General features: G+C 48.5%; 5 protein-coding genes, 2 long non-coding RNA genes and 2 pseudogenes across 7 annotated transcripts; 3 read left to right on the top strand and 6 right to left on the bottom strand.

Annotated features, from left to right (window-relative positions):
• Positions 1 to 14,305: 14,305 nt before the first annotated feature.
• Positions 14,306 to 16,906, top strand: LOC4349112 (cytochrome P450 89A2). Its single transcript, XM_015757933.3, has one exon. The coding sequence runs from the start codon at positions 14,381 to 14,383 to the stop codon at positions 15,938 to 15,940; it is 1,560 nt and encodes a 519-aa protein (XP_015613419.1). The 5' UTR covers positions 14,306 to 14,380; the 3' UTR covers positions 15,941 to 16,906.
• A 2,760-nt stretch (positions 16,907 to 19,666) lies between these two features.
• LOC4349111 (cytochrome P450 89A2) lies at positions 19,667 to 21,445 on the bottom strand. The gene has a single exon (XM_015757248.3). It carries the CDS (start codon positions 21,413 to 21,415, stop codon positions 19,844 to 19,846), a length of 1,572 nt encoding a protein of 523 aa, XP_015612734.1. The 5' UTR covers positions 21,416 to 21,445; the 3' UTR covers positions 19,667 to 19,843.
• Positions 21,446 to 22,018: 573 nt separating this feature from the next.
• LOC107276313 (cytochrome P450 89A2) lies at positions 22,019 to 26,382 on the top strand. The gene has a single exon (XM_015757939.3). The coding sequence runs from the start codon at positions 22,046 to 22,048 to the stop codon at positions 23,582 to 23,584; it is 1,539 nt and encodes a 512-aa protein (XP_015613425.1). The 5' UTR covers positions 22,019 to 22,045; the 3' UTR covers positions 23,585 to 26,382.
• A 239-nt stretch (positions 26,383 to 26,621) lies between these two features.
• LOC136353601 (uncharacterized) lies at positions 26,622 to 28,218 on the bottom strand. Its single transcript, XR_010736915.1, has 3 exons — positions 27,536 to 28,218; positions 27,368 to 27,453; positions 26,622 to 27,239 (listed from the first exon to the last, which is right to left on the bottom strand). It is a non-coding gene; the product is annotated as an uncharacterized lncRNA (long non-coding RNA).
• A 2,725-nt stretch (positions 28,219 to 30,943) lies between these two features.
• On the bottom strand, positions 30,944 to 33,064 carry LOC107277730 (cytochrome P450 89A2-like; annotated as a pseudogene).
• A 4,667-nt stretch (positions 33,065 to 37,731) lies between these two features.
• On the top strand, positions 37,732 to 39,468 carry LOC4349108 (T-complex protein 1 subunit delta). The gene has a single exon (XM_015758301.3). It carries the CDS (start codon positions 37,817 to 37,819, stop codon positions 39,440 to 39,442), a length of 1,626 nt encoding a protein of 541 aa, XP_015613787.1. The 5' UTR covers positions 37,732 to 37,816; the 3' UTR covers positions 39,443 to 39,468.
• A 1,184-nt stretch (positions 39,469 to 40,652) lies between these two features.
• Positions 40,653 to 42,436, bottom strand: LOC107277133 (cytochrome P450 89A2). Its single transcript, XM_015758302.3, has one exon. It carries the CDS (start codon positions 42,349 to 42,351, stop codon positions 40,807 to 40,809), a length of 1,545 nt encoding a protein of 514 aa, XP_015613788.1. The 5' UTR covers positions 42,352 to 42,436; the 3' UTR covers positions 40,653 to 40,806.
• Positions 42,437 to 47,449: 5,013 nt separating this feature from the next.
• LOC107276781 (cytochrome P450 89A2-like) lies at positions 47,450 to 53,486 on the bottom strand (annotated as a pseudogene).
• Positions 50,219 to 51,348, bottom strand: LOC4349106 (uncharacterized). Its single transcript, XR_001540434.3, has 2 exons — positions 50,795 to 51,348; positions 50,219 to 50,642 (listed from the first exon to the last, which is right to left on the bottom strand). It is a non-coding gene; the product is annotated as an uncharacterized lncRNA (long non-coding RNA).
• Positions 53,487 to 66,961: the final 13,475 nt, after the last annotated feature.

Here is a 66,961-nt window from a genome sequence, read left to right as displayed (position 1 = left end):
TGTTCTACGTACGGGAGTAGTAAGTATTTCATATAAAACATTATTGCCTGGCCAACTGCTTGGCTCCACCTGGAGGTGTGTGTCACACCCAGGTGTTGTGGTACATTGTGATTTTTTTTGACGAATCAATCGAGATTGTCTTGGGCGCTTGGCTGGCTTCGGCAGTATGTCGTTGATTTGCGTTCGTGGGGTTGACCGGCGTTTGGTGGGGGGAGACGGACTGACGGAATTTAGTTTACCTCGGTCGTATCGATGTGTAGCTGTGCTCCTGGAGCCTGATGGAAATCCAAAGAGATCCTTTGAAGATAGGAATTTCATGTTCTCTCCGTCTACGAATATAAAAATTTCTAAAGTTTAGCATTTCTCTGCAGATATAAGTATTTTTAAAGCATCGAAACATTTTAAAAATTTTGCGAAACACAATGAAAATACACACTGAAACATGTCGTTATCGCATATGAGGCATCAAGTGTTAACGGATTGAAACGTATGTTTTTCATCAGAATATAGTCATGTAATGTCTTGTTGTAATATTTAATTGCAACAAATACAATGGTGTGATCGGATCGTAGATCGGATAAGTAGTTTAGAAGAAAAATCATTTTGAAGATAGTTAAATGCATGCATGAATGAAGTGGAGAGAGAGGAGATAGAGTTTATGTGAATTTTGTGAAACATACAGAAGACACATCTTGAAACATATCGTTATCAGGTATGAGAATATAATCACGTGATATCTTGCTATAAAGATTTAATTACAATCAATACAATGGTACCGTATCGTAGATCGGATAAGTAGTTTGGAAAAAAAATATTTAAAGTTAGGAGAAATAAAAGAGAAACAAACTAGCTTGATACAATCTTGCATGTTGGGGAGTGTCAGGAAGCCTGATTTTTCTTCTCTAAATCGTACTGTACTACCGAGGCTAAATATTCTCCTCAAAATTCCCTTGCCAAACCAAATGATGCACATATTTCTACGATGTACTCTCTCCATTTCAAGATAGGGATACCCAGGCTCCGTTTAGTTCTTAAAATCTTTTTTTCAAATACATCATATCGAATCTTTTGATACATATATAGAGTATTAAATATAGATAAAAACAAAAACTAATTGCACAGTTAGGGAGGAAATCGTGAGACGAATCTTTTGAGCCTAATTGGTCCATGATTAGCCATAAGTGCTACAGTAACCCACATGTGCTAATGACGGCTTAATTAGGCTCAAAAGATTCGTCTCGTGGTTTCCAGGCGAGTTATGAAATTATTTTTTTCATTAGTGTCCGAAAACCCATTCCGACATCCGGTCAAACGTATAACGTGACACCCAAAAATTTTCTTTCCACGCACTAAACATGGCCTCATTTGGGTAGGTGAACGAAAGAATTTTTCCTAGAAAAAACTAGTACTATTTTCCCACATTGTAGAGAGGATGGACAAGACACGTGCACTGGCTGCACAAACGGGTAGAGGTAACAAGATATCAAAATTTTTTCACAACACTATCTAGACTTCATATATTTTTAATTTTGGAAAAAGTACGAATTACCTCTCGAACTATTGTGGTAGTACGATTTACCCCCTTAAACTACAATACTGGACATTTGACACCCCAAACAATTAAAACTGGATAAATTACCCCCCTAACTCGATTCGTAGTGGTTTTCAGTCTACATGGCACACACATGGCGATACAGTCAGCAAAAATACAAATAAAAATAGGTAGGCCCACCTGTCAGCGATTTTTTTTCTCTCCTTCTCCCCCCTCTCTCTCTCTCTCTCCCCCCCCTCTCTCTCTCTCTCGGCCAACAGAGGCTGCGGCTGGCGGGCGGCGGGCGGGTGAGGAGCCGGCGCCGACGGGAGGCCACCGCCGGGGATGGCTGCGGGTGGCGGGCGGTCGAGGAGCCAACGCCGACTGGCGGTCGGCGGCGGGGATGGCTGTGGGCGGCGGGCGGGCGAGGAGCGGAGTGTGTGCGCGAACGGGCGCTGCCGCAGCTCCCCCGTCGGCGACTCTGTGACTGCGAAGGCGAACGCGTTGCTGGCAACTGCAACGGCGAAGGCGAAGGCGGCGACAAGATCGAACCGCGAGCTCCGGAAGGCCAGCGACGGTGGCACGAGTGCGTGCAGGGCAGCGATTTCGCGGTGGCCGAAGAAGGGAGGTGGACGAGTGCTCGTGGGGGAGGCGTGGAGGCGCTCCAGGCGACCGGCGGCCAGCGGCGGAGGCGCCCGGGCGGCTGGTGACGGAGGCGAAGGCGGACCTGGCGGCCGGTGGCGGAGGAGAAGGTGGACCTGGCGGGCGGCGGCGGAGGCGCCCAGGCAGCCGGTTGCGGAGGCGGAGCTCGCTCGGGCGGCCGGTTGCGGAGGCGGAGGCGGAGCGTGCGTCCGATGACGGAAGAGGAGGGGGAGCGAGCGGCCGATGAGGCAACGACTGAGACGTTCGCACGGCTGCCTCCTCGTCCATTCTTCCTCACCGCCACGACGGCTACTGCTCCCAGTAGCAGAGAGCGCTCCGCGCGAAGGTGGTGGCCCTCCCCGCCACGGCCTTCCCCGCCCAGACCACCACCGTCACTGCATTGCAGGAAAGTAGAGGGGAAAGGGAGAAACGGCGGTGGCGGCCTTCCGCGTTGCCGTTCGCCGGCGGAGGCGCAGCTCCATCTCTCCCGGCAACACCGTCGCAGTGCCCTCCGGCCGCCGCCCGCCCTCCCAGCCACGCCCGCCGCGTCTCCAGTGTTAGAGAGAGAAAAGAGAGAGATGGGTTGAATAGGAGTACTATATGACAAGTGGGCCCATAGTTTTTTATTACTTTTTTTCTGATTATATTGCCACGTTGGCGCCACGTGTCTGCCACATAGGAGCAAAACCCCTCCGGATTAAGTCAAAGGGGTAATTTGTCCAGTTTCTATAGTTTGAGGTGACAAATGCACGGTTTTATAGTTAAGGGGGATAATTCATACCGTCACAATTGTTTAGGGGTGTAATTTGTATTTTTTCCTTTATTTTTTGGTAACAAGATATCAAAATTTAACCTGCTATAGATTCAGCACTGGAATTTTCTACGGTAAAAAGTTAAGCACATTATCACCCCTACGCTGCTACACACACGGTGCAAAGTTTGCATGGCTGAATCGTCGTTATGGGAAAACAATTCTAAATTCTCGAGGAGATGTACTATCATTATTTACATGTCACTTAAATAGTTATAAATTTTTTTAAAAAAGTTTAACAAGATAGATTAATATGGGATAGATCATCTCACAAACATACAATATAAAATTTAAGTTCTACATGTTGTAAAAAAAATAAATTTGAATGTGAATATACATTAAGTAATGGTAGTTTAATTAATTTTTTTGCAACTTGTAGAAGTTAAGTTTTAACTTGCATGTTTGTAGAGTGATATATCACATGTTAGTAATTTTTATTATTATTTTTTAATTTTGTTCATGTTTGAAACAAACATCAAACCATAGCCAAGACAAATAGAAATAAGTTTAAAATCCACTCTCTCTTGTTATGGACTTGAGGATTGGGCTGTTTCTCACGACTCTGTAGTTTGTCCAACCCAAACCAAAGCCAAGACAAATATAAATAAGTTCATTTTAGGTCCTTCAATTTGTCGTTGAGTCTGAAATTCATCCCTGAACCGAAATACATGTATAGTTCATTCCTCAACTTACAGTATCGTGTTAATTTAACTTTGATCCTTCGATAGTATAGTTACCGGTTTTGACTTACATGGTGAGTGGAACCCACGTGAACTCTACATGTGAGCGGTTAATTCCTCTCCCTCTCCCTCTCCCTCTCCCACACGCGCCGGAAACGGCATGTCACCAGCGCCCGTCGTGTGCCCGTCGTCGGGTTGCAGCCGCGCCTCTAATTAAACAAACTCCATCAACAAAGATGCAGCTATTTATATACGTGCACGCTTCAAATCAAATGGCAGCTAATAACTAACTGTAATCTCAAGATGGATGGTACGTAGAGGCTGGTTTGATCCATTATCTAAAAGAAACGAAAATGCTAGGGACGAGATACCATCCCCCAACGGGATACTCCTTCTCCACAGATGCGATTCTCATCCATGCGACGCGGCTGAAGGCATCAACGCGCGCCCGTCCCCCGCCGCCGCCGTCCCCGTCCCCCCACCGCCGCTGCCATCGCCGCCGCGCCCGCCCCCACCGCTGCTGTCGCCGTCCCTCGCCGCCGCCGCTGCGCCCGTCCCCCACCGCCGCCGCCGTCGCCGCCGTGCCCGCCCCCACCGCTGTCGTCGCCGTCCCTCGCCGCCGCCGCCGCGCCCGTCCCCCGTCGTCGCCGCTGCGCCCGCCCCCATCGCCGCCGTCGCCGTCCCTCGCCGCCGCTGCCGCCGCCGCGCCCGTCCACCACCGTCGCCGCCGCCGTCGTCGTCGCCGTCTACAAGGGACGACTGCAGGTGGCCGGCCGCGCGTCGGGATGCTCCTCTCCCCAACGGGATGTCCAGTTATATCTAGCAGGAATCACCTGATACCTGGTAGGTATCATCCGATACCTAGTAAGTATCACGTGATACATAGCAGAAATCGTCGGTACCTGACATGATACCTCGCGAGTATCACGCGATACGTGGTAGAAATCGTCTGATACCTTACAGGTATCACATGATACCTCACGAGTATCACACGATACGTGGTAAAAATCGTCTGATACCTGATAAGTATCACATGATACCTCACGAGTATCATACGATACGTGGTAGAAATCGTATGATACTGTAACACCCTAAAAAAAAAAGGCAGGCAAGCTAGCAGCAGCAGCTGGGCCAGGCTCGGTAGCAGGCCGGCCCAAGCGGCAGTAGTAGCAGGTCGCTACAGTACCGTCGTGGTACTGTAGCAGCCGATTAGTACCACCTCGCCTAACTAGCTTGAGGAGCACCAAGATATAAGGACGAGAGCCTAGAGGCTGTTAACTCTGATTCTGGAATTTTTGCTTTAAAGCGAATTTTTGCTTTAAAGCGAGGATGAAAAACGTAGTGAGTTGCAGTATTAGGTGTGGTCCAACTAAATGAGCCGTTTTCGGGCCCTGCACAAATGGTATCAGAGCAGACTCTCGCGGTTGCGCGTGCGGGCATATAGCGCATGTGGGCTCCGTGTGAGGCACATGGCATATGGCGCCGGCATTGGACGGTACGGTCGTGCGCCAAGAGAGGGCGGCGTGTTCGACAGTTCGACGGGGTCGTCGAACCCCTGAGGGTGGGTGGAATGTAACACCCTAAAAAAAAAAAAGAAAGGCAGGCAAGCTAGCAGCAGCAGCTGGGCCAGGCTCGGTAGCAGGCCGGCCCAAGCGGCAGTAGTAGCAGGTCGCTACAGTACCGTCGTGGTACTGTAGCAGCCGATTAGTACCACCTCGCCTAGCTAGCTTGAGGAGCACCAAGATATAAGGATGGGAGCCTGGAGGCTGTTAACTCTGATTTCGGAATTTTTCGTTAAAGCGAGGACCGACCACAAATAGCGCTATCTGGTCCCAAAACTAATGATTCGGAAACCGACATGTTTATACTGTATCAAGCTTCGGAAACCGACCACAAATAGCGCTATCTGGTCCCAAAACTAATGATTCGATTCGGAAGGAGTTTATATTACAAAATAATAGGGGAATTTACAAAATTGTGGCTAACTAATACAACAGAAGCTATAAAATGACTCAATCCTAATGTTTTAAAATTGTGGTTTTACTATAGACTTAAACCATCTAACAAATCTAGACTTGAAAACTAGGTTAAAATATTGTGGTTTTACTATAGACTTAAACCATCTAACAAATCTAGACTTGAAAACTAGGTTGAAATGAAACTAACTTATATGATTGAACTTTCGGCTTCGGCAAGAACTCCAAATTAACTCTGAAAGAAGAGGGGTTGAAGCAAGGGTGAGTATAACGTACTCAGCAAGTTGTGGTTTTACTATAGACTTAAACCATCTAACAAATCTAGACTTGAAAACTAGGTTGAAATGAAACTAACTTATATGATTGAACTTTCGGCTTCGGCAAGAACTCCAAATTAACTCTGAAAGAAGAGGGGTTGAAGCAAGGGTGAGTATAACGTACTCAGCAAGCTATTATATTTAAGTATGAATGTATGAAATAATAGTATTTGAGTAGAGCTAGATCTATTTGCAGAAAGCTGAGAAATTAGAAGGAGAAAGTCTATAATGTGTTGAAATGCAACAGTATTTAATAAATCTGGAGTTATATTTCTAACCAAGATGCCATAGTGAGTCCCGATGCTCAATATCCGTGAGCACGGCTATTCGAATAGTTTCAGAGATACTCATACTGCAGTAGATGTACGCTTTACCCGCAATCCATGACATGCTAATATTCATCAGCTTAGTCATGGCAAAGCTTTTCGGTTACTAACATCAGTGGCACCTGTTCCATGAACTCTCATCCTCATGCGCTCTGAACGTAACGTTATCAGCAGCGAGAGGAGTTCTGGCGTTCCCGAGGTCTTTAGAGAGAACTGGTTGAGAGACCCCCGTCGTCCCAACCAGGTTTTCACAATACACACACAGCGCGCAATAATCAATATATTTACCCGCGCCTCGGTAAATATTATAATCGCCCTGCTCGGCGTAAATTTGCCTCCTGCGCGAGGACTTAAAGAAGAACCACTATACAGAGGTACCACCTTTGTTAGATAACCTACTTTGCTAAGTCTGTCCCCATTCTAGAATTGCGGTCGTACTCGTTCGTTCTTCACATGTACTTGGCAATCTTATGTCGGTTGGAACAGTACTAGCCACCCGGAAATCAACCATTTCTACCGTACTGTTCCAATCTAAGTTCATTATATTTTATGCAATCTAACTAGGCATGGCTAAGCAAAATCTAGCATATATCTGGTTTGCTATATGTTCAAGTTATGCATTTAAAATCATGAATGGCTAATGCATGGAATAATAGAGATATAGAATATAGGATAATAATGCTCAAAGGGGTGGAATAATAACTTGCCTTGCTCCAACGCAAACAAATCCGAGATAGGCAACCTGATTATCCGATCCTCGAAACATCACAGGTTGCCATCCAAAAGATAATAGACTACTAAGAAATACGAAGAACTAAATTCAATAAAAGCCATAAAATAACAAGAAAACGATAAATGGTTAGGACGGCTAGGGTTTGGTTGTGTGGTAGTCGATGCTAGAGCATAACGACTAGGTTTGGTATCTTCTCTAGCCGGTGTCAACAGACAGCATAACGGTTAGAGGGATAGGAGGTTTGTGTGGGTTTAGTGGGGCGGAAGTGTTACTCCGACAACCGTGAGTGGTGGCGGAGCGGCTAGGATCACACAGAGCCCGAGAGCTAACTGTGCGGCGTGCTGTGGAGGTCGAGGGAATAGTGAAGCTCCGACCGCTGTACGCATCAAGGCGTGGGGTGCCAGGAGCAACACTTCGACCTTGGGTTTGGGCTTTGCCGGGCTTTATAACCAACGGTTCGACGTCGAGGATAGAAAACCACGAATGTCCCCATGGAAGGCATAAAGTTCCAACCGACGGCTTTTTAGTGGCTAAAGGGGTAATTTGGGACAAAAGAAAATATTTGAAAAGGCAAATATAAATTCAAACGATATTTGAATAGATTCAAATAAAATTATAAAATAGCAAATTTGGTGTCAAAAGATAGGGTTTGAATTTAGATAAATTTAGGTCCAAGTTTTATTGGAATCGGATCTACGGTTTAGGAGATATGGGCTTCTAAAGATTGGGTTTTGAATTAAATCTAGAAAATGAGAAAAGTCACTGTGCAGGGGACCCACCTGTCAGGCTTTTCTTTTTCTTCTTCTTTTTCTTTCTCTCCTTCTTCCTCTCGTTTTCCTTTCTTCTTCTTCCAGGCTCCCAGCCGAGTAACAGAGGAGGGAGAGGATTGGGCGCCGGTGCTCCGGTAGCCGGGGATCGGCAACGTCGGTGGCGGATTGCGTTCCCGAACAACGCGCATCCGGGGAAGGCAGTTTCAAGCGAAGGGAGTTAGAGAGGAAGCCGGAACGGCGAGTGGAAGAGCTTGCCTCCGGCGGCAAAAGAGGTGGCTATGGTGGCTTGATGAAGTGGTTAGGGAAGAGGGGAAATAGGTAAAATGGATTCTCCTTGTCGAGGCGAACCCGATGGTGCAAGTATTTGGTTGGCAATGCTCCAGTGAGGGAGATCGGCCGATGACTGGTGAGGGCTTGCCATGGCAGGAGAGAGAGAGAAGCAGAGCTTCAAGCTCTGTTGATGTGAGGAAAAGGAGGGTACCTCGCCGGCTATTTATAGGCGGCGAAGGTCGGTTGCTTATGGCGGTTTTGGAGGAGTAGGTGAAGGCAAACACGATGATGCATCGGCCTGTAGGAAGGGAAGTCGGCGCCGGCTCTGTCTTCGATTGGCCGATAGTGTCGGTTCGGCTCGGCGGCTGACGGCGGCAGCGTGAGGTGGCGGCTGACGTCGGCTGCGGTTGCTTAGCAGCGACGGAAAGACGGCGGCGGCAGTTGATGAACACGACATGGCGACGGTGGCGGCGCGACTTGGCGGCGACGGAAGAGGAGCTTGCGGCGGCGTGCGCCGTGCGCGTGTACGACACGCACTGGGAGGAGGGGGCGGTTCGGCTGGGGTTGGCTGGGCCGAATTGGGCCGGCTCGGCTTAGCTGGGCCGGCAGCCCGAGAGGGAGGAGGAAAATAGAAGATAAAAGAATTGGGCCAAAAGGAAGAAAGAACGGAGTTTCGGCCCGATGACAAAAAGGAAAAAGTCTAATTTGAATACTTAATATGCAAAACTAGGTTTTGCAAAGAATTTGAATTCAGAAAGAATTCACAAAAGAGATTTCCTAATATATTTGAGTGCAATATTTAGAGGTGGAGTTTGAGGGAATTTATTTGGAAGCACTCAAATAGGAAGGGTGAGCGATATATGAATAAAATTTAATATGTAAATAGGAAGGTGGGAACAAGATAGTTGGAGAAGGATAAATAGGGTTTTAGCCTCAAAACATATGGCATGGGTTTCAAAGAATTGTTTGAGGCTAATAGGAAATTTGAATGACAAAGATATAATCTATTTTCTTAGCACAAGAGCAATTATTCACAATATTCGTAATAATATTATTCTTGTGCCGAGGAGGAAATCAAGCCACAGGAATTAAATTGACGGCTAGATTGGAAGAAGGAATTTGGATACAAATTTGGAAAGGGGACTAAGGATAGGTTTGGAATCAAAGGATAGATTGACAATTAATTCCAATAAATTTGGAATTGCTTCGGTTTTGGTTCAAGGATAGTGTTGGAGGATTTCTTGGACCATGATTCATAAAAATAAAAAGGGGTTTTCAAACTAAATTTGAATAAAAGAATTTTAGTCAAAAGAAGGTTTTTAAATTAAAACCCAAAATCAAGAAACTCCTTAATTTAACTAAATATATTTTTAAAGGAAAGACACAAAAGAAATTAAATACCAGAAAGAGATTTAATGCAGGTTAATTTTAGGAGGTCTCTTTAATTATAATATCCTAGGTTTAGGAGGTTAATAAAAACGTAAGAACCGGTATGATGCATAATTAGAAAATAGCTAATTTTCAGTATGTTACAGATACTTGATAAGTATCATATGATACTTTGCAAGGATCACCTAAAACGTGTGTAAAATCATCTGATACCTGATAGGTATCACACCTGATACCTACTCGGGATCTTCCCGTTAGAAAATGGGATTCCGTTATATAGCAGCCCCCCAAAGAAAAGATGGATAGTACGCAGCGCAGCGATTCGGAAGTATGTGTACGACGAGGAGGGCGATTCTCAATTTCACCACATCGAGAAGAGAAAGGCGGAGGCTGGCGGCGGCGGTGGCGACGACGACCTTGGCAGTGGCCGTCCAAGGCGATGACGGCGACTTGGACTACGCCACGATGGTCGCGCGCACGGCTCATTTCCTAGCGGTGGTCCGTGGTCGAGCGCTACGCCCGGATGGTGCACAAGCTAGTTCTGGGACTAAGTTGACGAGTATCATGTGTGGAATGCGATCGTCTCGACATGGAGCACCCGTCGGCCGCGGCTGTCGACGATGACGGTGACGACCGGCCTGCCCCCATCGCCACATCGACGACGTGCGGTGGACTGACGCGGTGGAGCGGACACGGTCAGAGATCGAGGAGGCGAGCGAGCGCGAGTGCGTCGCAGTCTACGAGCTGTGGAGGAAAAGGTGGTGGCAGTGTGGAGCCGTAGGTGGGATTTGGGAGAAAACAACACCCAATAGCTGGGAATACCGCGTTAGACACTTAGAAAACGCGGTAGCAGGCAGCCGTCGTAGCCGTCGAGGAAGACCTAGCTCAACAAGGCGTCGGAGACCTCGTCGCCGCTTCTGCCAGCTACTTGATTCCGCTCTAGTCCTGGAGGCGCGCGAAGTCATCGCGGAGGCGTGGCTGCGTCCCAACGACGGGCACCGATGACACGCCATTCCCGGCGCGCGTGGGAGAGGGAGAGGAGGGAGAGGGAGAAGATTTAGCTAGAGACATGTGGGGCCCACCGCCCACATGGGTCACACTCATCGCGTCAGTCGGGCTACTATATTGTCGAGGACCAAAGTTAACACGGTATGGTGAATTTGAGGATGAGTTATACCTTTTGTTTCGGTATAGGGAAGAATTTTAGACTCTACAACAACTTAAAGGACTTAAGTGATTCTTTCCAGCAATCTAGCCCAACTGGCAAGCTGGCGGGCTGGTCGCCGTCGATGAAGGCCTGTTCAGTTCCCACTATTAGGGCTTTTTCGGATTAGAGGATCTTCACGTGATTTTCGGAGGAATACTGTGCATAGGAATTTTTTTTCCTTTCTTGTCATTCAGATCATGAAAACTGTGGTTGTAGGAAATCCAAAGAAAAGTTTCCTTTGATGCTGATTTCACATGAAAAGTATATGAAAAATCCGTCCACCTTAAGCTCTTTTTTTTTATTCCTGCATGCAAATCCCAGGCAATTAATTTCATGTTATCCGAATGTCCTCATTTTTTTTTATTCCTTTGTTTTTCATTCTTATGTTTCACACTTAGATTCCTTTCCTGTTTCTATACTTTCCCAATCCTATATTTTTCCTATCCTATAATCTGAATGAACCCTTAATCATGATTTGGAAATTCCGAACCCTGGTTATTTTACATTTCACAACTAATCATGCATATCTATTCATAATTTCAGAAAAGATTACAGTAAAAAGTACCAAGTAATAAGCTAGTAACTAGTTGATACCCCCGCGCTTTGCAGCAAAATATGTGGATAAATGCATGTTATACCATTTCTATAATGTATAACATGCATAAATCCACATATCTCTAGCAAAGCACGAGGTATCAACTAGTGGGAACAATATTTTAGCTCAAATAAATATGGAAAAAGTACTACACCCCTGAACTATCGAGGTCGACCGAATTACACCCCCGAACTCAAAAACCAGACATTCTACACCCTCAACTATTGAAACCGGGCAAATTACCCCCCCTAGCACTGTTTTAGGTGGTTTTGGGATAGACTTGCTGACGTGGCAGTCCTACGTGGCCGCACACGTGGCACTGGCCCCACATGTCAGCCTCCACCTCATCCACCCTCTCTTAAAATAATTAGTGGGACCCACTGTCAGATCCCCACCCCTCCCTATCTCTCTTTCTCTTCTCCCTCCCCCTCTCTCTCTTCTCCCTCCCCTCCCCTTCTCTCTCAGGCGTGTGTCAACGGGCAGTGGGCGGCGGCAGCGGCACGCGGACGGGCGGCAAGCGCGGTGGCAGGCGCGGCGGGGTGTGGTGGGGCCGGGGCAGGCGGCGGGCGTGGCGTGGCGGGCGTGATGGCGCCGTGCCCCCCTGTCGCGGCGGAGGGCGGCGAAGTGGCGAGGGCGACGAAGTGCCCCCCTCTCACCCCTCTCTCTCGGGCCGTCGGGAGGTCGGCGCGCACGCCCGAGCTCGCTGTTGTCATCTTCAATGTCCTCGGCGCCCGCCGCCCGTCTCGCCCTCCCCACCGCGCCCGCCGGAGCTCGAGGCGGCGGGAGGAGGGGACAGCGGAGGGGAGGCTGTCGAGACGGGCTGGGATGCCGGCAAGCGCCCGCAGAGGGGATGCGGCGAGCGCGCCGAGAGGGAGGAGGCGGGCGGCGCTTCTCTCCGCCGCCGCGCCAAATCCGAGCGAGCAGGTGTCGGGGAAGGGTAGCGGGGCACGGCGGTCGTCGTCGGGCCAGAGGTGGTCGTCGCAGCAACGAGTATGGCTGGGCTCATCGTACTCTGGCGGGAGCGGCTCGAACGACGACGACGGTGGCGGCTGGGGGATGACTCCGACGACTCTCCCGGCCTCCCCGCTCCCTCGCCGGTCTCCTCCCTCCTCAGCCCGCTCCCTGGCCTCCTCACCTCCTTCCTCTCTGCCCGCCCCGCTCGTGCTCCGCCTGGACCACCGCCGCCGCGGCCTCACGCTGTTGTCCTCAAGATGCTGCCGGCCGGCGCCACGACGGCCCGCCTCTCCGCGATGGACGCCGGCGCCCACCTCTCCCCCATCCCCTCCACCTCGCCGCGCGCCGCCGTTCGCGCCGACCGCCGGCCTGCCCCCGCGCGCCGCTGCCCATCGCATCCCCTCGCCGGCGCTCGCCTCTCCACCATGGCGTGCCGGTGTGCGCGGCGCTGCCTGCTGCTGGCCGACGAAGAGAGAGAAAGAGAGATGGAGGAAGAGAGAAAGAGTGTATGACATGTGGGTCCCACCATTTTAAAAAAATAAAATGCTGACTGGACTGCCACGTCAGCAAGTCTATCCCAAAACCACCTAAAACAGTGCTTAGGGGGGTAATTTGCCCGGTTTCAATAGTTGAGGGTGTAGAATGTCTGGTTTTTGAGTTCGGGGGTGTAATTCGGTCGACCTCGATAGTCCAGGGGTGTAATTCGTACTTTTTCCAACAAATATTAAACGAAGATAATATCCTAATGAATAGGACACATACAGAACCAAAAGATACTATGCCATATCGTTCGTATTCTCCATTGATAGCTTTGTTATCAACATATCGTATTGACTGGGCATAAAAAATGATCATGTTAAAAAAAATTGCTACTATCAGCATGGAGCAAGATATACTTAGTTGTTGCCACTTACCAGTATAGCAGGCCAAACGGGCGGCCCGGCCCAGCACGACACGGCACGCCGACGGCACAGCCCACTAGGGCACGGCCCGTTAGGCACGGCTCCTGTAGCGGGCCGTGCCGTGCCGGCCCACGTGCCAAGGCCACGGCCCAAGCACGGCCCAAGAAGGTGCTGGGCCGTGCCGGGCCGGCACGGCTACTGTAGTGGCACGTGGGCTGGTAGCCGGCCCACTAGTACATGTGGCCCATAAAAATTGAAATTTGAGGGGAAAAAAAGAAAAAAGGCAGAAAAAACATAATATAAAGGAAAAAATGATAAATATAGGATAAATGTGAGGAAAATTTAGGAAATATATCATAAAATATATGGTACAAATAGGATAAAATGTGGAAAAAAATAAAAAATATGAGAAATATATGGGAAAAATTAGAAAATCGTAGGAAAAATAAATGGGCCGGTGGGCCGTGCCATGCCTGGGCCGTGCCGTGCCGGCACGCTACAGTAAACGTGCCGTGCCGTGCCGTGCCAGCCCACGGGCTGAGGCATCGGCCCAAACACGGCACGGGATAACGGGCCGTGCCGGCACGGCCCACAGGCTGGCGTGCCGTGCCGGGCCTGGGCCGGCTACAGTACTGCCGTGCTCGGGCCGGCCCGGCTTGGCACGGCCCATTTGGCCAGGTATACTTACCAGTGCATGCCTCCTGAAGTGAAACTATTCCTACCGCTTCACCTCTGTTTTAAAATAAAACTATTTTTTCATCTATCTTTTTATCTCAATCAATTATAACTATTCTTCGTTCGTTTCTTCACCTACTTCTACTTTTCAGCCAATTATGTTTTTTCTTCATTATTTTCACATATGTTATAACTATCGGTATCCAACTTCAGAAATACTTATTTGAATCTGTTCGCACATTTTTTTAAGCTCGATCTACTGATCTACACTCTTGTATAAGTAAGATTTACCTTCCTTAACTCTGTTACCAGACGTTTTATACTTATGAACTCTTTAAACCAGATGTGCTAAGCACGTATTACCATTCTATACCAATTTTCATTTCATCATATCAGTATTTGATTGATCCTTTCAAGCTTCCTCGCCAAGTCAATCGAGATCATGACTGTGATACGATCAAGTAAATAAAGTAGTATAAAACGATTCATACGACGATTTTTCAAGCGTAAACTAACAGTTAAACACCCCTATAAAACAGGCGCCCCGAAGTAGCCAGCACAGTACGAGGTGGCCGTCGTCGAGCACCTCGATCGCTCGCGCCATGGACGCCTGGCAGCTGTTCGTCCCCGCGATCGCCATCCTCATCCCCTTGCTCCGGCTCATCCTCTTCCGCCGCGGCGACGACGGGAGACGCGGCCGCCTCCCGCCGGGTCCTCCGGCCGTGCCGTTGCTCGGGAGCACGGTGTGGCTGACCAACTCGTTGTACGACGCCGAGCCCGTCGTCAAGCGCCTGATGTCGCGGCACGGCCCCGTCGTCTCCCTTCGCTTCGGCTCCCAGCTGCTCGTCTTCGTCGCCGACCGCCGCCTCGCGCACGCGGCGCTCGTCGAGAGCGGGGCCTCCCTGGCCGATCGCCCCAGCCAGGCCGCCTCGGCCAGGCTCGTCGGCGAGGGCGATACCATGATCTCGCGCGCGAGCTACGGGCCCGTGTGGCGCCTCCTGCGGCGCAACCTCGTCGCCGATACGCTGCACCCGTCGCGCGCCCACCTGTTCGCGCCGGTGCGCGCGCGGGTGCGCCGCCTGCTCGTCGACAGGCTGCGGGAGGAGCACGGCGAGGCGGAGGCGGCGCCACGCGCCGTCGTAGAGACGTTCCAGTACGCCATGTTCTGCCTCCTGGTGCTCATGTGCTTCGGCGAACAGCTCGACGAGGACGCGGTGCGCGCGATCGGCGCGGCGGAGCGCGACACGATGCTCTACATGTCGAGCGAGATGGGCGTCTTCAACTTCTTCCCGGCGATCACCAGGCACCTCTTCCGCGGGCGTCTTCAGAAGGCTCACGCCCTCCGGCGGCGGAAGGAGGAGTTGTTCGTGCCGTTGATCAACTCCCGGCGGGAGTACAAGAAAAACGGCGGCGAGCCGAAGAAGGAGACGACCACGTTCACGCACTCGTACGTCGACAACCTGCTCGACATCAACCTCCCGGAGGACGGCAACCGCGCGCTCACCGACGACGAGCTGGTTATGCTCTGCTCCGAGTTCCTCGTAGCCGGCACGGACAGCACGTCCGCCGCGCTGCAATGGATCATGGCCGAGCTGGTCAGGAACCCATCCATCCAATCAAAGCTCTACGAGGAGATCAAGTCCAAGACCGGCGGCGGCGGCCAGCACGAGGTCTCCGAGGAGGACGTCCACGACATGCCGTACCTGAAGGCGGTGGTGCTCGAAGGCCTCCGGAAGCACCCACCGGCGCACATGCTGCTACCTCACAAGGCGGCGGAGGACATGGACGTCGGCGGGTACCTCATCCCCAAGGGCACCATAGTGAACTTCATGGTGGCTGAGATGGGCAGGGACGAGAAAGAATGGGAGAAGCCAATGGAGTTCATGCCGGAGCGGTTCCTCCCCGGCGGCGACGGCGAGGGGGTGGACGTGACGAGCAGCAAGGGGATCCGCATGATGCCGTTCGGCGTCGGGCGGCGGATTTGTCCCGGGCTCGGCATCGCCATGCTTCACCTGGAGTACTTCGTGGCCAACATGGTGAGGGAGTTCGAGTGGAAGGAGGTGGCCGGCGACGAGGTGGACTTCGCCGAGAAGCGGGAGTTCAACACCGTCATGGCCAAGCCGCTGCGCGTGCGCCTCGTGCCCCGGAGTACACTCGAATAATTAATCCATTCCTCGATTCCTAGAGAAAATAATTGTGCAGTATATTATATAGAGTAAATTCCTTGTTTGCTCCTGAAAAGTTACCCAATCTCTTACATGCCCCTACCGTTTGGAACTTACTTGATTCCTTCTATACCCCAAATTTTCGATTGAATCCTCTACATACCCCTACCGTTTGGGTTCCGTCAGATGTTTGTGTTCATGTGTGTGTTAGCTTGTCAGTATTTTCATAAAATGCGAAAATGCCTCTGTCAACCCTAGGTAACACAGGGCCACATCCGATCCCCAAATCCTCCAAAATAGTATAGTTCCCACACGCACGGTGCCGCACATCGCCAGCTTTCAGCCATCGTTGCACGCGCATCGCCGCCCTTCTCCCACATCCCGGCGGTGGCAGCGGCTCTGCATCCCGCCGCGGTCTCGGCTCTGCTTGCGGTCAGCGGTGGCGGCTGGGTCCGCATCCCATCGGTGGCGCGGCGGGGTCCGCATCTGGTGGGCGGCGACGGCTTTGCATCCTGCCGCGGCGACGAGTCCGCATCCCGCCGCGGCCTCGACTCTGCTTGCGGTCATGGCGACGCCGTCTCCTCCCTGCCTCCTCCGCGCCCTCCCTCTTGTCACCTCACCCTCTTCTCGGGGGCTCCGACGCCGGCCTATTACCTCCTTGCTCCACTGCTCCTCGCCGTCGGTAATGATACGCCCTTGCGTTGATTAGCAAAATGCGAATAGCTGCTGCTGCTGCTAGTGTTTCTTGATTGATTTGTTTGACTTTATGCAGGCGGATGCCTTGAACTGTTATGGGCTTGTGCCATTATGCTCATGATGTAAAAAGTAATATATTTGTGTACTGCTGATGGTGTATGAATGCTTTTAGATGTATTTTCATTTTCTTCCTATTAAATGGTGCTACCGATCCTCTTGATATGCTGATGAATTGCAATGGTGTTTGAGTAAACGGCTAGGGGTACTGTCTTTTACCCCCAGGCTGTGTCGGTTAGTGGTCATGAAAGATCCAATGTCATGTTATATTTTTTTATAAAATACTGAATGCTATAACAAAAGAAAATGAAATTAATTTTATGCACTAATTTTTTAGTCTCACGGAATACATACTGTGCAGTCATGAATGTTTCAAACCCAGCTGCCAAACATGTTCTTAGTTTTCAGCTCCTCCAACCTCAAGGGTATTATAGACATTTTCAACCAAACTAACCAGGGAATGCTGCTCAATCTAACGGTAGGGGTATGTAGGGGATCCAATCAAAAATTCAAGGGTGGAATCGAGTAAGTTTCAGGGGCATGTAAGGGATTGAATAACTTTTCAGGGGCACACAAGGAATTTACTCTATTATATACGGTACATATACGAATGTAAGGGAACAAACGGCCAAAATCATCGCACGTAGCACTGGCAGCTTCCTTTCTTTAATGAATATTCTGTGAGAAATTTTACGATTCTCGAGAGATACCAAGAGAATATCCTATGTGTGTACTCCCTCCGTTTCGAAATGTTTGACGCCGTTGACTTTTTATCACATGTTTGACCATTCGTCTTATTCAAAAAATTTAAATAATTATTAATTATTTTCCTATCATTTGATTCATTGTTAAATATATTTTTATGTAGGCATATAATTTTACATATGCACAAAATTTTTTGAATAAGACGAACGGTCAAATATATGCTAAAAAGTCAACGGTGTCAAACATTTCGAAACGGAGGGAGTACGTTGTGAGTTTTTCGCTCAGTCAGATTACCTTGATGATCCTGGCATCGTCTACTCTGCAGCGTTGGTGTGTAAAATAATGAATGGTGGAAACTGGAAAGTAACTCCTCTGGCATTGCCGGCCATCTGCACGGCGCCCCCGTGTCTCCTGCTACGCATACGATCGGCCCGTGCGAGCCTTAGCCGTAACTAATTGGGCCGTTTCTCGCGAATCGCGGGAAGTTTGCCCAGCCCAAGCCTTAGGCGAGACAATCCAGCCCAGCGTGAGGTCTCGGCCTGCTGCTTTAATTGGAAAAAGTATACCTGAGACCCCTTATCTTGTCGACGATTTATTTATAAAATCATCCATGAACCAAAAACCATATATATGACATCAGTCAACTTATAAAACTAAATCACTCTAAGTCCATAGGCGGTTTTGTTTGACATGACAACTGAATCAGTGTGGAACCCACATGGGCCCACAGGTCAGTGGCTACTTCCCCTTCTCTCTCCCCCAGTCATCCCCTTCTTTGGCGATAGTTGATGGGCAGAAGGGCTGACGCGGCGGGCGCGACCGATGGCCGGCGGGGAAGAGCACAGCTGGCGAAGGGTAGGGAGAACCGGGGACAGATCGATCTGTGCCGCCGTTGCCCTCATGTCCGATCACAACCAAACGGAGATTGCTGTGCAGGTGTCACTAATGGTTGTGTTTAGGGAGGATGATGTGGGGAGGACATGGCGGGCATGGCTCGGCTATTCCGAAGGGAGGCGATGCTGGTACGGTGCTGTGGCTAGCGTTATTAGTAGATGTTGAGAGGTGAGGGGCAACGGTGATATGACGAGACGATGAAGGTCCACGAAGGTCGCCGGGAGAAATTTTTCCCGAGCTTGGGATGACGCGAGTGGTGGAACATGTTTCATGCCGAGCCGCCGGGAAAGAGGAATGGGAGGGTTTCCTATGGGGTTGATGCGAGCTCATGCTGAAGGAGACACAAAGATATGGACGACTTGCCTTCTTACCGGGGAGATGATGAGAGGGGCGAGAGGATTCGAGAGAGCGTGAGATGGGAGGAGGAAGAAGAGCACAGGGAAGAAAGGGGAAGGTACTGACAGGAGCAGGACGTCGTCGCGCGTCTCCGGTTCTTCCCACCCGTCGTCGGCCGTGCTCCTGCCTCACCGGCCGCCGACCATGCCCCTCATGCCTGCCCTTCTCCACGTGGCCCGTGCCCAAGAAGGAGAGTACTAGAGGAGAGAGAGAAGAGAAAGTAGTTACTGACATATGGTTCCCACTTTGACACAGCTGTTGCGTCGGACAAAACTATTTAAGGATTTAGAGTGACTCGGTTTCGTGAGTTGAACGATGTCATATTTCTATTTTTTTTTTCGGGGACGATTTTGTAACTCGGCGATAAGATGAAGGGTCTCAGATATACTTTTTTCGCTTAAATTTTCTTCACATATACGACTGTAAAGTTTGTTGATCCACGGCATTTTCTATGTTTACACATTACGCCGTGTCCTACACCATGGTACGGTACTACGGTGTGAACTACTGTTGCTTTCTCCGGTCCGTCTCTCTTGCCTGCCACTGGAGTCTACACAACTAGCCATGGAGTAGCATTGATGCCATGAAAGGCTAGCTGAAAGCAACACGATGCACTTGCTAAGATACGTCGTCTTCCTCACGGTTCGGACGTCTGATGGTCGATCTCCGACCCGCGGACATCATGCTCATGCTTTCTGAACTGCTTGCGCATCCGTATCAAACAGCTTCTTTTCATCACAACGAAGATATGTCTCATCATCCGGGTTAAGCAACCGATCGATCGCCTTACAACGTACTACGTGCCCAAACATGAATGAGTTAGATATATTGTTTCATCTCAATTTTCGCAAGATTCGGTCAATAGGAACACCTTAATTACACCGGCTATTTTTACATTTCACCACTAATCATGCATCTCTATTCAGAATTTCAGAGCATGGAAGTAAAAAGTACTGAACTAAGTAGAGAAACTAATTAATTAAGAAGCATCATATCCATATCACTATATCGCCACTGATCATTCAGAACAAAGGTTATTGTATTGTACTAGGTAGTGTTTAATTAAGAACTCCACTAGAGTAGTAAGAAGCATGCATTTGGATTGAGCTAAGCTACTGAAACGGTGACCCTAACGCATACATACATGGTGATCTAGGCCCTTCTGGGCACGAGACGAGCGCGCAGCGGCTTCGCCATGACGGTTGTGAACTCGATCTTCTCGGCGAAGTCCACCTCGTCGCCGGCGACCTCCTTCCACTCGAACTCGCTCACCATGTTCGCCACGAAGTACTCGACATGTAGCATGGCGACGCCGAGCCCGGCGCAAATCCTCCGCCCAACGCCGAACGGCATCATCCGGATCTCCCTGCTGCCTGTGACGTCGACCCCCTCGCCGTCGCCGCCGGCGAGGAACCGCTCCGGCATGAACTCCATTGGCTTCTCCCATTCTTTCTCGTCCCTTCCCATCTCCGCCACCATGAAGTTCACCGTGGTGCCCTTGGGGATGAGGTACCCGCCGATCTCCATGTCCTCCGCCGCCCTGTGAGGGAGCACCATGTGCCCCGGTGGGTGCTTCCGGAGGCCCTCGAGCACCACCGCCTTCAGGTACGGCATGTCGTGGATGTCCTCCTCGGAGACCTCGCGCTGGCCGCCGCCGCCGCCGCCGCCGGTCTTGGCCATGATCTCGTCGTGGAGCTTTGACTGGATGGATGGGTTCTTGACCAGCTCGGCCATGATCCACTGCAGCGCGGTGGACGTCGTGTCGGTGCCGGCGTTGAGGAACTCGGAGCAGAGGTTGACCATCTCGTCGTCGGTGAGCGGGCGGTTGCCGTCGTCGGGGAGCTTGATGTCGAGGAGGGTGTCGACGTACGAGTGCTCGAACGTGGTCTCCTTCTTCGGCTCGCCGTTGGCGCCGCCCTGCCGTTTCTTGTACTCCCGCCGCGCGTTGATCAGCGGCACGAACAGCTCCGTCTGCCGCCGGCGGAGGGCGTGCGCCTTCTGGAGGCGCCCGCGGAAGAGGTGCTTGGTGACCGCCGGGAAGAAGGCGAAGACGGGCATCTTGCTCGACAGGTAGAGGAGCGCGTCCCGCTGCGCGACGGCGATCGCGCGCACCGCGTCCTCGTCGAGCCGCTCGCCGAAGCACATGAGCACCAGGAGGCAGAACATGGCGTACTGGAACGTCTCCACGACGGCGTGTGGCGCCGCCGCGTCGCCGTTCTCGTCCCGCAGCTTCTCGACGAGCACGCGCCGCACCCACGCGCGCGCCGGCGCGAACAGCCGCACGCGCGACGGGTGCAGCGTCTCGGCGACGAGGTTGCGCCGCAGGAGGCGCCACACGGGCCCGTAGCTGGCCCGCGAGATGAGGTTGTCGCTCTCGCCGAGCAGCCTCGTCGACGCCATGGCGGGGCGATCGGCCAGGGACGCCCCCTTCTCGACGAGCGCCGCGTGCGCGAGGCGGCGGTCGGCGACGAAGACGAGCAGCCGGGACGCGACGCGGAGGGAGACGACGGGGCCGTGCCGCGCGATCAGGCGCCGGAGGAGGGGCTCGGCGTCGGCCAGCGAATTGGTCAGCCACACCGTGCTCCCGAGCAACGGCACGGCCGGAGGACCCGGCGGGAGGCGGCCGCGCTTCCCGCCGCCGCGGCCGCCGCGGCGGGAGAGGATGAGCCGGAGGAAGGGGATGAGGACGAGGATTGCGGCGACGGCGACGTGCCACGTGTCCATCTTCGAGTGAGCGCGAGCACCGCGTACCGTGTGGCTACTTCAGTGGGACTCATTTTATATGGTTAACACGTGTCGTAATTAGCACGTTATTAGGAGGTTTTTAACTGCTTGTGTTTAAGTAAATTCGGTTGTATTTATCGGTTTATTATGCTTTATGCCACCGTCGCGATCTCGATTCGACTTGCGGACGAAGTGAACGGAAGGGTCCACCTCCGCTGACGTCAGGGATGATGATGAACAGGAATAAATACGAAGAAAAAAAATTCTAGAATATTTTCTTATGCGACACCTTGTTTCCACATGACTCGTATGATCCAAGGTCTAACGACATGTTCAAGAAAAGAGCAGATAAAAGAAAACCAATTCTGAATACGATTTCTCTCTCGAGAAAATTGCATCCAATCCAACAAGTCATAGTTTGTTCAGACTTCAGGACTCTAACACATAATAATTTTGAATTAAGATTTGAAAATTACATCCGAACAACCCGTAGTTTGTTCAGACTCTTAAACTCATAAAATTATCCAAACTCAATCGTATTCAGCGTTGACTTGATGCGTCTCCCTATAAATGTAAAGCCGTTTTGTCTCACCCGACGTACAACAACGACACCAATCGACGACGACGCAGATGGATAACCTGGTCATCCTCGCCGGCGTCCTCCTCCTCCCGCTCCTCTTCCTGCTCCGCAATGCGGCGTCGTCGAGGCGGCGCCGCCTCCCGCCCGGCCCGCCGGCGGTGCCGCTGTTCGGCAACCTGCTCTGGCTGCGGCACTCGGCCGCCGACGTCGAGCCCCTCCTGCTGACGCTGTTCAAGAAGTACGGCCCCGTCGTGACGCTCCGGATCGGGTCGAGGCTGTCCATCTTCGTGGCGGATCGGCACCTGGCGCACGCGGCGCTCATCGCCGCCGGCGCGAAGCTGGCCGACCGGCCGCAGGCCGCCACCAGCACGCTCCTCGGCGTCAGCGACAACATCATCACCCGCGCCAACTACGGCGCCATGTGGCGGCTGCTCCGCCGCAACCTCGTGTCGCAGACGCTGCAGCAGTCGCGCGTCGACCAGTTCGCGCCGGCGCGCGTCTGGGTGCGCCGCGTGCTGATGGAGAAGCTGCGGGGCTCCGGCGAGGAGGCGCCCAACGTCATGGAGGCGTTCCAGTACACCATGTTCTGCCTCCTCGTGCTCATGTGCTTCGGCGAGCGCCTCGACGAGCCCGCCGTGCGCGACGTCGAGGAGGCCGAGCGCGCGTGGCTGCTCTACATCTCGAGGAGGATGAGCGTCTTCTTCTTCTTCCCGTGGATCACCAAGCACCTCTTCCGCGGCCGCCTCGAGGCCGCGCACGCGCTGCGCCGGCGCCAGAAGGAGCTCTTCGTGCCGCTGATCGAGGCTCGCCGGGAGTACAAGAGGCTCGCCAGCCAGGGCCTCCCGCCGGCGAGGGAGACGACGTTCCAGCACTCGTACGTGGACACGCTCCTCGACGTCAAGATTCCCGAGGAGGGCAACCGCGCCCTCACCGACGACGAGATCGTCACGCTCTGCTCCGAGTTCCTCAACGCCGGCACCGACACCACCTCCACCGGGCTACAATGGATCATGGCCGAGCTGGTCAAGAACCCGGCCGTGCAGGAGAAGCTCTACGCCGAGATCAACGCCACCTGCGGCGGCGACGACGAGCTCCTGGAGCGGAACGTGAGGGACAAGGACAACAAGATGCCGTACCTCAACGCCGTGGTCAAGGAAGGCCTGCGCAAGCACCCGCCGGGCCACTTCGTGCTGCCGCACAAGGCGGCGGAGGACATGGACGTCGGCGGGTACCTCATCCCCAAGGGCGCCACGGTGAACTTCATGGTGGCCGAGATCGGGAGGGACGAGAGAGAATGGGAGAACCCAATGCAGTTCATGCCGGAGAGGTTCTTGGACGGCGGCCATGGCGCCGGCGTCGACATGCACGGGACCAAGGGCATCAAGATGATGCCGTTCGGCGTCGGGCGGAGGATCTGCGCCGGGCTCAACATCGCCATGCTCCACCTCGAGTACTTCGTGGGATCCATGGTGATGGAGTTCGAGTGGAAGGAGGTGGAGGGGCACGAGGTGGAGTTCGCCGAGAAGCGGGAGTTCACCACCGTCATGGCGAAGCCGCTGCGCCCGCGCCTCGTGCCCAGGAGGAGTTAGACAGTGAGACAGAGTCCAGAATTGGTTTAGTTTTGTGTTCATTAGTTAGTGTTAGCGTATATTTACTCGTGATTAAGTTATGATCCAAATGTCCATAGTGACTAGAAGTATATAATTAGGTTTGAATTAAGTGCCAAAAGTGTGTTTTGTTTTAGCAAATTTTGAGCAGTGCGTACTCGTTTTTATCGTGCTAATTTACACGTTTTATATATGAACTCCTATCGAATCCCAATCAAAATAAGCAGAGAGGTTTGGACTAGAGACAAGACAGCATGACTTACGCACAAGAAAGGAAGGGTGAAAGGTTCATCTTTTATCTCCTATATACTATCAGCAATTCAAAGGAAAGAGTGTTTTTTTATCTCTTACCAGCAAATTCATATCACCAATTCGAATATCCAAAACAACATAGGTGCCTATGAATTTCTTTTAACAACAATGGAAGAACAACTTTGAGCCTGTGAAAAACTTTAACTTGTTTACCTCCTAGAAATTGATGCACCTAAAAAACTTGTTTAGAAACATCTTACAAAACTAATGTGGCACAATGTGATTGAATATTCCTTTTCTCATACCCGCTATAACATATCAGATCACTAAGAGAGTAATAGATTTACACTAGTTGGAGAGTGTTAGAGTATATGGTAGTTAAAGTCATATTAGGATAGGATTGGTTTGTTTGGATTCCTTCTATATCTGTAATTCTTCCTTATCTCTTCCCTATGTACTCCTATATATATCGCCCCCCTGAGGCTCAATACAATGTGTCCAATATTCACAGTATCCCCTCTTCCTGTACTATCCAACATGGTATCAGAGCGGGCGATCTAGTGCCGCTCTCACGCTTCCGCCACCGCTGCCCCCGGGAGTAGCGATCTCCCGAGGGCGGCCACATTTTTTTTTCTTTCTCTGAGGTCGTTGTCGCCAGAGGGATCGCCCTCGATCTCCTTCGGTGGCCCCCGTCCTGTTCGTCGTCAGATCGATCTAAAGCCATCTTCAGATCGTTCGTGCGTCTTCGCGTCATCAGCATGCAGCAGTAGCAGATCGCATCCGCGGATCCCGTCGACGGCGCGGCTCTCCACGTCGCTGCGCCGTTGGCTCCCGGTCCTGCCTCCTCTGTTGCCGTCCTCTCCGTCGACCTCTCTCCTCTACCGAGGCTGCTGATGCCGGGGGACAGGAGCCACGTCCTCGCCGATCATCCATGCCGTGGATCTGGCGGCCACTCCAGGCCACCGTTTCGTCCGTCGCCCCCTGGTCTTCTCCAACCTCCGCGCCAGCCGTCGTCGACCTCGCCGCCCTTCTCAACCCCGGCGCACAGGGGGAGGGAGTGCTCATCACTGTCGCTTCCACACGGCAATTTTCTGCCGGCCCCTGCAGCTCTGCTGCTGGTCTCCACCACACAAACCTGTTGACAGGTTGTTCTTCTCCACTGTCTCTCGGTGTCTCTCTCTGCTATGATCCTGTGCGTGGCAGCCATGTGAGGAGAGAGAGACTAGATGGATGGTGTGAAGATATACAGCCTATTGCCTTGGTTGACTTGGTGGTGACTTGCGTCAGATTCAAAGGGTTGTGATGTGAACGGCTGGTATGGACTGCTGCTATTGTGTTGCTGCTTGTATTTTTTCCCCTTTCCCAATCAGTGATTGGGTTTGCGTCGCCCACCGCCTCGTTGACATCTGCGCGTCTCCGACATCGGCATCGATTCTGCTTCAACTTCATCGTTCTGCCTCGCGCATCTTCGGCTTGATCACCCATTCCAGCGCCCAGCTACAACGACTTGTACAACCGATCATCATCGAGCACGCGTCTACGCCATCAAGCTTCGGGTTGCCGCTGCGTCGCCCCCCTCGGGCCACAGTGCCGCTGCCTGTGGTCCACACCTCCACTGGTTGTTACAGTGTTGAGACCTGAGAGGCACCCTCCTCAGTGTGGCCTCACCACCGGTGGACTTCTCGCCGCTGCATCGACATCGAGCTGCGTTGGTCCCACTACTTCGCCTTCGTCTTCGTCCAGCATGATTCATCGCCAGTGTCGCCGTATCTTCCTCGACTATACTTCGCTCTTCTCCGGCAACTGCGTGCTGCTCCGGCAATTCTCCCTCTACGCCGTTCTCGCGCCGCGACCATCCTAGAGGCCTTCTCTGCTAGTCTCCTCCGACATTGGCGTATAATTTCTGGTGGTCCCCTACCTAGCCCGCACGGTATTGGTAACACCGTTGTGCGCGTTTGTCCCGAGTCGTCCCCGGGTCTGGCAAACCTGGTGTGACGTCTTGTCCTTCATGGTTCGACTATATCGGCTCTTCGACGTCATCTTCCTCAACGACCGTCGCGATCGTGTCCCCGTCATCATCTCCCGCGCGTCCTCGCGCACCTCGGTTCACAACGCTCTCCCATGCGTCCACGACCACTCTACGGCGTCCTATGTGCGCTCCGCGGCTCGGCTACCTCGACATCATCGGCTCCCCGACTTCGGCTACATCGACCACGGCTACTCTACGCACGGCTTCAGCGACCACGGCTCTCCCGGCTCCTTCGCTTTGGCTACATCGACTATGGCACAAAGGGCTATTATCCGTGTTGAGCACTCTTGCCGGTTTATTCTCCAGTCCAAGTGTCCGCGCTGCTCACGCTTGGACTGAGGGGGGATGTTAGAGTATATGGTAGTTAGAGTCATATTAGGATAGGATTGGTTTGTTTGGATTTCTTCCATATCTGTAATATTTCCTTATCTCTTCCCCATGTACTCCTATATATATCGGCCCCCTGAGGCTCAATACAATGTGTCCAATATTCGCAGTATCCTCTCTTTCTATACTATCCAACAGAGAGTACGTAATAGATTGACCTTAGGAGAGTGACAGATTAACGATTTGCGATGAACAAACTTAATCTCTGACCCTCTGTATCAAAATTCAAGCACAAGCAACCAACACATATTGCAATTCAGTAGTAGAGATTTGATTGGTTTATTTGTTAACCTGTACGGAATTCGAATAAAAAACTGGTGCCAAATTTGTCAGATTTTGATGAACACGGTCTAGATTTAATCGCTCTGATTTATATTTAAACAAGGAAAAAGTACACCGAAGGTCCCTCAGCTTGTCATCGAGTTACAAAATCATCCTCCAACCGTAAAATCAGATATTTCACATCTCCTAACTAATCAAAACCGGTCACAATCGGTCCCTCGGCGGTTTTGATCCCGGTTTTATTCTACGTGACTGCTGAGTCAGCACAGGACCCACGTGGGCCCCACATGTCAGCGTGGCCACGTCAGCCTATCTCTCTCCCCGTCTTCCCCTTCCTCCTCTCTCTATCTCACTCATTCTTGTCTCTGTGGCTCTAGGCAGGGGAGCAAGGCGGCAGCGGCGGCGGGAGCAGGGGAGCAAGGCGTCGGCGGCGGCAGCGGCGGCGGGAGCAAGGGAGCAAGGCGTCGGCGGCCTCCGGTCTCCCCCCACCCTCTTCACTCTGTCCAAGGCGGCGGCGACCTCCACGCCCCACTTCCTCACCGACGCGACGAGCACCTGCACGATCCTCGTTAGCGGGCTGCCCCCGGACCGCTGGTGCCTGTACAGCGGCGTGCCGATGAAGAAGCTGACGGCGACGGCCATGACGACGGCCGGGATGCCGAACCCCCACCCCCACCCGACGTGCGTCTGCACGTACACCAGCACCGACGACGCCACCAGCGCGCCGATGTTGATCAAATGTTCTCCATACAGTAATTATTCAGTAACCTGTATAGAAATTGATGACTACTATGTGATTACTTAACTAATAGTACCTGACAGAAGAAGCTCATATTATTAGAGTCTGAATAGATGGAAGTTTGGAGGCATTGCTTGTCGCTGTTATTCAAATGTCTGGTTGCTGATAAATAACAGGAAAGGAAGCTTAGAACTGCTGTATAAATGAAGTCAGTGTGTGGACATCTTCAGTGTAGAATTTTAACCAGAGAATCTTATAAGGCTTGTTCTGAAAAAGGTGATGGATGCTGTCCTCGACATGTATTAGAACCAGTTGAAGAAGCTGCTCTTGCTCCGCTTCTCCCCCTCGTCGTTCTCGTCGAACTGGTCGACGCCGAACGACGACACACACGGCTTGATCCCTCCCGTTCCCAGCGCGATCAGGTACAGCGCCAAGAACACCACCCCCGTCTGCGCTTGGTGCGGACTGCGGAGCATCTCATAGCGCGCGGCGAGGAGGCGCTCCAATGAGCCGAAGCGCTCTGTGAGTCGCTGGTACAGGTGTGTGCAGGTCGCGAGCAGCTGCTGCTACTGCTCCAGCTCTGCGAAACCTTCCGGCGTGTGCAGGTCGCGAGCTACTGCTGCTGCTGCTGCTCCAGGCCAGCGAGCTCGCACCGACTCCACCCCCACCGCCGCCGCGTCGCCAAGCTACCCCGCCGCCCGTCGCCGGCCGCCGTTTCTGCCTCGCCCTGCCAGCCGGCCCGCACGAGGGGGGCGGGGAGGCCGGCGAGCTCGCGCCCCCCGAGCCCGCGCGCCGCCACCTGGGAGTAGCTAAGAGCCCCCGGGAGCCGCCGTCCCCGGCCGCACCACCCTCCGGCCCCGCGCGCCGCCATGGGTGCTAGCCCTAGCATCGGCATCCCCATGCCGCCCGTGCGAGAGCAGAGAGCGAGACGGAGGAAGAAAGGAGAGAAACAGAGAAAGAGAAAGAGCGGAAAGAAAGCAGGCGCTGACATGGACACCCTGACATGTGGGACCCACGTGGGTCCCACGCTAACTCAGCCGCCACGTCGGATAAAGCCAGAGTCAAAACCACTTAAGGAACTCAAGTGAACGGTTTTGTAAGTTTAGGGATGTCATATACCTGGTTTTGCGGTTAGGGGATGATTTTGTAACTCTATGACAAGTTGAGGGACCTTAGGTGTACTTTTTCCTTTAAACAAAATGAATAGAGAGTAAGCCCAACAGCAAAAAACATGTTAGCCCAAAACCAACGAACTGCATCTTAGGCCCATTTAACCAGTCGAACATGTTATCTCAGGCCCGTTTAGCCCACAAAATTGCAATATGAATACTAGCAGTCTAGCACAACTAGCTTTGGCTGCGTTCGTTTCTCCAATAACAATAGTTGGATGAAATTTTGGATACTGATGGTACACTTTTCAAACTACTAAACGGTGCGTTTTGTGTGAAAACAATTGCTCTAAAATATCAGATTAATCCATTGTCAAGTTTATAATAATTACACGTTATTACCACCTCGTTTTACGTGAAACACTTAATATTTATCCTCATCTTCATTTTCAGGATATCCAGAGAGGAACACACGCTTGAAAAATCTGTCACGTGCTAGTTAATTAGCAAAACCGAATAAGGTACTTATAAAAACTAAAGTGTCATTCCTTCTTACTAACATATATCTTTAGGGAGAGCTCCCACCTTTTCGCCTCAAAAGGGAAAATAAATATGTGCGCCTAAGTTGATCCTGATGCCCTTAAATCCAAAGTTCAAACATGTGGGGTGGCTTCTTAAGAAAGAAAAGAAACCTAAATACTTGGATGTAATCATAAAGATTCCCACCGAATCTTCACCGATCAATTGAGATTAATTAGAAATGACGATAGCCGTTTAAGCGGAGAAGGACGGCTTACATTATTGCTGGTTACCATTCAAAACAGAAAGAAAACAGTGGCACCAGATTCTGCGGTTTTCTACAGAGCTTTTTTCTTAAAAAAAACTAGACACAATATATACACAAACTATTCTAACACACGCACACTCACCCTTATAAATGTACACACGCACACCTTATCCTTATCAGCATCTCCAGAAGATTAGGCTGTCATATTTTAATATTGACGAAGCCACTGCGGGCGTCTCGTTGTCGAGGGATACGTCTTACACATGCACACATTATTCTTATGAACATCTCTGGAAGACTAGGTTGTCATATCTTGATGTCGATGAAGTCACTACGGGTGCCTCGTTGTTGAGGGATACGTCGTGTACCATTAAAAAAAACAATTAGCCGTAAATATGAGCACATGTGTCAAGCCTAGAATTTAAACCCAGATGGACTGGTTTCACCATAAGAAACTTAACCAATTAAGTTACGCTCACTTCACGGAGCCCTTTGTCACTCTCCTAGTTGACAAATAAGTTTTCAATGACTGGTCCATACAGGAATATGTTCTTCCATTATTTAATTTTAGTTGCTAAACATGTTTTCACATACTATAAGTTGTTCGTCCATTATCCATTTTTCTAATAGGCACCTTGTTTTGCATCTTTGAAAGCATTTTGAATGGCTGATAGGAGATAAAAAAATGACCCCTTTTTTTCTTCGATTGTGTTTTTGCCCTTCTTTCTGTCCAAGACTACTATAGGATACCAATTCACTACGTGCAGCTGTCATATGTTTTTGATAAATCTAGGTTACCTATTAATTTAGAGTAATTTAGAAATTATACACTAAGTTTTATAAGTATGTGATATATTTTTGTTGGTTTTTTTTAATTTTGGGAAGGTAATATGCTTTGATAAATATGGGTCTCCTATTAATATGAGAGTAATATAAATTTTCGACATGACCTGCACCAAACAGTAATGTAATTAGAGATTATACATGGTTCTTTTGAAAGTAAGTGACATATGTATATGAATTTAATTTATTATTTGGTGGTGGTGATATGACGATAAATTCTTGGCACCTATTAATTTTGATTTAATCTTGTAGTTATGGCATATGTTTAAGTTAATCATTTTGTATGCAGCGAGAATTGCAATGGATCGACGATAAATGTACCATGCGTCTTGTTCAGGCCTCCTTTGAATTGGAGGAAAAATATAGGAAAAAGAAAGGAATTGAAATCCTACACTATTTATGCCTTTGATTCATAGGAATGAGAAAAGGAAAAACGTAGGAAACTTTCGTATTCCTACGATTCTAGAGGAAAAACATAGAAAATTTAAGACAAAATTGGTTATATAGCATCGAAAGTTCACCTTTTTTTAGCTCCAACAGATAACGGTTCACTTTAATAGCATCTAAAGTTCACCCCTTTCCATTTTTAACACTTTCGTCAATTCTCGATCGTTTTCTATCCGCCTTGATCGTTATTGACTCAGCCACTCACACGATATGACCTTTTTACCCCTCATTGCCATGCATTATACATGTACTTGTGAGGGGTAGAAACGTCATATTGCGTGTGTGGTTATGTCAATAGCGATCAAAGCGGATAGAAAACGATCGAGAATTGACGGAAGTGTTAAAAATGGGAACGATGCGAACTTTGGGTGCTATTATAGTGAGCTGGTATCTTTCGGTGTTATAAAACCAAAAACGTGAACTTTTGATGCTATATATCTAATTTTGTCAAAATTTAACATCCACTCTAACCTCTTGGAAAACTTTCCTTGAGTCTATCTCTTTCATCTGATTCCTGCAGTCCAATCAAACGGTCATTTCTGTGTTTACAATTCTCTGTTTTACACTTGCGTTGAATACATTTTTGTTTGTCAAAGTTTCAGAAAAACAACTGTACCATATATTAAAAACAGAGATATCAGAAATTTGCACAAACAAATCACACTTCAATGTTCCCTATTGATTTACTGATTCATCAAACCAAATGCCATTTGATATCAGCATTCACCTCATGACACGTAAAAAACCTGACACTGATACTCCAAATTACTCCCTCCGTTTCAAGATGTTTGACACCGTTGACTTTTTAATACGTGTTTGGCCATTCATCTTATTTAAAAAATTTAAGTAATTATTTATTCTTTTCATATTATTTGATTCATTGTTAAATATACTTTCATGTACACATATAATTTTACATATTTCACAAACTTTTTTAAATAAGACGAACGGTCAAACAAGTAAGTCAACGGTGTCAAATATTTTGAAACGGAGGGAGCAAATGAGCAGTGAGACTCTGATTAGTGCCTGACTCCTCCTGGGCACAAGGCGCGGACGCAGCGGCTTCGCCATGGCGGTGGTGAACTCGAGCTTCTCGGCGAACTCCACCTCGTCGCCGGCCACCTCCTTCCACTCGAACTCCATCACCATGGATCCCACGAAGTACTCGAGGTGCATCACGCCGACGTTGAGCCCGGCGCAGATCCTCCGCCCGGCGCCGAACGGCATCATCCGGATCTCCCTGCTGCCCGTCACGTCGACCCCGTCGCCGTCGCCGCCGGCGAGGAAGCGCTCCGGGATGAACTCCATTGGCTTCTCCCATTCTCTCTCGTCTCTTCCGATCTCTGCCACCATGAAGTTCACCGTGGCGCCCTTGGGGATGAGGTACCCGCCGACGTCTATGTCCTCCGCCGCCTTGTGCGGCAGCAGGGTGTGGCTCGGTGGGTGCTTGCGCAGGCCTTCCATGACCACGGGGTTGAGGTACGGCATCTTGTTGTCCTTGTCCCTCACGCTCCGCTCCAGGAGCTCGCCGTCGTCGCCGCAGGTGGCATTGATCTCGGCGTGGAGCTTCTCCTGCACGGCCGGGTTCTTGACTAGCTCGGCCATGATCCATTGTAGCCCGGTGGAGGTGGTGTCGGTGCCGGCGTTGAGGAACTCGGAGCAGAGCGTGACGATCTCGCCGTCGGTGAGCGAGCGGTTGCCCTCCTCGGGGATCTTGACGTCGAGGAGCGTGTCGACGTACGAGTGCTGGAACGTCGTCTCCCTCGCCGGCGGGAGGCCCTGGCTGGCGAGCTTCTTGTACTCCCGGCGAGCCTCGATCAGCGGCACGAAGAGCTCCTTCTGCCGCCGCAGAAGGGCGTGCCCGGCCTCGAGGCGGCCGCGGAAGAGGTGCTTGGTGATCCACGGGAGGAAGAAGAAGACGCTCGTCTTCTTCGAGATGTAGAGCAGCCACGCGCGCTCGGCGTCCTCGATGTCGCGCACGGCGTGCTCGTGGAGCCGCTCGCCGAAGCACATGAGCAGGAGGAGGCAGAACACGGCGTGCTGGAACGCCTCCGTTACGTTGGGCGGCGCGTCGCCGCCGCCGCCGCTGACGCCGGACGTCGTCTCACGCAGCTTCTCCATGAGGACGCGGCGCGCCCAGACGCGCGCCGGCGTGAACTGGTCGACGCGCGACTGCTGCAGCGTCTGCGACACGAGGTTGCGGCGGAGCAGCCGCCACATGGCGCCGTAGTTGGAGCGCGTGATGATTCTCGCTGACGCCGAGGAGCATGCTGGTGGCCGTCCGCGGCCGGTCGGCCAGCGTGGCGCCGGCGCCGACGAGCGCCGCGTGCGCCAGGTGCCGATCCGCCACGAAGATGGAGAGGCGCCACCCGATCCGGAGCGTCACGACGGGGCCGTACTTGTCGAACAGCTTCAGCAGCAGAGGCTCCAATTCGGCCGCCGAGTGCCGCAGCCACAGCAGGTTGCCGAACAGCGGCACGGCCGGCGGGCCAGGCGGGAGGCGGCGGCGCCGCCTCGAGGTGACATCGCGCAGGAAGACGAGGAGCGGGAGGAGAAGGACGCCGGTGAGGATGGCCAAATTATCCATCAGCGTTGGCAGCTGTTTTCGCTTGCGTTGGTTGTCGGACGAGGCTAAACTGTTGTGTACCCATACATTTTATAGGTCTTCGGCTCAAGTCAGTAGCAGTAGACTCAGTACTATGGGATGTAATATGTTAATCTTATTCTTTTAATAAAACTAGCTGGGTGGCCCGCGCAATTGCGCGGCTAGCATCCAAATAAAATCATATATTTTTTAATATGATTTTACTTAAAATTTATTAAATAGCTATCTCATTGTCTTAAGACTTTGAAAGACCAAACCTTATCATCCTCGTGTTTCTAATTATATAGTTTTTAAAAGTCACATCAGTTGCTACCCCTTATGTCATCTTCTTCTTTATTTGTTTGCTCGATCTACCACTATTTCTATTTATTCTTCTTGGAACCTTTAAAAATTGAATTTTATAGTTTTTAGAGTTTATTGTCACATTGGGTTTCGTTTTTATAATTTGTAGATGTCTCGTCAAACGTTGTCATTATACTCCTCTACCGCCCGTCCACTGTTTCTTCTTTTTATTGTCATTGAAATTTTAAAAATCAAAGATAATTATCATTTGGGTTTATTTTTACTTTCTAGAAGTCCCGCCAAACCGTCAGCGGCTTTGCCATTGTACTCCTCTACAGCTCACCCGCAGCCTCCGTTCTTTATTGTCATTGAGATTTTAAAATAGAACATGATTATCATTGTTTCTTTTTTACTTTTTGGAAGTTCCGAACCTTAAAAAATTAGACTTGTAGTTTTATTATTTTTATAATTTTTAGAAGTCCCATCAAACGATGCCACTATGCCCCTTTACAGCCCGTCCGCCGCCTACTCTTTATTGTCGTTGTGATTCTAAAAATCAAACATAACTATCGTTGGAATTCATTTTTTATTTTCTAGAAGTCCCGTCAATCGTCGGCGGCTCAGCAACTATACTCTTATACACCCCGCCCGCTGCTTCTCCTTTTTATTGTCATTAACATTTTAAAAATCGAATATGATTATCAATGGGGTTTATTTTTTATACTTTCTAGAAGTCCCGGCAACCGCCTTACTTGTTTGCTTCACGGCCTGTCTGATGTCCCTCCTTTTAATCGTCATTAGGATTATATTTGGTGTTTTATTAATAATTTTTATATGTCGTATCAACCGCCACCACTCTACTCCTTTCTAGGCTGTTACTTAATTTATCTCGTCATGTGTTGTAGATGGTCTTTTCTTTCAATAGTCTTTATTTTTATCACAAATTTTAGTTATTTATAAATTGTATTTCTAATTGAAATCTTATTTTTCTTTTTCTAATTTCAGAATTTATTTTTTTTAAAAAAAATAGTTAATACCGTATTGTGTTCCTTTAATGTTTTTATTTTTATTTTCAATTTCAGTTGTTTGAAAATTGTATTCCTACTTAAATTCTCTTTTAATTTTTCTAATTTTGGATATTATTTTATTTTTTTAATTCGAAATTTTAATTATTCTTGTATTGGGTTCTTATATGGATTCTTCTTTCAATATTGCTTATTTTTTATTCCGAATTTTATCTAATTTTCAATTGTATTCCTACTTTAACTCTTCTTTTATTTTCTTTTGCTAACTTTGGATTTATTTTATTTTAATTCGAATTTTAATTAATCTCATATTGGGTTCTTATATGGACTCTTCTCTTTAATATTCCTTATTTTTAATTCCGAATTTCAGGTATTTTTAAATTATATTCCTACGTGGACTCTCCTTTCCTTTTCTAATTTTGGATTTTATTTTATTTTTATTCCGAATTTTAATTAATTTCGTATTGGGTTCTTATATGGACTCTTCTCTTTAATATTCCTTATTTTTAATTTCGAATTTCAGCTATTTTTAAATTGTATTCCTACTTGGACTCTCCTTTCCTTTTCTAATTTTGGATTTTATTTTAATTGTATTCCTACTTGAACTCTCTTTTATTTTTTCTAATTTTGGTTATTATTTTATTTTTTATTCTAAATTTTAATTAATCTCGTATTGGGTTCTTATATGGATTCTTCTTTTAATATTGCTTATTTTTAATTCCTAATTCCAGCTAATTTTAAATTATATTCCTACTTGAACTCTTCTTTTATTTTCTTTTGCTAATTTTGGATTTATTTTTATTTTTATTCCGAATTTTAATTAATCTCGTTCTGGATTATTATATGGACTCTTCTTTTAATATTCCTTATTTTTAATTTCGAATTTCAGCTATTTTTAAATTGTATTCCTACTTGGACTCTCCTTTCCTTTTCTAATTTTGGATTTTATTTTATTTTTATTTCGAATTTTGATTAATCTCGTATTGGGTTCTTATATGAAAATTTCTTTCAATATTGCTTATTTTTAATTTCGAATTTCAGCTTTTTTTTAGATTGTATTCCTACTTGGACTCATCTTTCCTTTTTCTAATTTTGGATTTTATTTTATTTTTATTTCGAATTTTAATTAATCTCGTGTTGGGTTCTTATATAGAAACTTATTTCAATATTACTTATTTTTAATTCCGAATTTCAGCTCTTTTTAGATTGTATTCCTACTTGGACTCTCCTTTTCTTTTTTTTTCTTTTTCTCCGATTAATGTGGGAATTTCTAGCCTCCACAGCGAACGTGGTGTCTTCTTTTCGAGCTGTCTTAATAATATAATAGATTTTAGAACATGTTCTGTACATACGGTTTTGCTAACTAGCATATGATGCATGTTTTAAGCAGCCTTCCTGTTTAGTTTTTCTTTTTGACTGTCAGAACTTAGGTTTACATTCGTGCTGTGGCTGGAATTTTATTTAGAATTGATCTCAACACCTTGGGCTCGTTCTTTTCCACAACTAAAGACTGCAACTTAGTTCTTTTTCATTAGCATGCTTCTCGAACCGTTAAACGATGTGTATTGTAAAAATATTACCGTTTGAGGCTAATCCATTTTTCTCTGTGTCAGGTTGTGTTAGCTATCCAAGCGAATTGGTGTTTCAAGCGCATAGCAATGGGAGATAGAAGATTGAGCTTATATGGAATAGCAATTGTGTTCGCACATCTGAAAAAGGGGGGATGTAGCCTAGTGGTTGCAGTGACCTGAGTAACACCCTAAGGTTCTGAGTTAAAATCTTCATATGAGCGAATTTCAAATTGAGTTATTTGCAGTGCTAAGTTCTCAATTTAAATTGTTGCATATATCCATTTGGATGTAGATGCTGGATAAAAAAAACTATTCTCTAACAAAAGTTGTGTTCGCCGAATCCACTTTCTGCTGAACACTCATGGATGTAAATGTGTTATCACACGTGGGATTAAGACCTTGTCCAGCACCACATGGCGGGCAGCCCTAATGGGCTATCGATCGCCCGCCAATGGGGGTAGCGATCAGATTCGCTACCCCCCTCCCCCCTCCCTCCCTCCACCTGATTTCCTATTTTAGTAAATTTATACACCTAAAGTTTATACACCTCAAGTTTACACATTTAAAGTTTAGAGACCCAAAGTTTATAAGTCAAAAGTTTATATATCCGATTCAAATTTGAATTTGAATTCAAATATCTTTTTATATATAGTATTTATATACATCTAAAGTTTATACACCTAAAGTTAGTTTATAGACCTAAAGTTTATACACCTCAAGTTTACACATCTAAAGTTTAGATACATGTTTCAAATTTATATTTGAATTATATCCGATTCAAATTTACCTGTTTCAAATTTGAATTTGAATTATATCGATTCAAATTTAAATTTGAATTCAAATATTTTCTATATATGGTATTTCTATGCATCTAAAGTTTATACACCTAAAGTTTATAGACCCAAAGTTTATAAGTCAAAAGTTTACATACCCGATTCAAATTTGGATTTGAATTATATCTGATTCAAATTTGAATTTGAATTCAAATATTTTCTATATATTGTATTTCTATACATATAAAGTTTATACACCTAAATTTTATAGACCCAAAGTTTATAAGTCAAAAAGTTTACATACCCAATTCAAATTTGAATTTGAATTTAAATTTTTTATATATAGTATTTCTATACATAAATTTTTCTAACTCTTTATTTTTTTTAAATTTTTGTGTGGTGTACTGTAGTAGGGGAGGAGTGTATCTAGTAGTATAGGGAGGGAGCGGGCGGGTGATCGCTAGGCGGGCGGGGGAGCGATCACCCGCCCATTAGCATTTCCGCCACATGGCATCTCAGTGTCGCCACCGTCGATGAGGGAGATGGGCATACATGCATGGTATATCGGTTTGCACTTTTTATTTCAGCGAAAATTTCTGTAGCACCAAAATACGAAATTTCATGATTTTTGGCATTTTAGACCAAAATTATTTGAAATTTCGACTGAATTTGAATAGACTTTGATCAAACTTAACAAAAAAAATTTGACATATTTTAAAATTCCGGTCGATATAATGACTTGTCGGTGGGGTTCGAAATTTCAGAATTTTCCGAAATTTTGAACCAAAATCGCTATCACTAGTCATGCGAGCACGAAGAATTAGGGAACAATTCAATATGAATTCGGGTTAAACCCATTTATGCCCAAAAATACCAGTCCAATCCAAACCCTTTTTTCTTTTTTTTTTTTGCCTCAGTCCAAACCGCTCCGGTCCGTTAGCTCACTCAACCCATCTCCACCCAAATAAAGCCCACCCGTAGTGAAAAGGGTAAAATCCAGAAGAACACCACGCACAAGCACAACCTTGAAAATCTGAAGAGCACACGAAGCCCTAATTAACCAAAACCTCCGCCGCCGCCGCCATGGCCGCCGCGGTCGCCGCCTCCCCGGCGCAATCCCGCAAGACGGAGACCTACACCGACACCAAGCGCCGCGACGACGTCCGCGGCCTCAACATTGCCGCGGGGCGCGCCGTCGCCGCCGCCGCGCGCACCTCCCTCGGCCCACGCGGCATGGACAAGATGATCTCCTCCAGCTCCTCCGGCGGCGACCAGGCCGTCATCATCACCAACGACGGCGCCACCATCCTCTCCCGCATGCCCCTCCTCCAGCCGGCCGCCCGCATGCTCGCCGACCTCTCCCGCTCCCAGGACGCCGCCGCCGGGGACGGCACCACCACCGTCGTCGTCCTCGCCGGGTCCCTCCTCCGCCGCGCCCAGTCCCTCCTCTCCGCCGGCGCCCACCCCACCGCGGCCGCCGACGCCCTCCACCTCCTCGCCGCGCGCGCCGTGGAGGTCCTCCACGGCATGGCCATCCCCGTCGAGCTCTCCGACCGCGACGCCCTCGTCAAGTCGGCATCCACCGCCCTCAACTCCAAGGTCGTCTCCCAGTACTCCACCCTCCTCTCCCCGCTCGCCGTCGACGCCGCCCTCGCCGTCGTCGACCCGGCCCACCCGTATCTCCTCGACCTCCGCGACATCCGCGTGGTGAAGAAGCTCGGCTGCACGGTCGACGACACCGAGCTCATCCGCGGCCTCGTCCTCAACAAGAAGGCCAGCCATGTCGCCGGAGGGCCAACTCGGATCGGGGACGCCAAGATCGCCGTGATCCAGTTCCAGGTCTCGCCTCCCAAGACGGACATCGAGCACAGCGTCGTCGTGTCGGATTACGCGCAGATGGATCGAATCCTCCGCGAGGAGCGGAATTACATCCTTGGCATGGTGAAGAAGATCAAGGCATCCGGATGCAACGTCCTGCTCATCCAGAAAAGCATCCTGCGTGATTCAGTCACCGATCTGTCGCTCCATTATCTCGCAAAGGCCAAGATCATGGTCGTGAAGGATGTCGAGAGGGACGAGATCGAGTTCATCACCAAGACCCTCAACTGCATGCCAATTGCTAGCATCGAACATCTCCGCGAGGACAAGCTTGGTCATGCACATCTGGTTGAGGAAATCTCGGTTGGTGATGGTAACAATAACAAGATTGTCAAGATCACTGGCATCAAGAACATGGGAAGAACAGCAACTGTTCTTGTCCGGGGATCCAACCAGATGGTGATCGACGAAGCTCAGCGCAGCCTCCACGACGCATTCTGTGTGATCAGGTGCTTGGTGAACAAGAGGTTTCTGATCGCTGGTGGTGGTGCTCCTGAGATCGAGATGTCGATGCAGCTGGCTGCTTGGGCGAAGGAGCTGAGAGGGATGGAGAGTTACTGCGTCAGGGAGTTCGCCGAGGCGCTCGAGGTCATCCCTTACACGTTGGCAGAGAATGCAGGGCTCGATCCCATCTCCACTGTCACCGAGCTCCGGAATCGCCATGCCAAGGGCGAGAAGAACGCCGGGATCAACGTGAGGAAGGGTCGGATCACGAACATCCTGGAGGAGAATGTCGTGCAGCCACTGCTGGTGAGCACGAGCGCCGTCACGCTGGCCTGCGAGTGTGTTAGGATGATACTGAAGATTGATGATATTGTCACCGTGAGGTAAGGTTAATTAATTATGTGGTGGCTGACCGTGCTGGCCTCTGCTCTATTTTGTCTGTCATGTTATTTAGGAGATTTGATATTTTGACACCTTCTAAAGTGGCACGCTTTCGTTGATTCAGATGGTTCGAAATATCATGCATTCTCACAACTGTCAATAAAATCAAATTGGTACAAATAAAGTGTCAAACCATCAAATTTGGGTTTTACAATTTTATTTGTTTGCGTGCCTTTTCTGTCTAGATGTTCTGAGCGTATGTATTTGACGTCTGTGGAAGAGAATTATATGTTGTATTTGCCTCTACCTGGATGAAACTGAAGTGTAGACTGCCGGAAACGCCAGTTAGCGAGCAACCCAATTCGGCGAGACGCAGTCCAAATTCTCACCGCGCGAGCCGGTTTGGATGGGCCGAGGTCGGCTTGGATTAGGCCCATTTAGGCATTTAGTGAACATATTAGATACAGTCTATTTTGCCTCCCTCAAAGTGTAGCCCTAGCTTGATTTATTTCACTCGACCGCAGAACCGGATATAGAGCCTCTCTCAAGTCTCAAGTCTCAACTCTCAACTCTAAAAACCTGTTCAATTTAACTCCTTAATATGGCATCTATGTAAACTACAGATAAAAGTAAAAATAAAAATTCAATTGGACCACATGCTAGTGTCATAAGTAACCCCCTCTCTCACAACTATTTCTTCCTTTTCACTCTACTGTGGTGTGTGTGAGAGGGCCAGCGAGCCGAAGGCGGATCGAACGTGGAAGGCATCGGCGGCCCAAGGCCTTACGTGGCTGGCGAGCTGAAGACGGATTGAGAGAAGGAGGCATCGGCAGCCCAAGGCCTTACGGGGCCGGTGAGCTGGGGCTAATAGAGCTAGGAAGGTGGCGACCCTTCGAACTAGGGAGGCATCGACGACCCAAGGTTTTATGGGGCTGGTGAGCTGGAGGCAGATAAAGCAAGGGAGGTGGTGACGCTTCAGAGCTTCGTGACCTAACGTAGTGTGACATGGTTAGTGTTGTCGATGAAAAGGCCTCACGGAGTATGACGGGGACGAGTCGACGGTGGTGCTCCGTCCAGCTAGCAACGACGCTCTTGTGGACTCACAGATCGAGTTGTTAGCATGAGTTGACTAGGTCAACATGCCACATAAAACAAAAGCAATATCCAAACCACCAAACCTCTAAATAAGACAAATTGAACAGGTTATGAGAGTTGAGAGATTCTCTATATCTGATTTTACGATTGAGAGATATGGATCAATAGTTGAGGGAGGTAAAACATATTTTTTTTTCCAACACATAATCGAATTAAGCTAACCAGCCCACATAGGGCTCATTATTACATAGAAAACTAAATTTCGTTAAACCCGTTTAATTCATCCTCCTGCGCACGAGCTGAGCGCGAAGTGGCTTTGCCATGACGGTGGTGAACTCCAACTTCTCGGCAAAGTCCACCTCTTCGCCGGCGATCTCCCTCCACTCGAACTCCCTGACCATATTGGCCACGAAGTACTCCAGGTGCAGCATGGCGGTGTTGAGCCCCGCGCAAATCCTCCGCCCGACGCCGAACGGCATCATGCGGATCCCCTTGCTGCCCGTCACGTCCACCCCCTCGCCGTCGCCGCCGGGGAGGAACCTCTCCGGCATGAACTCCATTGGATTCTCCCATTCTTTCTCGTCTCTTCCCATCTCGGCCACCATGAAGTTCACCGTGGCGCCCTTGGGGATGAGGTACCCGCCGACCTCCATGTCCTCCGCCGCCTTGTGTGGCAGCGCGAAGTGGCCCGGCGGATGCTTCCGGAGACCCTCGAGGATGACGGCCTTCAGGTATGGCATCTTCTGGGTGTCCTCCTCGGTGATCTCGTCGTGGTCGTCGCTGGTCTTGGACTTGATCTCGTCGTGGAGCTTGGATTGGATGGATGGGTTCTTGACCAGCTCGGCCATGATCCATTGCAGCGTGGTTGACATCGTGTCCGTGCCTGCGTCGAGGAACTCGGAGCAGAGCCTGACCATCTCGTCGTCGGTGAGAGCGCGGTCGCCGCCGTCCTCAGGGAGCTTGATGTCGAGCAGCGTGTCGACGTACGAGTGCTCGAACGTCGTCGTCTCCTTCTCCGGCACCGCGCGTTCCGCGAGTTGGTTCTTGCGCTCTCGCCGCGCGCTGATGAGCGGCATGAAGAGCTCCTTCTGCCGCCGCCGCAGAGCGAGGCTCGTCTGGATGCGCCCACGGAAGATGTGCTTGGTGACCGCCGGGCAGAACGCGAAGACCTTCATCTTCGTCGCGTAGTGCAGGAGCCAGCCGTGCTGCGCGTCGCCGATGGCGCGCACCGCGGCCTCGTCGAGCCACTCGCCGAAGCACATGAGCACGAGGAGGCAGAACATGGCGTGCCGGAACGCGTCCGCCAGCACGGCGCCGCCGCCCACCAACCCGTCGACGAGCGCGCGGCGAGCCCAGGAGCGCGCGGGGGCGAAGGCCGCGCGGGCGCGCGACGGGTGCAGCGTCTCGGCGACGAGGTTGCGCCGCAGGAGGCGCCACGTCGGCCCGTAGTTGCCGCGCGAGATGGTGTTGCCGTTCTCGCCGAGGAGCGCGCGCGTGACCTCCGGCCGGTCCGCGAGCGCGGCGCCGCGCTCCACCAGCGCGGCGTGCGCGACGCGGCGGTCGGCGACGAAGATGGACAGGTGGGATCCCACGCGCAGCGACACGACGGGGCCGTACACCGCGATGAGGCGCCGGAGCAGGGGCTCCAGGTCGGCGGAGGAGTGGCTCAGCCAGAGCAGGTTGCCGAGGACAGGCACGGCGAGCGGGCCCGGGGGCACGCGGCTGCGGCCGCCGCATTTTCGCAGCGAGAGGAGGATGAAGAGTGCGACTAGGAAGGCGAGGAGGAGCATGAGCCACTGTGATGCGTCGACGTTGGCCATGGCGATGACGTCTCGCTCCTTGCGTTGTCAAGATGCTCATGCTCCGCTTCACTTGTGGGTGGAGTTGATTGGTTCGATGTCCATGGCACACGGGCCTCAAATCCATTCTAGTGGGGGAAAAAACAAAAAATAGTATGTATACTTTAATAGTATTAACCTCAAATCCATTCTACATAGTGAGGAAAAAACCAAAATATTGACAAAATTATAAATATTTTTTTCTACAGCTAAAATGTAATAAATTTGAGGTTAAGATTTTATACGTAGGTACAATACTATTGAAAATACATGTACATATTTTTCTCGATTTTTTTGTGATATTTGTTTGTTGATGTGCATGGTGTGTATATGTGATATGTTTCCTTTATGGTTAGGTCTATCTTCTAAAATTTAATCAGCAAATATCATTGAAACTGCATCTGGAGAAGCTTCTATAAATAAATATTATTAAAATGCGCCAGCAGATTTTGAAAATTTAACGGCACGTGTTTAAGATCTCTAATTTTTTTCTCGGCTAACCTAGCTAAGGACCTGTTAGTTCCAAAAACAAAAACTTTCACGCTGTCACATCCAATGTTTGGACATATATATGTATGGATTATTAAATATAGAAAAAAATAAACTAATTACACAGATTACGTGTAAATTGCAAGACCAATCTTTTAAGTCTAATTGTGCCATGATTTAACAATGTGGTGCTACAGTAAACATTTGCTAATGACGGATTAATTAGGCTTAATAAATTCGTCTCGCAGTTTCCTAGCGGAATCTGTAATTTGTTTTGTTATTAGACTACGTTTAATACTTCAAATGTGTAACCGTATATCCGATGTGATAACCAAACTCAAAAATTTTCACCAACTAAACAAGGCCTAAACCATACTACAGCCCACCAAAACAAGCTTGATCGGTCATTAGCTTGCCGATGAAGGAGACATTCTAACTCTCCTTAGGGGTAGGGATTTTCTAGTCAGGTTAGTTTGCTAAGCACTAAGCAGAGCTAATTTTTGTAGTAATTTGCTAAGCCGTTTGGTTTAAAAAAACACTCAATTAGTTTATTAGTATTAATTAAGAGTGAACTATTAAAAGCTTCGTAAATGGATTTTCTTTGGATTCTTAGAAAACTATTCTAATGATTTTTTTTTAAAAAAAAAACCTGCATGGTTTAGCGGCATGAAAAGTATGACCGTTATAAGGAGCGGCCAATAAGACTTCCTTAGAATTAACACTGGTAAGGCTGCGTTCGGGAGGTGATGTTAGGCCCGCGCACACAAAACAAAGCCATGCATTTTATCATGATTAATTAAGTATTTATATTTTTTAAAAAATAGATTAATATGATTTTTTTAAAGCAACTTTCGTATAGAAACTTTTTTTAAAACACCGTTTAGTAATTTAAAAAGCGTGCGAGAGAAAAATGAGGGAGGTGAGTTGGGAAAGTTGTGGAAAGAACACAACTTAAATCATGGTAGGTAGATGTATAACACTTTAAATTGATTAATATGTATATAACTTAAAGTACAATTGTATCATGGCAATCCTAATCTTCCATCTCAGCTAGTTTTCATAGCATTAAATATATTGCTATATAAGAAAAAACTAAGGTGGCAAAGAGAGTTAATGAGGAGAAATAAAAAAAAAAAGATGAACAAACCAGCTCCATATAGGATCCGAGAATAAAAAATAAGAGGATTAGTGGATGAAAGGAGAGAGAACTGAGGTGATTGGATGATGATTTATTTTAAAGAAACCACCCATTAGATACTCCCTCTATTGAGCATTGTCAATTGATTATCATATAACCTTTTTAGTTATTCCCAAATTATCATCATATTAATATCAATTCTCTAATCTATTCGTTATCTATGCATGAAAGGCAATGGATATTGGTGCATGCATCTATGCACATAACTCTTCACAATAACATGCAATGTCTTTATTTATCATTGGCTAGAAAATGGTGCATGCATCGAATTTGTTATCGGAATAAATATAGTATAAGAGGGTCATTGTCTTTTGTTAGTCTTGGTGTGAATAAAGTCTGTCATATTTGTTAAAAAAATGTAATATGATGATCAATTGGAAACAAATGGAGTTTACAGTTTCAATACCTAATACATAACGTTTGTATGATATGGTATGTATGGAAATTAGTCGATAATATTTTTCCAGTATAAAAAAAAACAATGAGCTGCCGAAAATGGCATCGCTATAAAAGGATAAGTCATTTCATTGTCCACTTGCGATTTTGTGATAGTGTACCGTATAGTATCGTGCGGATCACAGTATCCTTAAAACGTCAAATTGCTACGGACAGAAATAGTACTATATTACTATCATGACCGCAGAGAAAGTAGTACTGTAGAAAGTAGGGAGTGGATTCTAATCCTTCAAGGGGATATCCCCTCGTATACCTTTTTCTTTTAAATTCGATGTAAATAGTTGTGAAAAATTCTGAAAAAATTTGACAATATAGAGCATAATGATACCTACTAGTCCACTGAAATTCATGTTCAAATTCGATCTACACATCGAGAAACAAAAAAACAAATTTAGATATAAACAGTACACTACTATTCATACGCTGAATTTGTCTTTTTTATATCTCAATGTGTGAGTTGAGTTTGGACTTAAGATTTTGTGGATTTGTATATATGTGTTGTATGAATGTTGTCAAATTTTTTTAGAATTTTTCATAACCGTTTAGATGGTTTTTAAGCAAACGATGGAACATCCCCTCGAAGGATTAGAATAGTTTCCCGTACAAAGTACCGCAGTAAGCCAGTAACGTTCTCCTCCGTCGTTGACTCATATATACTCCCTCCTCCCTCCTTCTCAAAAAAAAAAAAAAACTCTAGCCATGTATAATAAGGCCTATATAGCACAGGATCCTTTGATCGTCGTAGGAAATTTAGGGCTACTTTTGAAAACGAGACTGAAAAAACGTTCGAATAGTAAAAATATAAGATTTTTGATATGAATAAAAGTGTAAAATAGAATATTACAAAACATAAAAATAATCGTTTAATTGGATCGCATCAAAAACGCAAAAATTAGATGAGAGAGAAAAACTCAAAAGGAAAATTCTCTGAGGTTCTACCTCGTTAAATTTTCTCCAAAACTTGTATGATAAAAGATATTCCTAGGAATTTCATAAGATTCATTTGTATTCATTTCTTTTGATTCAAAAGGACTGTAAAAAAAATTCTATAGAAATGAAATTCTCCAAAATTCATACAACTTCCTTTGAATTAAAGGGGAGCATTTTTTTTCCTCTACTTTAAGAACGATGCAGATATGCAATTAACCAAAGAAGGAGTGAGATAATCAGAGATTAACCAAAATGATTGTTTGACTAGATAAGAAATAATGGATGTCGTGTAATCATCACTACTGATTTTGCTATGTTCCAACAACCAGCCCCAGTGTTTCACTTATTAATATGCTTATTCGAATCATTTATTAGCAAATAAAAAGCACATGCCGTAAAAAAACTACGATGAAAAAAAAATCAAATTCAAAATGAATTTTTGGCTTATAAGCATAAGCATAAGCCAAAATAGAGACCCATTTCTATCCATAATTCCTAAGTTATATATGTATATATTCTCCGTTTGTTTTGTACATGAATTCATGCGTTTTGTAGTATTCCTATATTTTCCTTTGAATGTTTTAGGTTTCTTACGTTCTAAACAGGCCGACTATCATTCACAACAAGGGTGGCGTCCGCATGTTCTAAGGCTGAGCGCAGGAGGATAAAAGAAAGTTGGTGAAGTGCTGTCTCTCTAGCAGTTGGTGTGGATCGTTGTCTGCAGATGCAGGGTCCCATAGTGTGGGAATTTACTCTGTTTTTTAGCTTTTTGCTGTTGCATCGTGTAGGATTGGGTGTTGTAGGAACCCCAGAAAATGCAAGTTGTAAGACCTGTTGGTGTCATTTTCTTAATGAAATGGGAGAGGTTATTCTCTCTTTCTAAAAATCTATATCCATCTCGTACAATAAAAGGCACGAGAGATTTGTGAAAGAAAGTCCAGCAGAAAATCAATCGGCATGGCGGGACGAATACAGGTTGGCCATATCAATGCAGTTGCAGGCTCATTTATGTAGTAATCCGTAGTACTATTACAAATGGTCTGATCAGGCACGTAAACGCATTCGCCTTTGACATGCAATTTCGCACAACACGCACGCCTAGTGTCAGTGCTTTTGCAAACACGCAAAAGAATTACACGTCAATATAATTGCAAAAGGATTATACGTCAATATATTAGAAGAAAAAGAGTTTTTATTTCACAACGCAATCACCTCGTGCCACTGCTAATGCCTCCGTCTCAAAATATACAAAAATTAAGGTTAAAAATGGGTACTAACAAAGTTCATAGAATTAAATAGGAGAATATAGTAATTAGTTGATAAGAGAAATATATATATATATATATATATATATATATATATATATATATATATATATATATATATATATATATATATATATATATATATATATATATATATAAAATTAAATGGTGAAAAATATGATTAGTTGGGAAAGAATATGACGAAGAAGTTATTGTATTTTTAAACAAATTTTAAAGGGAAATTGTTATATTTTGGGAGCGAGTGACGCAATCCGGATTCTCACGGGGGCCCTTAGTAAAAATGTTACACGTATGAGAGTTTATTTTGATTCCCTTAACATAGTACCCTCATAGACATCGTCCCCAACCTCGACTCCTACAACACCTTTATTCTCATAGACACTGAAAATGTATTTTAATGTTTTAAGAGGATATCCCATCGTTAAAAATTATAAAAAAATAAAAAAATTAACATGTGATATATCACCCTATAAATATGTAAGTTTAAATTCATTCTCTACGAGTTATAACCAAAATAACATATTTAAGTAGAACAATCACAATCATATTTTTTTCAACTTATAGAGGTGAAATTTAAACCTAGATATTTGTGAAGTGGTATATTACATTTTAATCTATCTTCATAAAAAAGTTGAGGAATGTGTTATACCGGTTTTGTGGCTAAGGGATACGATTCGACAAAGGGCAAGAGCATAGGGACGCATGATAGACTTATTCCTTTAGTAAACACATACTTTAATTAACTAATTAAAGTGTCCACATTAGGCCCATTATTTGTACCGAGTACTAAAAACTTGATTAAAAGCCCGTTTAATCGACGCTCCTGAGCACCAGCTGCGCGCGGAGTGGCTTCGCCATGACGGTGGTGAACTCAACTTCTCGGCGAAGTCCACCTTGTCGCCGACCACCGCCTTCCACTCGAACTCTCTCACCATGTTGGCCACGAAGTACTCCAGGTGCAACATGGCGGTGTTGATCCCCGCGCACATCCTCCGCCCGACGCCGAACGGCATCATGCGGATCCTCTTGCTGCCCGTCATGTCCACTCCCTCGCCGTCGCCGCCGGGTAGGAACCTCTCCGGCATGAACTGCATCGGGTTCTCCCATTCTCTCTCGTCTCTTCCCATCTCGGCCACCATGAAGTTCACCGTGGCGCCCTTGGGGATGAGGTACCCGCCGACGTCCATGTCCTCCGCCGCCTTGTGCGGCAGCGCGAAGTGGCCCAGCGGATGCTTCCGGAGACCCTCGAGGATGACGGCCTTTAGGTATGGCATCTTCTGGGTGTCCTCCTCGGTGATCTCGTCGTGGTCGTCGCTTACCGTGGCCTTGATCTCCTCGTAGAGCTTTGCTTGGATGGATGGGTTCTTGACCAGCTCGGCCATGATCCATGGCAGTGTGGTTGACATCGTGTCTGCGCCGGAGTCGAGGGAGCTCAGAGCATAGGCATACCATCGCTTTGTCGGTGAGAGCGCGGTCGCCGTCCTCAGGTAGCCTCAGGTCGAGCAGTGTGTCGACGTACGAGTGCTCGAATGTCGTGTCATTCTCCGGCACCGTTGCTGGTCGTTTGCGCTAAAACTAATCTGCAGTTAGAAAACAATCCGACTACTAAACGGCAAAGCCAATAATATTGAAAATTAAATCGATGAAATCGCCGAGATTAATCCCTTCGGCTGGATTGAATCCGAGACGAAAAAAAAACATGCTTGACGAAATCGGTAACGTCGGAGATTGGTTCCATCGCACTCATCGACAGGAAACTCGACAGCCCCCTACCTGGCGCGCCAACTGTCGAAACAAGATTTCGGCAATATAAACGAGGTAGCGCACGAGACCTAAAAGTAGAAGGACGCGAAGACAAGAATTTTAGAGGGACTGACTATCCATTTGTCGGGTGATTTTTAACAAGAAATCACCTAATTTTTTTCTACCCTTAGATTTACATCTAACAAACTACAAAAAGAAAATAAAAAATACATATTTACTTACACATCATTGTTATCAAAATTACAATGCACTTGCATGCCATATCAACTGAATTTACAAATGTAATTTTAGTTATATAGGACTGTAATTTTACAATTTAAAGAAAATAACAAATACATATTTACTTATATATCATTGTTATCAAAATTACAGTGCACTTAAATGTCATATCAACTAAATTTACAAATGTAATTTTAGTTATATATAACTGTAATTTTACATTTTAAAGAAAATACAAATACATATTTACTTACATATCATTGTTATCAAAATTACAGTGCATTTACATGTCATATCAACTAAATTTATAAATGTAATTTTAGTTATATATGACTGTAATTTTACATTTTAGAGAAAATACAAATACATTTTTACTTACATATGATTGTTATAAAAATTACAGTGCATTTACATGTCATATCAACTAAATTACAAATGTAATTTTAGTTATATAGGATTATAATTTTGTATTTTGGTTTCAAACGAGAGAGAAGGAGAGAGAACAACACGCATGTCAATTTTTCAGAGCGTAAAAAAAGCGAGACTGACCGATCGACGCTGGTACACGCGGCCCAACAGAATCCTATGCGGGTTCGCGCTTCCCAGCCCAATATATGCGCACGAATTTTGGCACACATTGAATGGCCTAAAAAATGACAAATCTGAGAGAAAAAATCACACGACAAATCTATAGCAAAATCGCGGGACTGACTATCCATTTGTCGGGTGATTTTTAACAAGAAATCACCTAATTTTTTTCTACCCTTAGATTTACATCCAACGAACTACAAAAAGAAAATAAAAAATGCATATTTACTTACACATCATTGTTATCAAAATTACAATGCACTTACATGCCATATCAACTGAATTTACAAATGTAATTTTATTTATATATGACTCTAATTTTACAATTTGAAGAAAATAACAAATACATATTTACTTATATACCATTGTTATCAAAATTACAGTGCACTTAAACGTCATATCAACTAAATTTACAAATGTAATTTTAGTTATATATAACTGTAATATTACATTTTAAAGAAAATACAAATACATATTTACTTACATATCATTGTTATCAAAATTACAGTGCATTTACATGTCATATCAACTAAATTTACAAATGTAATTTTAGTTATATATGACTGTAATTTTATATTTTAGAGAAAATACAAATACATTTTTACTTACATATGATTGTTATAAAAATTACAGTGCATTTACATGTCATATCAACTAAATTACAAATGTAATTTTAGTTATATAGGATTGTAATTTTGTATTTTGGTTTCAAACGAGAGAGAAGGAGAGAGAACAACACGCATGTCAATTTTTCAGAGCGTAAAAAAAGCGAGACTGACCGATCGACGCTGGTACACGCGGCCCAACAGAATCCTATGCGGGTTCGCGCTTCCCAGCCCAATATATGCGCACGAATTTTGGCACACATTGAATGGCCTAAAAAATGACAAATCTGAGAGAAAAAATCACACGACAAATCTATAGCAAAATCGAATTTTAGATAGGTTCAAACCCTCTCGATAAGAGTTCATACCCTACTGGCCTGTTTGGGGGCTTGAATCCGTCAGGTGCAGTATTAATCTGACGATCAGGTTGTGAATCCTCTATCCTAGAGGGCTTCCTACCCGCCTTATATAGGATGGGGGGCAAGATTACAAGATAGAAACCTTAATCAATACGGTATCGGTTTACTAAATCTACTTTACAATATTATCAAACTAAGACTTTATGCCGTTCTATAATATACAAGGAAACGTAATACTCAAGTCATGATCCGTACATATTCCATAGATATAAGTTATCCCCTATAACTAGTTGGATAACCATGTCGTGTGGGTATGGGGTACCTATAATCTTCACACACCTGTGTGCTGGCGACGCTAGCAGAGTCCGGGACAAGCTCTCTGAATTCCAATGATCATGTCAGTCATTTTTGCACCAATAGTTCGATAACTAGATTTGGTTCTGTAGGTGTTTGTGAGCGACTAGTTCTTGAACTGGGACACGGAGAACCGGATCAAAGTCCGTATCATCTCAGCCAGGGCGTACCACTCACATGTAAGTGAAGCTGTGCCACCTCGCCGAGGAATTCCTCGGTCACGGCAGGCGCGCGAGGGACGAGCGGCGGCGTTTCTCCCAGCAGAAACGGCGTGCGTGCGTCCCGCGCACCGCCTGACCTCATTGACACCACCTCCGCACTCGACCACTCGTTGCTCGTTGGTCATGGCGGGCGTGCGAGGGATGAGCGGTGCCGCTCCTCCTCCAAGCACTACCGGCATGCGTGCGGTTAAAGATGGAGTCGTCGGTGCAAAGGCAGGGGCGGGAGAGGATGAGCTCGAGTAGGGTAGAGGCACCGGAGTGAGGGGAGACGACGGGACTCCACAAGGCGGCCAGGCGGGCGGCGAGCAGGGACGTTAAGCGGTGGTCGGGGTGGAAGGCTGGAGAGTCGGCCACGGCCGTGAGGAGTGGAGGTCGAGCGCCGCCAGACATGGGTGGTGGCACGCGCAGCGGAGGATGCAGAGGAGAAGGGGAGCGCCAAGAAAGGGATCGGCGGTGGGAGGTGGGAGACGGCAAGCAAGCAGACAGGATGTGCGGTTGCAGAGAAAGGGATAGAGTAAAGAGGGGATAGATGATGGAAGAAGATGGGAATTTACAGGTGGATCCCGCTATTTTTTTTTTCTGATTGTGATGACACGTACTCCCTCCGTTTCACGATGTAAGTCATTCTAACATTTTCCACATTCATATTGATATGAATGAATCTATACATATATATCTATCTAAATTCATTAACATCAATATAAATATGAGAAATGCTAGAATGACTTACATTATGAAACGGAGGAAGTAGCTGTCATGTTGGATAAAGACCGGGTCAATGTACCACGTAGGACGAAACCGTCATTTAAATCGCTCGAGGAGGTAAATTGATCCGGTTTTTGAGGATCCTCTATATCCGGTTTCATAGTTGAGGGATACGATTTGAACCTGTGCAATAGTTAAGGAAGGTAATATAGACTTATTGCTTAGTAAACACACTCTCCAATAAACCAACTGGTCACATTGGGCCAATTATTTGTACAGAGTACTAAAACTCATTAAGCCCATTTAATCGACGCTCCTGAGCACCAGCTGCGCGCGGAGTGGCTTCGCCATGACGGTGGTGAACTCAACTTCTCGGCGAAGTCCACCTTGTCGCCGACCACCGCCTTCCACTCGAACTCTCTCACCATGTTGGCCACGAAGTACTACAGGTGCAGCATGGCGGTGTTGAGCCCTGCGCACATCCTCCGCCCGACGCCGAACGGCATCATGCGGATCCTCTTGCTGCCCGTCATGTCCACTCCCTCGCCGTCGCCGCCGGGGAGGAACCTCTCCGGCATGAACTGCATCGGGTTCTCCCATTCTCTCTCGTCTCTTCCCATCTCGGCCACCATGAAGTTCACCGTCGCGCCCTTGGGGATGAGGTACCCGCCAACTTCAATGTCCTCCGCCGCCTTGTGCGCCAGCACGAAGTGTCCCGGCGGATGCTTCCGGAGACCCTCGAGGATGACGGCTTTTAGGTATGGCATCTTCTGGGTGTCGTCCTCGGTGATCTCGTCGTGGTCGTCGCTTACCGTGGCCTTGATCTCGTCGTAGAGCTTGGATTAGATGGATGGGTTCTTGACCAGCTCGGCCATGATCCACTGCAGCGCGGTGGACATCGTGTCCGTGCCGGCGTCGAGGAACTCGGAGCAGAGGCTTACCATCTCTTTGTCGGTGAGAGCGCGGTTGCCGTCCTCGGGTAGCCTGAGGTCGAGCAGTGTGTCGACGTACGAGTGCTCGAACGTTGTGCCATTCTCCGGCAAGGTTGGCTGTGTCCTTGTCTTGCGCTCTCGCCGCGCGTTGATGAGCGGCACAAATAGCTCCTTCTGCCGCCGCCTCAGAGCTAGGGCCATCTTGATGCGCCCACGGAAGAGATGCTTGGTGATCGTCGAGCAGAACGCGAACACCCTCATCTTCGTCGCGAAGTACACGATCCAGTCGTGCTGCGCCGTGGCGATGGCGCGCACGTCGGCCTCGTCGAGCCGCTCGCCGAAGCACATGACCACGAGGAGGCAGAACATGGCGTACTGGAGCGTGTCCATGACGCCGTGGGGAGCCTGGCCGGACGCCGCGGCCAGCTTGCCGACGAGCACGCGGCGCGCCCAGGAGCGCGCGGGCGCGAACACGCGGGCGCGCGTCGTCGACGGGTGCAGCGTCCCGGAGACGAGGCCGCGGCGCAGGAGGCGCCACGTCGGCCCGTAGCTGGCGCGCGTGATGGTGTTGCCGTTCTCGCCGAGGAGAGCGCGCGTGACCTCCGGGCGGTCGGCGAGCGCGGCGCCGCGCTCCACCAGTGCGGCGTGCGCGACGCGGCGGTCGGCCACGAAGATGGAGAGGCGGGAGCCCACGCCCAGCGACACGACGGGGCCGTGGCGCGCGATCAGGCGCCGCAGGAGAGGCTCCAGGTCGGCCGGCGAGTGCCACAGCCAGAGCAGGTTGCCGAGGACAGGCACGGCGAGCGGGCCCGGCGGGACACGGCAGCCGCCGCCACGCCCACCTCCCTTCCCGTCGCTGCGCAGCGAACGGAGGACGAAGAACGGGAAGAGGAAGGCGACGAGGAGCAGGAGCCACGGTGATGCGTCGATGGTCATGGCGATCGAGATCGAGTTCGCTCCGCTTGGTCAGTTGACGTTAAGCTAGTTTAGCTTCACTGCCTTGTGGCTGGAGATGATGGATCGAATTCCGTGGCATTCCACAGATTATATATGGATCGATCAGCATTTGCGATAAAAGTACTCCACAGATTTTTCACGTGATCAATGAACAGTTCACTCACAAGGGGTTCCATAACCTATTAATAGATGCAATTGCGGGAAACTATTTTGATCCCTCGAGGGGATATCCCCTCGTTATTTACATGTTATTCAAATGGTTATGAAAAAAATTAAAAAAAAATTGAGAAGATGTATTAACATGCAATATATTACTCCACAAACATGTAAGTTCAAATTCAACTTCTACGTCTCACAACGAAAAAAACAAATTAAACTACAGCTAGTTAACATATATTTACAGTCAAAAGAATTTTTTCGTTACGAGATGTGGAAGTTGAATTTCAACTTGCATATTTGTGGAGTGATATACCACATGTTAATACATCTTCTTAAATTTTTTCAAATTATTTTATAACTATTTGAGTTATATGCAAACAACGAGAGGACATCCCCTCGAGGGATCAAAATCCAGTCCCAAATGAAATTGCTAGTCTACTTTAGAACAAGTATAAAAGTAGGCTGTAAGCCGACTAAATGTTGAGGTGGAGGAGAGAAGAGAGGAGAAGCGGCTGTAAACTTACAGTCGGCTTGGACATAAGAATCAAGAAAATTTATGAGAGACAACTGGGTCCTATATAATTGTAAAGAGCTAACTATTATATGGGTAGGCTGAGAGAAGGCTGTAAAGAACCTTATAGCTAACAAGTCAGCTGTATTATTAGCCTTGGTCTTAATTGTATGTGTCTAGTTCTTTTTCTTAAGGAAAAAGTACAAATTACCCCCCCCCCCCGAACTATAGCGGTCGTCTGAATTACCTCCTAAACCACAAAACTGGTCATTCTTCACCCCGAACTATGTAAACCGGACGAATTACCCCCCTCGACCTAATCCGCGGTGGTTTTGGTCTACGTGGCATACGCGTGGCAGTCCAGTCAGCATTTTATTTATTAAAAAAATGTGGGACCCACCTGTCATACTCCCATCTAACTATTCCTCTCTCTCTCTCTTATCTCCCTCTTCTCTCACTCTCTTCTCACTCACGCGCACAGCGGCAGGCGGGCGACAGGGAGCGGCGGCGGCGGTGGAGGCGAGCGGCGGGGGATGAGGCGGCGAGCGGCGGCGGGGTGCGGCGGAGGAGGCGAGGCAAGGCGGCGGCGGCAGAGGCGAGCGGCGGGGGATGAGGCGGCGAGCGGCGGCGGGGTGCGGTGGAGGAGGCGAGGCGAGGCGGCGGCGGAGGAGGAGGAGGAGGAGGCGAGCGGCGGCGGGAGCTCGCGCTGCTCGAGGCGAGGCGAGGCGAGGTGGCGGCGGCGGCAGAGGAGGAGGCGAGCGCAGCGGCGGCGGGGTGCGGCGGAGGAAGGGAGCGCGGCGGCAACGGCGGCGGGGTGCGGCGGAGGAGGCGAGCGCGGCGGCGGGGTGCGGCGGAGGAGACGACCGGCGGTGGGGTGCGGCGGCGTCGCGGGCCACGCGGAGCCGCCTCGCCTCGACGAGCGCTGCCACGACCATGGCGAGGCAGGCCGTCGCCGCGTCCGGCTGGTCGACCAGGCCGGCGTCGTGGGCCATGCGGAGCCGCCTCGCCTCGACGAGCGCCGCCGCGACCATGGCGAGACAGGCCGCCGCTGGTGAGGCGCCTCGCGAGCGGCACCACCAGGCGGTCTCGCCCTGCCTCGCCGCCGCAGCCTCGCCTCCTCCGCCCCCGCCGCTCGCCTCGCCGCCGCGCTCGCCTCTCCACCCCCTCGCCTCCTCCGCCGCCGCGCCGCCTCGCCTCGCCGCGCTCCTGCCATGCCGCCGCCGTCTAAAGGAGAAGAGAGAGAGAATGAGAGATAGAAGAGATAGAAGAGAGAGATAAACTGGCAGGTGGGGCCCACCTATTTTTTAATAAATAAATTGCTGACTGGACCGCCACGTAGACCAAAACCACCGCGGATTTGGGTCGAGGGGGGTAATTCGTCCGGTTTACATAGTTCAGGGTGAAAAATGTCCGGTTTTGTGGTTCAGGGGGGTAATTCAGACGACCGCTATAGTTCGGGGGGGGGGGTAATTCGTACTTTTTCCTTTTCTTAATTATTTTTTATAGAGGGTTCTCCTTTGGTTATCCAACATGTTTTTCTATCGTAACAGAGGATAAGGGAGTATTTTCTCCATCCCATAAAAACAAAATTAGTATGACACGTGATGCATGCTAGTACTATAACTCTGGACATGTGCATGTAAATGTTTATATTTAAAGCATACCCCAAATTTCAGATATTGTACATTATATTTGTGCTTGGATTCCAATTTTTCTTGATCAATGTGTGGATCTCTAGTTCTTTGGAGCGAATATGATCGCTTCTTTTTCCACAAATTTATTAAGTTAATAATAGATATATGGGAAAAAAAGGCATGCTCTCGTATATTTGTTTTTGAAGAAAAGGCAAAAGCTTTGCCTTATGTATATTAATAGAGCAGGAGAAAAATAAACATAAGCAAGTGTATATACAGGGTTAGTCGAGGAAAAAGACTAGCCCGCAAAAAAGGAATCGAGCTAAGTGATATCTCCTAGGATTCCAAACTCCTGCAGAGTTGTTGCCCCTTCTTTGACCCATGCTCTCAGATATTGACACGTTGATTTGCTCTATAACGTTCCGGTTTCTTCAGAAAACATGCTTGGGTGCAGTACTGAATTCGACTTCAGAAAATGAATAGCGGTTCTATTCCACACTTGTGACTTCAGAAAATCTGAAAATGAATACAAGAAGTTTGGCCAAAATATAGATATCATTGCACGTTCAGTTGTACTGTGCCACACGATGAATTGCTCCTTGCAATTTGGGAAGCACGTTCCTAGCTCCTTGACCAGTTGACGACGGACCACACTCCCGTCTCTGTACGTACGTACGTACGTTCCTCTTTGGTCTGCTGTTCCCTAGGAACGCGGTGGGTGACACCGTCGGTGCGACCGTGCGGGTGCGACACTGCGACGGAACAAGGAACATTAGTCAATATATATTGAAGTATAGGCTTCAGCAATCATAGTTATGCATAGCAGAATAAAATTTAAAAATATATTGTTCATTAATCTTTCTTTCAGAAATATACTGGATGTGGTTTGATTAGCATAAATATACCATCAAAATCGCAGTTAGAAAGCGTGATACCGAGGTTCGCTACGGGAAAGCACGATATCACCACGGTATCGCATTACCAATACGCGAGAGCGTGACGGTCTTGCGCGTCAAATGGGCGAGGAGATTTGAGCTAGCGGTGTCGCTTCTTGGTTATACGATATCGACGCGGTATCGCGTTTCCACTGAGCGAGAGCGCCACGTCGTACCGATTTGGGAGTAACAGCTGGAGTGGTGCCATCGGTCTCGCTTATTGGCAGCGCGAGAATGGGATCGCTACCAGGTTTAGACGCGCGAGAGCGCGGGCCCGCGGTCTCGCACGGCCGAATCGCAAGAGCACACTCGGTATCGCTCTTTCAAAGCACGATAGCGGCTGTGGAGTGGGTCCCACTGGGTTTTTTTTAGTTGGGAGATCGGGCAGCCGCGGTTTCGCACAGTGGGAGCGCAATATCGCTCGGAGGGGGGGTGTTCTCGCGCGTTGGTTTCGCGAGACCGAAGCTGACATGACACTGACACCCTCCCGGCCGTCAAGCATGCACTCACGCATTATCAATACGCATTATCACACTAGCAAAATAATGGAACAAGTCAATAGTAAACTGCATCCGAAAAAGTTTTTCAATTAAGCAGTGTACGAAGATTGTCGTGAAATAAGCTGCACACCCCTTAATTACTAATTGCTCACGCGTGATTAATTTATTTTTTATACGAAGTTTCCTATGTAATTAACTTAGGCTGTGTTTAGTTGAGGGAGAAGTTTGGATTTTGGTTGAAATTGAAGATGATGTGACTGAAAAATTGTGTGTATGACAGGTTGATGTGATGGAAAAGGACTGAAGTTTGGATCCAAAATTTGGATCTAAACACAGCATTAACCTTAACACCATTAGGCGCGCAGTGAGGCTCACCTAACCGCTCTCGCGTTCCTCTAGCGCGAGACCGCGCCGTCGCAGTCAGGGGGCCCACCGCTCTCGTGTTCCTGTAGCGTGAGACCGCGTGGGTCGCGGTCGCAACAGTTGTGGGGCCCACTGGCTCGCTCTCGCACTTTTAGAGTGCGACACCGTGCGCTCTCGCTATTCGGCAAAGCGATATCGTTGCACCGCCTAGGCCACCGCGTGCGCTCCGTCCTCGCTGACTGAACGAGCGGTACCGGCAGTATATTTTTGCAAATCTTCACGCGTTCGGTATTTTCTTGCAAATTCTACAGAAATACGTATATTTCTAAAAAAATTTCATGCATAGCAAAGCTAATGAACTGTCATGCTTTTGGTTGGGTCTTGCAACCATGCAATTATACCGCCGTTTAGACAGAAAATGACTAATAAAACGTTAATAACGGAATTTATGTCCTCGTAAACAACTAATGTAGACAACATAGCTCTGCTTCTGTGTGTCTGGAGGTTGAAGGAGGAGGAATTTTTTTTATTTATAATTTTTTTTATTAAAAGTTTTACAAAAAATAATTTTCCATTTTAAAAATCGCCCTCTCAGAGGGCGGCGAAAATGACGTGGCAGACGGCCGTTCGCTCTCGGGCGACGGCCGTCAACGAAATTTGCAGGCGGCCCCCTTGCCGCCCTCCGCTAGGGCGATTTTATACTGTGCGGGGGGCCGCCTGCAAATGGGCGGCGAGGGGGGGCATGGAATTTTGCAGGCGGCCCCCTTGCCGCCCTCCGCTAGGGCGATTTTGTACTGTGGGGGGGCCGCCTGCAAATGGGCGGCGAGGGGGCATGGAATTTTGCAGGCGGCCCCCTTGCCGCCCTGGGGGAGGGCGATTTTTGCCTCTCCCCTATAAAGCCCAGTCCCTCCTCTGTGAAATTTCATTATATTCACTAAAAATCCAAAAAAAACGAAAGAGAGAGAGGGGAGGGCAGCAGAAGGGGAGCGGCGAAGCCCTGCTGGTTCGCTCAATTCATCACAGGTATGCTCCCATACATCTTTTGCATTTGTACTAATATGTTATGTTTGAGTATATATGTTGCGTTTTAGTTTTAGTTCCATATATTTTAGCACATCTGTAGCACACAGCACATATGTGTAGATCCAGAGCATAGAATATAATAGTATGAATTGAGACATAGACAGTAGTGTTAATTGTAAGATGTAGTTTAGTTTGATCTAGAGAATGTAACGTAATTTTAGAAATTTAGAGAACAATATTGTAGAGAATGTAACTTAGGGCGTAGTACAGAAATGCGAGGTTAACGCAGTTATTGTTTTCATCAGGCACAATGTCAAGTAAGGTCACATTTCAGATAGTTCACGGTGAAGGAAATATTAGATTTGGTCCAGATGGTGTTGATCTGTCAGATTTTGTAATGACATCTAAGGGCATCGATAGGCCTGCGGAGAGAACATTTCAGTCAATTTATAGTTGGTTGTTGAGAGGATTTAGAATAGACCAAGAAGTCTACACAATGTCAGTGTCAGTTGTAGTGAGTCGTGCAACAGAAGGTTATTTTTGGGAACTAATGCCGATGGACAGCACTGATGCTTGGAGACGGTATGTGGAAATGGCTTTTGAACGGTCATGGCCCCTCGTTATATTTGTGTCGGTACAAGAGAAAGATATAAATGTTTCAATGCAAACCGAAGATGTAGAGGGTCCTATCAATGCAGGGGATGTTGTTGGACCATCGATGCAAAATGAGGAAAATCAACCAAGGGAGGAGCAGGCTATGGGCATGGCGGATGAGGGGGAGAGAGTCGGTATAATTGTTGATGAAATGGAGAAGGAAGATTCGGATAATGAGGAAGCGGACGACGATGCATCATCCGATGAGGAAGGTGATGTAATGGCCACTGATTGGGCAAATGAGGACTTCTCTGGACTTGTTATATCAGAGGGTGATCATGTACCCTGGGAGTATAAGGAGAACGAGGTAATTGAGGGTGCAAGGTATGCTCATAAGGATGAGATGAAGGAGGCGGTGAAGCATTGGGCAGTTTCCTTGCAGAGAGAGTTTAGGGTGGTCAAGTCAACAAATTATGTGTATGAAGTGAGGTGCATGAAGGAAGATTGTCCGTGGCGTGTCCATGCATATAAGGGTAAATGGAATGATTATTGGAAAGTTAGCATTGTGACCGAGCACAAGTGCTACTTACAAGGGGTGGAGAAGTATCACCGAAACATCACTTCAGCTTTTGTGGCAAGTGAGATGTACAGCAGTGTTGTTGGTAACATTGGCTTTGAACCAAAATCAATTATTAGGCACATCGAGAACAAATTCAAGTACACCATAAGCTATGCAAAGGCCTGGAGAGCCAAACAAAAGATCATTGAGATGAGGTATGGCACATTTGAAGCTTCTTATGATAATTTGCCTCGTTTGTTAGCCACCATTGCCCAGAGGAATAATAATACGTACTATGACCTACATACATTTACATCGGTTGATGATCGAACAAAGAGTGTGCTGCAAAGAGCCTTTTTCTCATTGGGTGCTTGCATCAATGCTTTTGTGCATTGTCGACCTGTTCTATGCATAGATGGAACTTTTATGACAGGTAAATACCGAGGTCAGATATTGACAGCAATTGGGTGTGATGGGAACAACCAGGTTCTACCTATGGCTTTTGCATTTGTAGAGAGTGAGAACACTGAAAGCTGGTACTGGTTCCTAGAGAGAGTGCACATTGCAGTGGTGCGTATGAGGCCCAACGTTTGCCTTATACATGATCGTCATGCGGGTATGTTGCGGGCTATTGACTACTTGCAGAACGGTTGGGATGAGAAGGGACTTCCAGCTAAGTGGCCTGATGTTCGGAGTCGGTGGTGCATGCGTCACATGGGTGCAAATTTCTACAAGCAATTCATGAACAAGCATCTTATGGAGCTCTTTAAGAGGCTCTGTGCACAGAACCAAGAGAAGAAATTTAATGAGTTGTGGGACAAGTTGGATGAGTTGACAACGAAGCAAACAGATGAGCAATCTCGCAGACCACTAGTTGAAGGTGACGAGCCTCCCATACCTCTTGGTGCATTACATGATGACCCACCAACAATGAGAAGGAGGTCAGGGTCGTCCATCAGAAATTTCACTCAGTGGATTGAGAATGAGCCTAAGGAGAAGTGGTCTCTATTGTTCGACACCGATGGATCTCGGTATGGCATAATGACAACCAATTTGGCAGAGGTATACAACTGGGTAATGCGAGGAGTTCGGGTACTTCCATTGGTTGCTATTGTTGAATTCATCCTTCACGGCACGCAAGCGTACTTTAGGGATCGATACAAGAAAATTGGTCCGTCCATGGCCGATAACAACATAGTGTTTGGCAACGTAGTGACAAAGTACATGGAAGATAAAATCAAAAAGGCACGGAGACATCGAGTTGTTGCTCAAGGCACACAAGTGCATCGGTATGAAATAATGTGTGTTGATAGGAGCAGGCGTGGTATATATCGCAAGCAAGCCGTGCAGGAATGTGTCTTGAAGGCGGATGGTGGATGTACCTGCAGTTGTATGAAGCCGAAGCTTCATCACCTTCCTTGCTCATACGTTCTTGCTGCTGCCGGTGATTGTGGCATATCTCCCAATGTGTACGTCTCAAATTATTTCAGGAAAGAAGCAATCTTTCATACATGGAGTGAGGAGATATATGGGTTCGGGATCTCAGGATCTTACACAACGCTGAGTGCCCAAGTTTTTTATATTCCAGATCCATCTAAGTTAAGGGTGAAAAAGGGTCGACGCCAAACTAGACGCATCAGAAATGATATGGATGAGTCAGAAGCAGGTGGGAGGACTTTACGCTGCAGCAAGTGTGATCTGCGCGGCCATACTTACAAGAAATGCCCGAAGAATGCAGAAGTTCCAAGCGGCGCAGATGCTAGTCCATCTGGCCAGGCAAGTGATGGTAGGCGACCACCTGGTGAAGGAACAACAAGCAGGCGCGCAAGGCCAAGGCGTCGTCGCGCAGCAGGCGATTCCATGGTGTAACAATGCTTTCGATTTAGGAAATAAAATACTGTTGTGATGTAATGAGTGTTCGGACTAAATACTTCTATCGTGTAATTTCAATTCAATGTTGTTGTAATGAGTACCTCCGACTATTGTTGTACTAGTAGTATTGCGAACTATTCGGTGTTGTATCATAATGTTATCGTGATGAGTGTTCGGACTAAACACTTTTGTTTGTTTGTACTCTTGTTTAATATGTGTTAGTAATTCGCTTATGAACATTTATTACTTATGTTGAACTAATTATTTATATGTTTCTGATCAACCTATTTGATGCAGGTATGGCGTACGACACACCGGCGCTGTTGAACCGGGGGATTGACAGGAACCACCGCTCGTTCCTGTCAGCAGTCGAGGGTGCACAGCTCGGCACCTTCCGTCCACGCACGTCGCGCGAGTGGTTGCGTGTCGACCTCCGTCACGTTCCTTGGTACGCGTATGTTCACATTTCAACTCAACTTTGCTTTGTGTTGTACTTATGTTTGAAGTTTGCTCTATACAGGTTGCGTGCGGCAGGCCTTCTACCACTTTGTAGGCTTGTTGAGGCGGCGGCGGATGACCGTGACCCAGCGAAGCGGTGGGATGCAGACCGGTCACTCCTTGCCGCTCTTGTAGACCGCTGGAGACCTGAGACGCACACGTTCCACCTTCCCTGTGGGGAGATGGCTCCGACACTGCAGGACGTGTCGTACCTGCTCGGGCTACCGCTGGCGGGAGCACCAGTTGGTCCCGTGGACGGTGTTTTTGGGTGGAAGGAGGATATCACTGCGCGCTTCGAGCAGGTGATGCGCCTTCCACACCTAGGACCGGCCAACACCCTTCCTCCGTACTCTACAGTCGGGCCTAGCAAGGCTTGGTTGCTCCAGTTCACTGTAAGTAAATAAGTTGTTATTATCATACATGCTTATTTGCGACCGGATGAGTGTTTTGTACTAACATTTCATTCTTAATTGTAGGCGGACCTTCTGCACCCTGACGCTGATGATTACTCGGTCCGACGCTCCCTTGAGGCGTACCTGTTGTGGTTGTTCGGGTGGGTGATGTTCACTAGCACCCACGGGCACGCTGTGGACTTCTGGCTGGTCCACTACGCACGGTCCATCGCGGATGCTCAGCCACAGGACGTGCCGCAGTGGAGCTGGGGTTCTGCCGTGCTAGCAGCCACGTACCGTGCCCTCTGTGAGGCGTGCACGAAGACTGACGCGGGAGCGATCATCGCTGGCTGCCCTATGTTGCTTCAGCTTTGGGCAGCCGAGAGGTTTGCCATAGGTCAACCAGTGGTGGACAGCGCACCCTACGGGGTTGGTCGCAGCGCGCAGTGGCCAGAGGACGGTCCCACGATGGGGACTTACTGGTGTCGACGTGGGGTTAGTGCAACTTCGCTGCGTTATAAGTTTATCAGTCGTCTTCTTTTTTTTTCTTCACATAACATGTCTAATTCCGATCATGTTTATTGCAGCGTCGTTACGCTCACGTCCAGGTGAGACGTGGTTACCCGGACTTCGTGTTCGAGTTTGACCGTCTCCAGCCGAGCGACGTCATCTGGGAGCCGTACACAGAAGAGGCCGTCGCTGCGAGAGCACCGCTAGGACTTTCGTCCTTGTGCACACGCGACCAGGCTTACTGGCTCACCATCCTGCCGATGGTGTTCGACATTTTCGTTGAGCCTCACTGCCCGCAGCGTGTGATGAGACAGTTCGGACTTAGGCAGGTGTTTCCGGGCAACGTGCAGCCGACCGTCCTCCCTGCCGACCACTCGTGAGTTCGGATTGTTCATTTCTAAATTTTTATGATAATTACTTCATCGAGCCATATAATTTACCTCTCTTCACAGGTTGACTCGACGGGGACAGCTAGCAGGCGCACTTTGGGCTCCACGTGTACAGCAGTACGTTGACGACTGGGTGTTAGCTACAGAGGAGGTGATCAACGAGCTCTTCCCACACACGGAGGAGAACTACCGTGACTACCTTCGCTGGTACCTTCCTCGCACTCGTGCGCGTGTGACCTTCACTCCAGACGCCCCAGAGCCGCACGTTGCCGCTGTCACGGACGCGTATCCCACGCACCGTGACCGAGACTACTTCGTGGCGGTACGTCCAATTTGTATTACTTCTTACAATTATTTCATTTATCTTGCATAATATAGGACAACTACTGAATTTTTTATTTCCATCTTGCATAGGCTGATGCCGCACGGGATATCAGTGCCGATATCACCGCAGTCCAAGTGAGGTTGAACAGAGGTTTGCACTTGACTGACGTTGAGCAGAGGGTGACCTTCGACCGGATGCAGGAGAAGATGCGTGCGGTCATGCGCGTCTTCTCCTGTCGCAGCGCCGTGGACGTCGTACCTCCAGCTGGTCCAATACAACCACGGCCTCGCGCGCCTACCGTCGGAGCAGGACCTCGACCTACGGCACCTGTTTCGCACGGTACTGCTCAGCCCAGAGGTTTCTTAAGTTTTGTTTCTGTTTTTCTACGAAAACATCACCCCGTCGTAACTTGATGTTCCATCCTCGCAGGACCTCGTTTGCCTTCGAGCGCCCCTAGCTTCGGAGCAGTGCGACCTACAACACCGGTTTCGCACGGTACAGTTCAGCCCACATATTAGTTCATTTTTGTTTCAGCTTTTGCACGAATATGTCACCATGTTTTAACTGCACGTTTCCTCATCGCAGGACCTCGTCTGCCTTCGAGCGCGTTCGCAGGCACGACCGGCGCTTCCGCGAGCTCCGCAGGGGCGTTCGCCACCTCTTCGGGCGCGTTCGCCAGCTCTTCCTCTCACGGAGCGTCGATCCCTCGTCCACACGGTACTTTACTTTTTATTACTACTGTTAAATACTTGTACGAAACTGATGGTCCTTGTCCAGCAGGATTTGCAGCCGGGATCTTCGGTACTGGGGCCTCTTCGTCTCACGCCGGTAGGACTGGTCCTACTAGCCAGTTCTACGACGACGACTTGCACGGTGCACACCACCACGACGTACTAGGCTCCTCTCAGCTTGGAGGAACTCCAGAGGCGCACACTCAGGAGCAGCCAGAGGTCACACCTGTACAGGCAGGACGGGTTGGCCGTGCCGTACCCCCGGACCGACTCACGTACTCCCAGGGGCACATTAGGGCGCAGGGTAGGAGGGACAGGGGTAAGAGGCCTCGTCAGTAGTGTTCTACCTCTTCAGTCCTTATGTGACCGTTTCTTTTGGCTTACAAACTTGTAAAGCAGTACTACTTTTGCTATTACTACTGCAGTACTACTTGTGTTTGTCTCGTCTACATAGTTCTTTTCATTCATATGGTGCTAGAACAACTTATGCTCACGACAACACACTTTCGGCGCTTCACGGTAGTGTCAGATCCAGTAGCGCGCACAGTCCACAACAGCACACATGAAAAGCGGCAGCTCGAGTTATCACTATCAACTTTCGGCGCTGCTTGTTGACATAAAGTGAATCACGCCCACGCGTGATCGTCTTGTCACATCTAATGAATAATGTATCTCATTGAGTTCACATATATTGCAGTGAAAACGACGCTATATAATTGACAATCTGAACGCAACCTCTTCATATCTTCTTTCCCACTAGCACACCACACACGAAAATGGAAGCCTATTCATTGGTAATACGTAATCTAGATTTGAGATTATGTAGAACATTCTTCACTACAATTTTACATTTTGGCAGCAAACCAAATATGATCAAATGCAATTTTACCTTACCAAATATTTGGTAGTGCCAAAACTTGCTTATATTTTGGCACTAACAAAATATTTGTACGGTAACAATCCAAATATGCCCTAAAAAATAATAAAATTGTATTTTACCAGTCTTGGAGATTTTAATCTTGTATAGTTTTCAATATAAAAAGATTTGATAACTATTGATATTTATACAAAAATATAGAGCACAGTATAAAATCGCCCTCCCCCAGGGCGGCAAGGGGGCCGCCTGCAAAATTCCATGCCCCCTCGCCGCCCATTTGCAGGCGGCCCCCCCACAGTACAAAATCGCCCTAGCGGAGGGCGGCAAGGGGGCCGCCTGCAAAATTCCATGCCCCCCTCGCCGCCCATTTGCAGGCGGCCCCCCGCACAGTATAAAATCGCCCTAGCGGAGGGCGGCAAGGGGGCCACCTGCAAATTTCGTTGACGGCCGTCGCCCGAGAGCGAACGGCCGGCTGCCATGGCATTTTCGCCGCCCTCTAGGAGGGCGATTTTTTAAAAATCGCCCTCCCAGAGGGCGGTAGGCGACTACTTCCGTCAATTTTCAAAATGGAAAATTATTTTTGTAAAACTTTTAATAAAAAAAATTATAAATAAAAAAAATTCAAGGAGGAGATTTTCGCGATTTGGGCCGGCTACCAAAAACTAGGAAAAAAAGTACACCCAAGGTCCCTCAACTTGTCATCGAGATACAAAATCGTCCCCTAATCGCAAAACCAGATACCAGGCATCCTCAAGTAACAAAATCGTTCGTTTTAAGTCCCTCGGTGGTTTTGACCCCTGTTTTGTCTGACGTAGCGGCTGAGCCAGCGTGGAACCCACGTGGGCCCCACATGTCAGGATGCCATGTCATCTATCCCTTCCTCTTGTCTCAGTTTTCTCCTCATCTGGGTAGGCAGGCTAGCCGGCAGGTTGGGGAGGAAGTCGACAGGGCGAGCCGGGAAAGGAGGAGGTTCGGCGGCGGTGGCCGGCGATCTTCGATGCGGCAGCGGCGACGACCACGCAGGAGCAGGCTGGTCGGCGGAGCAGGAAAGCGACGGGCGGAGCGACGGCGGCAGCTGCGCCCACCGCACCGACCTGCCGGAGGGCCGGGCAAGTGGTGGGCGAAGCCGGCGACGGCGCGGGCTGGAGCGGCCGACCAGCGGAGCAGCCCGTGCCGTCGCCGGCGGGCGGTAGGCAGGCACGCTGCGGGAGAGGAAGGGGCTGCGGCGGTAGGTAGACGCCGTCGTCGCCACGTTCAAACTCGGCAGCCGCCGCCGTATGCAAATGCACGGTACTCGGAGGCCGAGAGCAACGACGGCTTCTACAAAGCTTTGCTCGGCACGGCGCCCAACGAGGCCTTCGCCCTTGCCATGTGCTACGCCGACCGGAACTGGACGGAATGCGAGAGCTGCCTACGCGCGGCGGCCATCGGGATGGCCTCCCTCTACCCGCGGAGCCGTGCGGCGGCCGCCATGTACGACGCCTGCCTCCTCCGCTACTCCAACGCGTCGTCCTCCTTCGCCGCCGCCAACACCACCGTCGTCTCTGCCTACTCCGTCCGACTCCGCGGGGGGCTACATTGTTGCCGGCGTCGACACCAGCGCCTCGAGCTTAGACAGCGACGACGCGCGGCGGCAGCTGCTGCTAGGCCTGCTCTG

This window comes from Oryza sativa, chromosome 10 (genome assembly GCF_034140825.1).
Source record: "Oryza sativa Japonica Group chromosome 10, ASM3414082v1".
Lineage (NCBI taxonomy): Eukaryota > Viridiplantae > Streptophyta > Magnoliopsida > Poales > Poaceae > Oryza > Oryza sativa.
Note: the sequence above shows the minus strand (reverse complement) of the source record. Positions and strands in the feature narration are given on the sequence as shown.

What these genes read in the sequence shown, in the direction of transcription:
- LOC4349112 (XM_015757933.3), top strand. Translation starts at nt 14,381, where the DNA reads ATGGACGCCTGGCAGCTGTTCGTCCCCGCGATCGCCATCCTCATCCCC.
- LOC4349111 (XM_015757248.3), bottom strand. Translation starts at nt 21,415, where the DNA reads ATGGACACGTGGCACGTCGCCGTCGCCGCAATCCTCGTCCTCATCCCC.
- LOC107276313 (XM_015757939.3), top strand. Translation starts at nt 22,046, where the DNA reads ATGGATAACCTGGTCATCCTCGCCGGCGTCCTCCTCCTCCCGCTCCTC.
- LOC4349108 (XM_015758301.3), top strand. Translation starts at nt 37,817, where the DNA reads ATGGCCGCCGCGGTCGCCGCCTCCCCGGCGCAATCCCGCAAGACGGAG.
- LOC107277133 (XM_015758302.3), bottom strand. Translation starts at nt 42,351, where the DNA reads ATGGCCAACGTCGACGCATCACAGTGGCTCATGCTCCTCCTCGCCTTC.